This window comes from Triticum aestivum, chromosome 7A, assembly GCF_018294505.1.
Source record: "Triticum aestivum cultivar Chinese Spring chromosome 7A, IWGSC CS RefSeq v2.1, whole genome shotgun sequence".
Classification (NCBI taxonomy): Eukaryota; Viridiplantae; Streptophyta; class Magnoliopsida; order Poales; family Poaceae; genus Triticum; species Triticum aestivum.
In genome coordinates, this window is record NC_057812.1 from 703,573,092 (window position 1) to 703,645,180 (window position 72,089).

General features: G+C 46.8%; 2 protein-coding genes and 1 long non-coding RNA gene across 6 annotated transcripts; all 3 read left to right on the forward strand.

Annotated features, from left to right (window-relative positions):
* The first annotated feature begins 5,658 nt into the window (after window positions 1-5,658).
* LOC123155017 (uncharacterized) lies at window positions 5,659-8,209 on the forward strand. The gene is made up of 3 exons (XR_006477161.1): window positions 5,659-5,831; window positions 5,994-6,097; window positions 6,534-8,209. It is a non-coding gene; the product is annotated as an uncharacterized lncRNA (long non-coding RNA).
* An 8,517-nt stretch (window positions 8,210-16,726) lies between these two features.
* On the forward strand, window positions 16,727-33,108 carry LOC123149493 (uncharacterized). Of its 2 annotated transcripts, none has more exons than XM_044569155.1 (5): window positions 16,727-16,913; window positions 17,012-17,214; window positions 17,384-17,483; window positions 29,359-32,450; window positions 32,564-33,108. In XM_044569155.1, exons 3-5 carry the CDS (start codon window positions 17,466-17,468, stop codon window positions 32,565-32,567), a joined length of 3,114 nt encoding a protein of 1,037 aa, XP_044425090.1. In that variant the 5' UTR covers window positions 16,727-16,913; window positions 17,012-17,214; window positions 17,384-17,465; the 3' UTR covers window positions 32,568-33,108. The 2 variants fall into 2 exon arrangements, with proteins under 2 accessions (XP_044425090.1, XP_044425091.1); XM_044569156.1 differs by having other exon boundaries at window positions 16,746-16,913; window positions 29,375-32,450.
* A 1,500-nt stretch (window positions 33,109-34,608) lies between these two features.
* LOC123149495 (uncharacterized) lies at window positions 34,609-50,993 on the forward strand. 3 transcript variants are annotated; one of them, XM_044569157.1, is made up of 5 exons: window positions 34,609-34,795; window positions 34,894-35,096; window positions 35,266-35,365; window positions 47,245-50,336; window positions 50,449-50,993. In XM_044569157.1, exons 3-5 carry the CDS (start codon window positions 35,348-35,350, stop codon window positions 50,450-50,452), a joined length of 3,114 nt encoding a protein of 1,037 aa, XP_044425092.1. In that variant the 5' UTR covers window positions 34,609-34,795; window positions 34,894-35,096; window positions 35,266-35,347; the 3' UTR covers window positions 50,453-50,993. The 3 variants fall into 3 exon arrangements, with proteins under 3 accessions (XP_044425092.1, XP_044425093.1, XP_044425094.1); XM_044569158.1 differs by having other exon boundaries at window positions 47,261-50,336; XM_044569159.1 differs by having other exon boundaries at window positions 48,040-50,336.
* Window positions 50,994-72,089: the final 21,096 nt, after the last annotated feature.

Sequence of the window (72,089 nt, forward strand, 5' to 3'; positions counted from 1 at the left end):
TATTATATTTTGTTTATTGATGATTTCTCTCGCTACACTTGGCTCTACTTCATGAAATCTCGTAGCGAAGTTCTCTCTATATACAAGCGTTTGCTGCCATGGTTCACACTCAGTTTTCCACGCCCATTCGTACTTTTCGTGATGACTCCGCTGGTGAGTTTATCTCCCAGCTGTTGCGTGGTTTTCTTGCGGAACAGGGTACTCTTGCCCAGTTCTCATGTCCCGGTGCTCATGCTCAGAATGGTGTTGCCGAACGTAAGCATCGTCATCTCCTTGAGACGGCTCGTGCGCTGATGATTGCCGCTTCCCTTCCACTCCACTTTTGGGCTGAGGTTGTTTCTGCATCCACCTACCTCATCAACATTCAGCCATCGACTGCTTTGTAGGGTGGTATTCCTATGGAGTGTCTCACTGGTCGTTCTCCTGACTACTCAGTTCTTCGCATGTTTGGATGTGTGTGCTATGTCCTTCTTGCCCCGCGAGAACGCACCAAACTGACTGCTCAGTCGATTGAGTGTGTTTTCCTTGGCTATAGTGATGAGCACAAGGGCTATCGCTGTTGGGATCCTGTTGGTCATCGTTTGCGCGTCTCGCGTGATGTGACCTTTGATGAGTCTCGCTCTTTCTACTCACGTTCTTCTTCCTCGAGTTTCTCTGTGACGATATCTCTTTTCTTCTTCTCCCCGATACACCATGCTATGTGCCTCAGGTTTCACCTCCTCCTGCACCTCTCATTCCTTCTCTTCCACCACCAACACCGTCATCCCCATCCTCCTCCTCCACCTCTCCACCATCCTCTCCAGTCTGTCGCCCTCTCTCACCGTTTCCTCTCCACTATACTCGTCGCCCTTGTTCAGAGGATGCTTCTCCTGACGCGCCTTCCACCTCTGGCGCACCTCCCTTCACGCCTCCCCTGGTTCATAACCTCCGTGCTCGGCCTCGCCCTCCGCCTGATCGCTACTCTCCTGATCGGTATGGTCTCTCTGTTTTTGCTGAGCCCACTTCCTACCGGACTGCCATGACTCAGCCTGAATGGCAGCTTGTGATGGCCGAAGAGCTTGCTGCCCTTGAGCGCTCTCGCACATGGGATCTTGTTTCTCTCCCTTCCGGTGCTCGTCCCATCACCTGCAAGTGGGTCTACAAGATTAAGACTCGCTCTGATGGTTCTCTTGAGAGCTACAAAGCGCGTCTTGTGGCCCGTGGTTTTCAACAGGAGCAGGGGCGCGATTATGAGGAGACATTCGCTCCTGTGGCCCACATGACCACTGTCCGCACTCTTCTGGCTGTGGCTTCTATTCATCAGTGGTCTATCTCTCAACTAGATGTTCAGAACACTTTTCTCAATGGCGAGTTGCGTGAGGAGGTTTATATGTAGCCACCACCGGGGTACTATGCTCCTGATGGTATGTTCTGTAGACTTCGCCGCTCCCTCTATGGTCTCAAACAGGCCCCTCGTGCCTGGTTTGAGCTCTTCGTCTCTGTGGTGACTGCCGCTGGTTTCTTGCCCAGTGATCATGATCCCGCGTTGTTTGTTCACACGTCTCCTCGTGGTCAGACTCTTCTCCTTCTCTATGTTGATGACATGATCATCACTGGTGACGACTCTGACTACATTGCCTTTGTTAAGGCTCGCCTTCGCGACCAGTTTCTCATGACTGATCTTGGTCCACTTCGCTATTTTCTTGGGATTGAGATCTCCTCGACCTCTGATGGCTTCTACATCTCCCAAGAAAAATATATCCAGGATCTTCTTGCTCGCGCTGCTCTCGGTGATGAGCACACAGTTGTGACTCCTATGGAGCTCAACGTTCAGCTTCGTGCCTCTGATGGTGACCCTCTCCCTAATCCCACTCGCTATCGTCACCTTGTTGGCAGTCTTGTCTATCTTGTTGTTACGCGTCCTGACATCTCCTATCCTGTCCACATCCTGAGTCAGTTCGTTCCAGCTCCCATCTCTGTCCACTAGTCATCTCCTCCGTGTTCTATGATATCTTCATGGCACGATCTCTCAGCGCCTTTTCTTTCCCCGCTCCAGCTCTCTTGAGTTCCAGACCTACTTTGATGCTACCTGGACTAGTGATCCCTTTGATCGACGCTCGCTGTCTGCTTATTGTGTCTTTCTTGGTGGCTCTCTTATTGCCTGGAAGACCAAGAAACAGACTGCATTTTCTCGCTTGAGTACAGAGGCTGAGTTGCGAGCCATGGCTATGCTGACGGCTGAGATGATCTGGTTACGATGGTTACTTGAGGATTTTGGTGTGTCTGCTACTACCTCGACTCCCTTATTGTTAGACAGTACTGATGCTATCAGTATTGCGCGTGACCCAGTGAAGCATGAGCTCATCAAGCACATCAGTGTGGATGCCCACTTTGTGCGTGCTGCTGTGCAGGATCAGACTCTCGCTCTTCACTATGTGCCCTCTGAGTTACAGTTGGCGGACTTCTTTACGAACGCACAGACTCGAGCGCAACATAGTTTTCTTCTCTCCAAACTCAGTGTTGTTGATCCACCATGAGTTTGAGGGGGGGGGGGTGTTATTTTACCATACACATGTATATGTATTGGCCTTTGGCCCTCCTGTGAATGTAGTTGCTGTTTATCCAACACATGGTTTCATTGAGGGATGTATACACTAATAGGTAATAGCTGATTGTATAAATGTGTGTGGATTGTTATATTTTTCTGCTGATTTGTTTGCCAATCTTGGCATCTACTCCGTTGTTAGGTCGCGCATCATACCTGAAAAATCCTAAAACCTCATTTTGTGTCACAGATAGTATATTCGTGGGTGTGTTATCATGTTGCCAATGTTTCGTCAGAGCTACACTCTGCCTATTTTGTACAATGATGATTTGCCACTTCCAGCCTTATTTACCTATACTTGTAGATTATAATGTATCTTCAAACTGGGTATGCAAAGATCTGGGGCAAGGCTGCTGTTTGCTGAATCTGTTTTGATCAAAGCACAGGCACCGGGTGCCCCGGGCAAGGATAGAGGTTTCTTCCGGAGAAGAAGCAACTTGTAGCAAACGCTCAAAGAAAGAGAGCACCTATGCAAAGGTGATGCCAGCCACTGACATGTCTCACTTTTCTGGTGGACTCAACAGCAAGATCTAAACGTAGCAGTCCAGAGCAAAGGATGGTAGAAGAAACAGAGTACGCAACACATTGAATTTTTTGCTCTACCATCAATGTGTTCCAAAGTGAGCAAAAAAAGAAAAAGAAAAAGAAGGGCGGGTCTTTTTCAGTTTATGACACTCTCTACTAAATAGATATTAGAGAGCCTGATACACATTACATGAGCAGCTTCTCCATGACCGGAATTGCTGACCACACTCTGCTCACAGGAGAGTACACTACTTGGCTGCCAGAGTTTATGGCACTCTCTACCATGCTGCTACTCACCAGGTGAAAGGCTACACAATGCCCCATGCTTTGTATACTGGAGAGTACAGTACTTGGCTGCCGAGTTGATTACCAAGAGCAAACAGTTACAAAGTTGACTAAACACGCACGACAAAGATTAAAGAATAAGCTAACAGTCCAGTGTATCTCATTTTGTGTTTTGTCTTCGCACGTCTGCATCTTTTTTTGCTATGTGTTGTCATGGAACATTATTATGTTGTTCAAACCTGCTATGTGTGATGTCATTTTTGTGATATAATATGTGACAACCGTGGAAATTCTGAAGAATCTTGCTGAAATTTTTAACCGATTGATTATGTAATTTTTGGAATGGCTCTGACTGATTGTTGTTGTGGTTTGTAGCTTCTCGCCATCATTTTGGTTATTTCTGCTCTCGGTTAAATGGGTGAGCTTTGAACATGAACTTCATGCCAGATTCTGACGTATGCATTTTAGATTGTTACATTGTTGCTTTCAAATGTACTTGTTAACCTTGGCATCGACTGTCTTGACAGTCGCATATCATAACTGAAAATTTATAATGCATAGCGTCATTATGTGTCTGAGACTATATTCAGGACCTCATGGGTATGTTTCCTGTTAGAGTTGTGTCGAATATTGTGTACAAGATAGGTTACAGTTGGACTAGGAGTTGTATTGTGTTTACATAGGATGTGGAGTCGTGTCCTAGTAGGACACTTGTATCCTAGACCTCTCATATATAGTGGGGGTAGACACACGATGTAACATATGCCAATATAATAGCACCAGAACGCAGGGGAAGCCGGCGACATGTGCCGGTGTTCAGGGCGACCGGGTGCGGTATTGTAGCGGTGTCATGGGGAGGAGCGCCCATAGTCAGGCCCCGGGGATGTAGCCATATCGGGTGAACCTCGTTAACAAATCTCGGTGTCGTGGTCGTGTGATTGCTTGGTCCTCGGAGGATCGACGGTATGTCTCGGATTTATTCTAACAAGTGGTATCATGAGCTAGGTTATTCGGAGGTCGTGGGAAAGTTGATCGAGAGGAAAAGCTGCGATGGTCGGTCTCAAAAGGAGGTGTCGTGTTTTGTTTTCGATCTATTGACGGTCCGCAGCAGAGCAGGTCTGATGTGAAGGTCAATGACGATTGTGACACGGATGCCAAAGCAGCAGGTTTAGAAGCAATCAGAAGCAACTAAGGCAGCGGTCAGATCGGTTCGGCGGCGGCGGCAGGCAGGCATCGTGCAATGTTCTAAATCAAGTCGGTCTCAGCGAGATCAATTGCGATGGACGGAACGCAGCGCAAGGCAGGCCAGTGGGCCCAGGGCAAGCAGCAGCTGTTGTTGTGAGGCGATCGGATAGATCGGGCGGCGGCAGCATCATAGCAGGACTGCAGAAGACTTCAACGATTTGGGCAAGGCGTCGTGTGCACATGGCGGCGACGCGTATCGACGTGGAAGTGAGGTCGGATTCGATCCGAAGCACAAGGCACGGGCGCTGGAAGCCTAGTCGGATAAGCTCAAGTCCAATGTATATAAAAGTTTGACAAATGGACAAATTCAAGGTGGTGGAGAATATTCGCCAAGGTGGAGTTTGTTAGAGTTGTGTCGAATATTGTGTACAAGGTAGGTTACAGTTGGACTAGGAGTTGTATTGTGTTTACATAGGATATGGAGTCGTGTCCTAGTAGGACATTTGTATCCTAGGCCTCTCATATATAGTGGGGGTAGACACACGATGTAAACTATGCCAACATAATAGCACTGGAACGCAGGGGAAGCCGGCGGCATGCGCCGGTGTCCAGGGCGACCGGGTGTGGTATTGTAGCGGTGTCATGGGAAGGAGCGTCCATAGTCAGACCCCGGGGATGTAGCCATATCGAATGAACCTCATTAACAAATCTCGGTGTCGTGGTCGTGTGATTGATTGGTCCTCGGAGGATCGACGGTATGTCTCAGATTTATTATAACATTTCCATGCCGCCCAATATGCCTCATCTGCTTTGAGTTCCCAGTGGCAACATTTACGTACATTCTGTTTTTATTGTCTCATTCCACCAAGTGCCCCAGATTATCCGCCGGACCTGTTTATGAATCTGCTTTGAGCAAAGATGTTAATTACTGTACTAAAAAAAAGACGCGTGTTACTTTGCTGCTGCTGCTTTACATCACTACCAGATTGTAGAGAATTCTGGTATACACTACCAGGCATCATCATCACTGCATGCTCTGGCGAAAAGAAAAAAGGAACCCATTCTAGTGTATGGGGATAACACGCAAGGAATTGTGCCTTTCTTAGTTTAGAGAATGAATGGCTGATTTCCATGTTTCATAGGCCAAACTGACGAAGAGGGCAAACCTATGCTCTGATCAAAAGCCACAGAACGTCAAATACTTGAAATCGAGTCTCTGTTTCTCAAGCTGCTCCTCCTGTCCACTGTCAAGGTACGCACATACTACTGAAAAATAGTGGCATTTTTGTTAGCTCTGTTTGATGCTCCAGCCCTGACCTTGTACCCTGTTCTAGCGAAAATAGCACAGGGTGTTATTGGTTAATTAACAATGATGAAGCTCAAATGTAACACGTTGTCGTTGTTGTGCATGCAGGCAGTGGTTACAGAACTTCACCCGATGGGTTAGATTGGTTTGTCTGCCGCTGCTTTTGTTTCTTGATCTTGATAGAGAATTTCATCATGAAGATTCCTGTACAGGTAATACTCTTGTGCAATTTATGTTAATGATATACTTATTCATCCATCTAATTATGTCGAGATTTTCATGGTTCCATGTATTTTTAATTTTTTATACGTCAAACTTTTATCTTAATTGTGTATGTAAAGTATAAATAGTTTCGATTTCACTGACCAAAGGATGGATATGATTTTAAATGCGAAAACACAACTATGTACGTGGCTAGTTAGAATGCTCTATAGGTCTGGGAGTCCGGATATACACAAGGGGAAACAACTTGCTAGTCTCTCAGTGATATGACAGTGAATTAACCCTGTGACGAAGTACTGAGTCATGTATAATTCACTGACGCATCCATTGTTTCTCTACATGTACTCAGAGTTTGGGTTCGTGTGAATTAGATTAGTGATGTTTCTAGCAACCATGATCTAACATAATTTTGGGTTTTAAATCCAGATTGCCAGTGGTAGCACTATTGATGATCACAGACCAAGGAGATATTCATAATTCTTCAGGGAGATAGAAGGGTCATATATTTTCATGGTTGGGATGGATTCGGGGCATCTGTTGTCCTTAGGTCCATAGCAGAAGTGCTACCATCTAGGGAAACCACTCCTGAACTATGCTTGATAGAATAATTCATATAGATTGCTCAGATTGGAAAAATAGAAGAGGATTGCAGAGGGCAATCGCAGAGGAACTGGAGCTTGAAAGCTCAATAATGGCTATTCTGGATAACCAGGATGAACAAGATGATTTTGATGGATCTGATGAGAGATCTAGGAATGAGATAACAAGTGTGTCAAGAGAGATCAACAATATTCTGAAAAACAGCAGATTTGTGTTGATTTTTCATAACGGTAGTGACAACGAGATTGTTGACCTATTCAACTTTGGTGTTCCTCCGATTACAAGTTTTGGTGACAATGTGATGATATGGGCCTACAGAAGGAGGATGTTGACAATAAAAAAGTACGAAGAAGATGAACTACTACATGAACTGAGGTACACTCATCTTTTCATTTATGATAGGATGGGGTTTCTAGCAACTGGATAGTTGTATGAACTACTGTGTAAAGAGGCTGACATCATAGTTGCTCGCAATCCATGCATCCAGGGAGTTAATCAATTAATGGTTGTCCATTGTTGTTTGTACAAACTATTCCTGCAATGTAGTGTTTCCAAGAATAATTCTAATTGGGTTGATGTTGCTTCCAATTATTGGATATGTGATGGAATACTAGAAAAAGATATAACATTGGAGACAAGTGCTGCATTGCACCGAGAAATAACCTGGAAATGTGATGATAATGTGCTCACAAAGTTCAAGGCACATTTCAAGCTTTCTTTCCTCATAGTGAAGGAAGATGATGTGTATGAAGATGGATCATACCGTTGGATTTCAGTCACATCGAGGGATAGGGAAATGCTTGGTATGAAAACTTTACCTGCAGAGACATCATCATTCTTCTTGGAATTTGTAATGTCCGATCAGCAAACAATGTTACCAAATGGTTTGTTGGAACATTCCAGCAACCTTGGTGCACTGACTCTCTATTGTTGTGCCTTCAGTTTTGCATCACCTCCTTTTCCTAAAATGCCATAACCTAAGATTCATTGGACTAGACCACTGTACAGATGACAAAACAGGGGAAGGAGAGGATCATACTGAGTGGGTTTGTCTGCATAGTTTGTGGGTATTGGACCTATGTTACACCCACTGGAATGAAATCTTATCACCGGCAAAGATGGATCTCATGCATAACCTCATGGAGCTAAGCATAGAGGGGGTCTTGTGTTGGCAGTACACAACTTGCTTACAAGGGCGACTACGTAATCTTCACAGGCTCAGGATAATCAAGCCTACACATGGACCAGATATTTCAACAGACGCAAGCAACTCCTTCATGGACAAGATAAAGCTGGAAATACTTGATCTGTCTGGCAACAATGAGATGGAAATTCTACCAAACAACCTGTCTAAGGCAAGTGGCCTTCAAGTGCTTATTCTGGATGGATGCAATGTTCTTAAAAATGTCCTTGTGCCTGTTAGACTGTATTTACATGTGTATATTGTAATGTTGTATACCACCTCATTATATATATATGTGATAGGCCACCCCTAGAGGGTTGTGCTGGTTCCCCCCAAAGCCTATTGTCTTACATGGTATCACGCTAGGTTACGTCCGCTTCCGCCTAAACACCCTAAACCGCCGCCGCCGCCGCCGCCGCCGCTGCCGCCGCCGTCGCGCCCGCCGTCGCCGTCGCCCGACTGCTATGACGTCCGCCGCTGCGTCCGGCTCCACCGCCACCGGTTTTCTGCCGGCCTCCCTCGCGACACTTCTCTCGAGGCCGCTGGATGCCGCCTCCCTTCAGGCGCCGATCGGGACACGGAGCGTCGGCTCCCTCTTCGTGCTCCCGCCGGCTGCTACTTCGCCCGGGCAGGCGCTTGTGGCCCACACCGCCGCCGCCCCGTCAACCGCGGTTGTCGCGCCCTCGGCCACTGCGCCGCTGGCAGGCTTCGCGGCGTCAACCGCGGCCATCGCGCCCTCTGTCACCGCGCCGGCTGCCCCTCTGACTGTCTCCACGGTGGTCTCACCTCAGCCAGTCTCCTCGATGGGATCGCAGCCGCCGCCGCCGTTTCACTTCGGCCATCTCATCACCATCAAGTTGTCGTTGGACAATTACATCTTCTGGCGCGTGCAGGTTCTTCCGCTTCTTGGGAGTCACTATCTGCTTGGCTATGTCGACGACTCTCTCCCTTGCCCTCCTGCGCTGGTTGACAGCGTGCACGGTCCGGTCTATAATCCGGCTCACCGTGTCTGGATAGGGCAGGATCAGGCAAACCTCTCCTCCATCCAGGGGTCGCTCTCTCCGGCCGTTGCTGGGCTTGTTGTCTTCGCCAAGACGTCCCACGAGGCATGGACTATTCTTGAGCGCTCGTTTGCGGCACAGTCGCAGGCTCGTGTATCTGGGCTCCGTCGCCAACTTGGGGAGTGTCAGAAGCTTGACTCCACCGCCACTGAGTTCTACAACAAAGTCAAGAGTCTCACCGACACGCTGGCCTCCATTGGACAGCCCCTCACCGACTCCGAGTTCAACTTGTTTATTGTCAATGGTCTTGATGAGGAGTATGACGCCCTAGTCGAGATCATCAATGAGAGGGGCAACTCCACGCCCATGCCAGCACATGAGGTCTTTTCACGCCTCCTGCTTACTGAGCAACGAGTCGAGACGCGCCGATCCAGGGGCAACGGCGCCCTCTCGGCAAACGCCGCCACCAAGGGTGGTCGCTCCTCTGCTTCATCCAGGGCTCCTTCGGGGCAGTCACCACCACCCGCCTCGGCCCCTCCTCCTACTGCGACGCTACCAGGGGCTGGCGGTCCACGTGTGTGCCAGCTTTGTGGTCGCGATGGGCACTGGGCCTCGAAGTGTCACAAGCGCTTCCAGCGGGGTTTTCTTGGTCTCGGCAATGACGGGAAGGATACACGCAACTTTGCTCGTCAGGTCGCCATGGCTGATCGTCCGCCGCCGCAGAAGCCACAGGGACACACTCAGTCCTACTCCATTGATCCCCACTGGTACATGGACTCTGGGGCGACAGAGCACCTGACCAGTGAGATGGGGAAGCTTCACACTCATGAACCCTACCATGGCTCCGACAAGATCCACACCGCCAATGGAGCAGGTATGCACATCTCTCATATTGGTCAAGCATCACTTCTCACTAGACATGCCAATAGGAGTCTTCAACTTCGCAATGTTCTTCGAGTTCCATCTGTGACACGTAATCTTCTTTCAGTTCCTAAACTCACTCGTGATAATAATGTGCTTTGTGAATTTCATCCTTTTGATCTTTTTATTAAGGATCGGGGCACGGGGGACATTCTTCTTAGTGGGCGGCTCTGCCAAGGTCTCTATCGTCTGGAGCATCCTGGCGTCGCTCGCGTCTTCAGTGGAGTTCGGGTATCTCCGTCACAGTGGCATGCTCGTCTTGGTCACCCGGCCACACCTATTGTCCGGCATGTTTTGCGTCGTCATGAGCTTCCTAGTGTGTCTAGTAATAAAGATGTAGCAGTGTGTGATGCTTGTCAGCAGGGGAAGAGTCATCAACTTCCTTTTTCGGAGTCCAGTCGTGAGGTGAAACATCCTTTAGAACTTGTGTTTTCAGATGTATGGGGTCCTGCTCAGACTTCTGTTAGTGGTCATAATTACTATATCAGTTTTGTTGATGCTTACAGCCGCTTTACCTGGCTTTATCTTATCAAACGTAAATCTGATGTGTTTGACATTTTTGTTCAGTTCCAAAAACATGTTGAACGCCTTCTCAAGCACAAAATTGTTCATGTTCAGTCGGACTGGGGTGGCGAGTATCGCAACCTCAACTCCTTCTTTCAGTCGCTTGGGACCACTCACCGTTTAGCATGTCCACATACACATCAGCAGAATGGTTCAGTAGAACGTAAGCATCGTCACATTGTTGAAGCTGGTCTGACTCTTTTGGCCCATGCATCTGTTCCGTTTCGTTTTTGGAGTGATGCTTTCACCACTGCATGTTTTCTCATCAATCGTACTCCCACTCGTGTTTTGAATATGAAGACTCCCATTGAAGTTCTCCTTAATGAACAACCGGACTACACCTTTCTCAAGGTGTTTGGGTGTGCTTGCTGGCCCCATCTCCGTCCATATAACAAGCGTAAGCTTGAGTTTCGTTCCAAGAAGTGTGTTTTTCTTGGTTATAGCTCTCTTCATAAAGGATACAAATGTCTTCATGTGCCCACTAATCGTGTCTACATCTCTCGGGATGTTGTGTTTGATGAGCATGTTTTTCCCTTTGCCAAACTCCCTGTGTCCACTACCGAGCCACCTGTCATGCATTCATCCTCTGTTGCTTCTGACCAATTTGATGATGTTGCATATTCTCCTCTATTGTTGCCTAACCATGGTGCAGGCACTGGTCGTGGGGCTCGTTTGGAGATTCTGGAAGTGCCATCTTCCTCTTCGTCACCATCGCCTTCATCCTCGGCACATTCTGTTGTGCATGAGGAGCACATGGCGCCCCTGCATGGCCTCGGTTTCCGTGCTCATGCACGGCCGATCGACGTCCTGGCCCGGTCGCCTCTGGCTTCTGGGCTGCCTTCGCCATCGTCGCGCCCTGCAACCCCGCCGACTGGGCTGGCCTCCTCGGTCCCCGTCTCGCCCAGGGCGTCGGGGCAGTCATCACCAGGCCTGGCCTCGCCCGCCCCTGCCTCGCCCAGGGTGTCTGGGCCCTTCTCACCAGGGCCGGCCTCGCCTGCTCTCGCCTCGCCAAGGCCGTCTGGGCCGGTGTCACCGGAGCTGGCCTCGCCCACTCTCGGTTCGCCCATGGCCTCTGAGCCCCTGTCGTCGGGCCAGTCTTCGCCATGCAGCCCGGAGTCGTCTGTCCCGAGCTCGCCTGAGGTGATTCCTGCATCTCCGGCGACCGTCACGTCTCCGTCACCTTCGCCTCCGCCGGCTCCTGCTGCTGCTCTACGTCCACATACGCGCAGTCGGAGTGGCATTTTTCAGCCTAAGCAACGTCACGATGGCACAGTTGCTTGGTTAGCGGCGTGCATGTCTGCTGCTCTCGCAGATCCATCCTCTGAGCCACGCACGTATCAAGCTGCTATGCGCATTCCTCATTAAAGAGAGGCCATGGAGCAGGAGTATCAAGCGCTTCTTCGCAATCAGACATGGACTCTTGTTCCTCCACAATCACGGGTAAATGTCATTGATTCCAAATGGGTTTTCAAAGTGAAGAGGCATTCTGATGGGTCCATTGAGCGCTATAAGGCTCGTCTGGTTGCTCGTGGTTTTCGACAGCGTTTTGGACTTGACTATGAAGACACCTTCAGTCCAGTGGTCAAGCCTACTACCATCAGACTTCTTCTCTCTCTGGCTGTTACTCGAGGTTGGTTTCTTCGTCAGCTTGATGTTCAAAATGCTTTTCTTCATGGTGTCTTGGCGGAGGAGGTTTACATGCGCCAGCCTCCGGGTTTCTCTGATCCGGATCGCCCTGATCATCTCTGTCGTCTGTCCAAGGCAATTTATGGTCTGAAGCAGGCTCCTCATGCTTGGCATGCTCGTCTTGCAATGGCTCTTCGTGCTCATGGTTTTGCATCATCAACTGCTGACTCCTCATTGTTTCTTTTTCAAAGGCCTGAGGTTACTATGTACTTGTTGGTCTATGTAGATGATATCATTTTGGTCAGCTCCTCTCAGTCGGCTGCTACTGCGCTTGTTCGCTCACTTGGTGCTGATTTTGCGGTCAAGGACCTTGGGAAGCTTCATTACTTTCTTGGTGTGGAGGTTACTTCTCGTGATGCTGGCCTTGTTATGACGCAGAAGAAGTACTCTCTGGATTTGTTGCAGCGAGCTGGGATGCTTAAGTGCAAACCGACGACTACACCCATGTCTACCACTGATAAGCTCAATGCTGTTGATGGTGTGCTTCTTTCTTCTTCTGATGCGACAGAGTACAGGAGTATTGTTGGTGGGCTCCAGTACTTGACGATCACGCGACCAGACATTTCCTATGCTGTTAACCGAGTCTGCCAGTATCTGCAGTCACCCCGTGACACTCATTGGTCTGCTGTTAAGCGGATTTTGCGCTATATTCGTTTCACGGTGGCTCATGGTTTGCATATTCGACCGTCTGACTCTGGTTGTCTTTCAGCATATTCTGATGCAGACTGGGCTGGCAATCCGGATGACAGGCGATCCATGGGGGGTTATGCTGTCTTCTTTGGCTCTAACCTGATTGCCTGGAGTGCTCGGAAACAGGCTACTGTCTCGCGTAGCAGTACTGAGGCTGAGTATAAGGCTGTGGCCAATGCCACATCAGAGATCATCTGGGTACAGTCCTTGCTTCAGGAGTTAAGTATACCCCAATCACAGCCTCCTGTTCTTTGGTGTGATAACATCGGTGCTACATACCTTTCTGCAAATCCGGTATTCCATGCCCGAACGAAACACATTGAAGTTGACTATCACTTTGTGCGTGAACGTGTCTCTCAGAAGCAACTACAGATCAAGTTTATTTCTTCCAAGGATCAACTTGCTGACATCTTCACCAAGCCATTGCCTTTGCCACAGTTTGAGACTTGCAGGCGCAATCTTACCCTTCTAGATTCATTAGAAAGTGGCTAAGATTGAGGAAGGGTGTTAGACTGTATTTACATGTGTATATTGTAACGTTGTATACCACCTCATTATATATATGTGTGATAGGCCACCCCTAGAGGGTTGTGCTGGTTCCCCCCAAAGCCTATTGTCTTACAGTGCCTGATGGGCTACCCCAGTTGCTGAAGTCCTTTAGCTTTGATGGATATGGACCAGCTTTCCACCGGGCAATTGCTGAGCTACCTCCCAAACAAGAACGCCCGTCGACCCCAGCAGCTAAGGAGGGTGCTAGTATCTCTAATATTTCCCTAAAAGGTTGCTCAAAATTGGCAAATATGTTTTTGCGTGGGTTGCCCAAACTTGTTGAGCTTGACCTCTCTGGAACTGCAATTAGGACACTTGATTTCAGTACTATGGTGGTAGAAGTTCCAATGCTGAAGCGATTATTTATGCTAGGATGTGAGCACCTTCGTGCAATCATTTGGGGCAACATTACTGATAGCTTCAAGTTGGAATTGTTATGCATAGATACGCGAGCTGGAACTGGCAGTGCTCGGCCATGCATTGACCGGAACAATTTCTATCAGTTGGAGGTGTATGTTATTCTGGTGGATAAGAGGCTTGCTCGGTCGTTGTGGAAACTACTATATAATCATTATGCAGCTGAGAATGTTTATCTTAATATCCATGTCACCTCAGCTGTGTATAGTGGGCCAATTCAATCCAAAGTGACATACAAGGAGAAGAAGATTGGCATGTATGGAGATCAAGTCAGCCTGCCGCAGCTTGTTCAAGCAGACCGGTACAATTATGTCCAAAGCATGGTTGGTGATGCCCTGGTGCAGGACTTCCCTAAGCCTCCCACTAACAACCTGGATCGGCATATCGAGATTACTGAAGGGTGGCACGTCATGGACAGTGGACTGGGAGATGTCATGAAGGGGTTTGCCGAATCCCTGCATGCCCATGATGTCTCAACAAGTGCTAGTTTGCCTACGGGTTTATGGAGGTTGCTCAGGCAGTGCCGCGTGGAGAGGTGCCCCAAGTTGGACAACCATCCACCTGCACGACCTGCCAGTGCTGCAGCAGATCTGCGAGGTGGAGATGGTGGCACCAAAGCTCAATACCATCAAGATCAGAGGATGCTGGGGCCTGCGCCGGCTGCCGGTGGTGGGTGCCCGCAGCGGAGACATGAAGAAGCCGACCGTCGAGATTGAGAAAGACGTCTGGGGCGCTCTGGACTGGGACGAGGAGGTGGCCCCTGGCCACTTTGAGGCACCGCTGCACTCACGCTACTACAAGAAGAAACTACCCAGGGTCTCCGTCCTCAGGTACTCTCTCTGACATGTAACAAATCCATTTTTGTAAACTGCCAATATCATACTCAATGTCAGTTTTGCTACTCACTCTTTTTTTCTGCACTCTGCCACTTACATTGTGTAGGTGATCCTTGCGCTGTGCTGCACTGATGTGGTTCTTCCATCCTTAATGGGAGACCAGATGGACGCTCGCTCCTGCAGGTCCTGCTGTCTGCTGCATGTTTGGTTTATTGTGTGCTTCCCGGGTTGCTTGAAAGAGATTTGCTGGTGGTGTCGGTCATCGGTTGATCGGCTCCTACTGCTACTGTGTGTTGTTGTGTCAGGTGTGAGCTTGTGGTGGCGCTCACCTTTGTGGCTTTCAAATAAGAAGCAGCATGGTTCTTGGCTGCTTGCACTGACGTGTGTGCGCGCGGAAGTATGGCTTGCGATTGAGGATGCCTGCTTACTGCCTCTTGGCTGCATGAGTATGAACTTGGAGTGATTGACTAAGTAGCAGCCCTGTGTGCCTGCGTGCAGCTACGGGGCTGCCTGGTGTGGTTTGCGAGTGTGTTAATCTGAACACAGAAGCAGCTGGTTCAGTGCATTGGCTTGCGTTGGACCTGCTATTATCCGTGTGCCTGTTATGCTTGTGGAATAAACAGATTGTGATACTAGGAGAACGGATTTCAGTTTGTGCTTCTATTATGCTTGGTATCGATGAATTGTATATTGTCGTATGTATGCTGTGTCAGTTTTGTGATATACTTTACAATTAAAACAATTTCTGAAGAAATCTCACTAAATTTCTTAACTTTTTTTGAAATGAAAAGATAGATCATTTTCTACATTATGCATTCAAAATAGGCAAAACCGCCCGGAAGACCGGAGTCATTTACATGAAGGTGATGTAAGCGCCGCACAGCATGTGCAGCTGGCCATCACCAGGCCATCAGAAAGACATTTCAGAATTACATGGGAAGGAGATTGGGGGGTGGGGGGGTGGGGGGGGGGTATGGAGGTGTGTAAACTATGCAGAACCGATAAGATTAGCCCAATTCACTAGTACTTGCCTGGTTGGTTCTCCCCGAGCCCGCACAGTGCAGAGCTTGATGAGATCGGCAATCTCCTTGTAGACACGTCTGGCACCCCAGAAGTCCTTGTCGAAAATCTGTGCATTCCTGGCGTTCCACAAGGTGACAGCGCATGCGGCAAAAAGTATATGCCAGAGCCTTCCATGTAGGTTTCGCGCTTGCTCAGAGCAGAGGAAGTCTTGGGTTATTTCTGATGTTTCTTAACTGACCGGTGCCATTTTTCGTAGTTTGTATGACTCTGACTGATTTTTATTCTGGCTCATAGCTTATGGCCATCATTTGGTTATTTGTGCTCTCAATTTGTTGGGCTGTGTGTTCATGGATTTACTACTAGATTCACATGTACAGACCAATTACCAGATAGGAGAAAAATCAGAGTATTGTGTGACTACTCTTTCTGTGTGGAGATACCCTGCAGTCCATCTGTATATTTAGACAGCAGAGCATCATGTGTTCCATCTTTTTGTACTGAAATTTGTGTGCTACCTTAAGCTGCGCTACTGCAAGAAGAATACTGTGTTGCCTAAAAAGAAAAGAGTATTGTCTCATATTTCAGTGTGGACAAAAGTACACTGCAGTCCATCCGTATTAGCAAATTTCACAGCAGAGCATTGTAGGCATCTTTTGTCCTGAAATTTATTTGCTAATCTGGGTTGAACATATGACATCTCTTTTTATCCAAAAGTATATTGTGGGGAAGGCCGTTTTGCCTCTGGGGTGCATATGCTCTCGAATAAACAGTAAAATCAAAATAAATAGTCAATACATTTTAAAAATTCTGAATTTTTGTGTAGATGCCCTTGTTAGTGTAACAAGCGCGCTTGACAATTTTCATGAGAAACGGTATAGCAGTACTTTGTCAGTTAAAAAAATTAAATTAAGTGTAACGTTTGAAGGTCGCATTTGGGGTTTGACTTGTTTTCTTTTGGCACTGGTCAAAATACTTAAGCTGCTGCTGCTGCTGCTGCTGCTTCTTTACTGGTCAGTACCTTCTTTAATCTACTGGTAGAGAATTCTAGCGTACACTACCAGACATCATCATCACTACATGCTTTGGTGAAAAGAAAGAGACCCATCTAGTACGGGGATAACACGCAAGGAATTGTGCCTTCTTTAATGCAGAGAAGGAAGGACTGATTCTCATTGCCAAACAAACAAGAAGGCTACCTTTACTGCATATCTCGCTAACCTCTGCTCTGATCTGAATTCACACAAATATACTAGCAGTAGCAGAAGCTGATCGAATACGCCTCAGAGAGTTGGAATCAAGTCTCCGTTTCTCAAGCTGCTCTTAATCTACCACCAAGGTACGCGCATACTGTTAACAATGTTCACGGCCTTGTTCTTGCTACAATTAACAATGGTGGAGCAGAAATGTAACATGTTATCCCTGCTGTGCATTCAGGCACGCGGTGGTGACAAAACTTCATCCGATGGGTTAGATTGAGAACACGCAAGTAATTATGCCTTCTTTGGTTAAAGAAAGAATGCTGACAGAGCAAAACATATCTATCCTCCTGCATATCTCTCTCATCTGAAGTCACGGCACGTCAAATAGTTCAAATCGAGTCTCTGTTTCTCAAGCTGCTCCTCCTGTCTGCTGTCAAGGTATGCACATAGCCACATACTATTGAGAAGTAGTAACATTTTGTTAGCTCTCTTTCAGACATCAATCTTGACCTTGCACCCTGTTCTAGCTAAAATTGCACGGGGTATTACTGGTAAACTAACAATGGTGAAGATCAATTGTAACATGTTGTCGTTGCTGTGCATGCAGGCAGTGGTTACAGAACTTCACCCGATGGGTTAGATTGGTTCATCTGCTGCTGCTTTTCTTCTTGGTCTTGGTAGAGAACATCATGACTCCTCCCACACGGGTAATACTCTTGTGCAATTTATGTTCATGAACTAACTAATTAATCATCAAGCTTTTACCTATAATCGTGCATGTGATGTATAAATTGTATGCTTTTTTTTGCGGGGGTATAAATTTTCTGATTTAACTGGCCGGAGGAGGGATATAGCTATAAATGTGAAAAGACAACTATGTATGTGGCTAGCTAGAATGCTCTTGATAAGATTAGGAGTCAGTATATACGAGGGAAAGAAAGGAGTTTGGTGTTTTGGCTCCTAGCTCCATTGAATATTTAGGAGTACACACGGAACAAATCCAGCAAAGCTCGTGTCAGTCCCGTAAATTTGTGAAACAAATCTCATATACACATGTAGATATTTTCTACAATAACAAAGCCTTTAGTCCCATATAAGTTGGGGTAGGCTAGAGGTGAAACCTATAAGATCTCGCGACCAACTCATAATTTTCCCACATGGATAACAAGCTTCCACACACCCTGTCCATGGTTAGTTTTTTTATGACACTCCAGTCCTTCATATATCTCTTTACGGACTCTTCCCATATCAAGTTCGATCAACCAAACCTTTCTTCACATTATCAACATGCTTTAGCCGTCCACTATACACTGGAGTTTCTGTAGGCCTGCACTGAATATGCCCAAAGCATCTCAAACGACGTTGGACGAGTTTCTCTTCAATTAGTCCTACCCCAGCTTTATCTCGTATATCATCATTCCAGACTCGGTCCTTCCTTGTGTGGCCACACATCCATCTCTACATGCGCATCTCCGCCACACCTAACTATTAAACATGTCGCCATTTAGTTGGCCAACACTCGACGCCATACAACATTGTGGGTCGAATCATCGTTCTATAGAACTTGCCTTTTAGCTTTTGTGCCACTATCTTCTCAGAGAGAATGCTAGAAGCTTGGTGCCACTTCATCCATCCGGCTTTGATCTGATTCGATGGTTCACATTTTCATTGATATTCCTATCCTTCTACAACATTGACCCCAAGTATTAAAAGGTGACCTTTTGAGGCACCACCTGGCACCTGCCCATCAAGACTAACCTCCTCCTCCTCCTCCTCCTCATTGAGGTCTTGTCATTGAGGTCTTGTTCATTGGTGGCGCATGATGGATCGTCTGGAGTCGTGGGTGGTTGGTGGTCAGGAGAAATCCTTGTTGGCTTGTCCGGCACCGACGCGATGACGCCTGTGGGCGCTGTCGTGCCTTCCTGGAGGGCGTAGGGTTTGCCCCTTCCCCGCACTCCTCTACGTACCGGGGGAAACCGTAGGACTTGTCTAGGCAGCAGCGTCGTCGGCGTCGCGATCCTTCTTGAAAGTGTTGCTTGGTATGCGGTGGTCCGGAATGCTTGAAGTGTGGTGGAATTCTTCGGTGGGCGCAGCTGTTGTGGGCCGTCGTTGTTTTCGTTGATCCGTCGATGTTCGCAGTTGTTTCTTTTTTGTTTTCTCTTTTGTTTTTTTTTTGGGCTTGATTGTGCTGCTTCGGCCCCAGCACCTATCGATGGCTGTATCGATGTTGGTTGCTAAAGAATTTGCCTCGATGAGTCGGGCCTGCGCCAACATTCAGTTCTTCCCCGGCAACATCGTAAGCTACAGCCAGACGCCGAGCCCATGGAGTTCGCCGCTGACATGCATGCAGACCCTTCTTGGTCGGCCAGGCATGGACGACGGCAACGAGGGCGGTCTGTTTTGTATCGAGTTGGGCCTCATCCAGCCGATGAACGTAGACGGCACGGCAGGTCGAGCTTGAGATCGACGCCATGCTACTGTGCGGCCTCCACAGAAGGAGTCCAGCGTGTCCGGCCGGCGACATGCGTGACGTTGACTTCGACTTCAGCTCACCTCAGTCCACATCGTACTAGAACGCGGTAAGCACTAAGCAGCAGTGCTAATGCCGAGTGTCGATGTTCAGTTCCTCCCAAGGAGCCTCGCCGTGGCCGACGACGTGATGTCGCACGTCAAGGTTGATGACTGTTGGCCATAGAACTGCTACTCGTTGAGGATTGATGAATAGAGTGAACTACCTAAAATGCCCTTAATTGATCAATATACTGCTGAAAATCTGTTGTAGTATTGGCTGATTTGGACCCTCCAATCACAAAAATGAACGGCTCCAATAGACTTGATGCACCGTAAAAGGTACGCACCTACAAAATTTCATTAACATTTTATTTTATTTTATGTTAGTCTCGGTTATATGACAATAAATGAATCGTGTATACCTAAATATCACCGTCGATACTTAAATATCTTGTTACATATGCAAAAGGGTCTTGACCAAATTTTATTATTTTCTGCTTGTTCATTGGTGTCGTCATTTCAAGTTCAATCTAGTGACCATCACAAAACAAATGAACCTCTGGGGCGTTAATTATCTGGGTTTGTTTAAGTCAATGTTGGTTAGCAAACTAATTCACCTCTTGCAACCCGTGGAAAAAGGTGGTTACCAAACTGCAGGCCATTTTTGGTTTAAGTCAATATTGACACTAATAGAAGAAAACTGAAAAACAAATCCAGATAGCTCCGAAGAATCCAAAGCCTTTTGTGGCCCAATGTACTCATGCACTTGATCAAAGACGATAAAGATGCGTACATTAAATTTTGAACCACTTGATATTAATTAGCATAACAAACTAAATTTGTTGATGTATAATATTAATCAGCAGTAAATTCTTTCCCCAAAAATCCCCTCTCTCTCACGCTGCCCCTACGGGCGACCGAGAGGATGAACCCTAGCCATTGACTTCTCCTCACCCTCCTCACGCCCCCTCCCCAGCCACCCTGCCACTAGGCGAAGCCCTGTTTGCGTTGGTGGCGGCAGGCATCTCCTCCCCTCCTCTCGGGTCTGGAGGCTAGCGCGTGACGGCCTGGACGCGCGGAGGCACCTTGCTCGCGTGGGGCAGCGGTGCGGCAGGAGGTGCGGATGGCGGCGCCTTTTGCGTCAGGGGGTGTGGCTTCAACATGGGCATGGGCTCGCAGCACGGGCTCGCTGTGCGGTGGCTACACATGGGTTGGCGCTCTCTGGAGGACGCGTGCGGTGTCAGGTGGCTCCCAAATCCGGGGACCTGGCCTTGGCAGGCAGCGCAGGGAGTTAGCGGTGATGCAGTGTGGTTGCCGCTTAGGTCACAGGCCAAAAGATGGCATCCTAGCCCTGGATCTACGACGGATTTGGGTGGCGGCTCGCTCCCGGTGTGGTGGCGCTGCTAGAGTCTACCTGGGCGGTGATGGGGCAACACTTCTGTTGGTGTTGGGCGGCGGTGATGTTCGTGTTGACGTTGTGAGGCACTGGCTGCGGCGGGGCGGCGTGGACCTGGTCAGCGAGGGTGGACGATGTCTGGTGTCACAGGTACAATGCGCCGACTTGTCTGTGTTGGTGCTCAACTTCGCGTTGTGCTTTCTTTGCCTATGGCGCATTCGTCATGTCGGTTCGAGTTGGGCTTGCTGTCACTGATATGCCATCGACGGATCGATGTCGATGGCCACGGGCATGACGGCATTTGAGATAGTCCATGCTTGGCCAGAGGGCTCGGGTTAGAGATTGCTCGGTAGTGGCCGTCGGTAGACATTGGGTCATGGCTCCCTAGTCCACCGGGACTGCTTCGGGTTGATGGTATCAGTGCTCCTACGGTGGAGTCTTCGACCCAGACCCGGCGGCTGATGCCGGGCTAGAAATGGAAGGATGGCCTTCCGCTATTACTACTATGGCTAGCATATTGTGGTGCGGAGGGTTGGTGGTGCATTGGGCCATCGAAGAAGGGGCGGCATCCCCGGATGGTGGTTCGCATGAGTGGCTCCATGATGAGCACGATGGCGGTACTATCCATCTTGGTTGTCTGGGCGGCAAGGGGTGTAGTGAAGGGGAGGCTCGAGCTCGCTTTCTATTGCTGGCAGTGGCGGCGCCTAGATACCGGAGCTGAAGGCTTGTGCTTGTCGCAATTTCCTTGGATGCATTGTGGTGAAATGGACGAGGTATCAAGCGAAAGCTCCGCACGTTTGGCGCCGATGAAGGTGACACGAGTTGGTGCCGCTATCCTCTTGGGGACGCCATTGTGGTTCTCCTCTCTGTGCCAGTGTTTTAGATGAAAATTCCTATTCGTCTCCAACTCTGCAGCGATGACGCTTCACGCCGTGCAGCCTCCTGAGGGCGATGCCGTGGAGCTTAGGTGCCTTAAAGCTTGACATGGCGTAGTTATTCAGTCCTTCCTATGTTAGCTTTCGGAAGCTTAGTCACGTGCATTTATGTTGGCTGGTTACCCTAGAATCTGGTTGTAAGTGGGCCACCTCATTACCCTGTATTATTTGGTCATGTGTTGTCCTTTATCTACGAAGCGGGGTGAGGGCGTGCTTTAGAGATTGTATAATAATCGTGGTGTAGGTAGTCCATAACTAGCAACAACCAAAATACGAATGAGATGGAGGGTAGAGTAGACGCGAATGGTTTTCTTTCTTTTGAAGAAAGAAATGCGATCTTGGTGCCGTGGCCATGCATGGCGACTCTCTTTGGCTCCCCTCCGTGGACGACCTCTTTGGTCGTGGTGCAGGGGTTGACGGATCTCACGCTTGCGGGCGTGTATAGCTATAGGTTTAGAACACTATAACGTTTAGGTTTTTGGTCGTTCAATGCCTTGACTTCCGACGGTGGCGCAAAATAAAGAAGCTCCAAATCTTTCTTTGACGAGGCGATGCATCTTATTGTTGATGATAGATTTGGAAACTATTTTGTTCATGGAGGGATGGCTTGGACACGAGAGCATTCTTGTGGTGGACTTGTATCATCGGCTCCGCATTTGCGACGATGCTTGCTTCAGCGTTGGTGCGGAGTTTGGGAGCTAGTTTAGGAGCCATCGCAAATTTGATCTACATCGACGGAATATGGAAGGCGGTGGAGTGTGTGTTGGGTTCATGGTTTGCGACTAACATGTACGGTTTCTTCATTCGAGATTTTAGTTGAGCGGGCTGCAAGATCTCGAGTTCGATGGTGTTTCCTGGGTACTTCCCCGGCGAGATTCTTTCAATGGGAATGGCTTCAAGCCACTTTTGACGCCCAAAAACCTACATCAGCGATGGAGCCACCGCGTGTAGCTCGGGTGACGAGGTGGTCCGTCATATTTTTCTTTGGTGGCTAATACAATGGTGCCGAAGGAAGGTGACGGGTGTTAGTGTCAAGCTCCGAGGATTTTTTGGTCTTGATTATATTTCTACTTCTTGGCTGGTGGTTCTTTGCATAAAGACTAGTCTTCTTGGCTGATGGGTATTGACTTTTACTATATAAATGAGAGACATACTAGCATGAAAAAAAATGAACAACGCTAAATACATTAACTTGCGACCGTTAGTATGTCACAACCTAGACTCTGAAGGGTTTAGCCAGGCAGATCCTTGTGTAACGTGGGCAAGATAGATGTTAGGGTGTTTTAGATATTTTGTTATCTTTTCAGTTTTGTTATGTCGGTCTTTACGTGATTTGCACTCTAATTTTTATGATATGAATGAGACACGTTTTACCATGAAAAGAAAAAGATGTTAGGGTGTTTATTTGGAGGAAAGTCCATCCTTTCTTCTTTATTAGCGTAATTTTTATGAGGGACATTAACACAATATTTACCTATTAATAAAGTATCGATTGCTTCTGCCCGTTCACCGTCAGCAATTTTACAGAATAGTCCATGTCGATTTAGTATTCAACCCACAGTCCCAAATTTTCGTCCTTAATGTTCGTTTGCATCCTTCCGTTTCATTTGCTTTCGTCTGTCTAGCAAAATTCTTGTACGCATGTTGTCTCGTGTAGCTGACGCATTTGCCTCTTCGGTCTTAGCCCCCGGTCCATCCCCTACGTCGTTTGTCAGGGTCAACCAGATGATTTAGATGGTGTTTGTGTAGAAAGGAGAAAATTCTGGTCAATAGATAGTCCCACATCATTTTCTTGTACACAATCCCACCTGTTCAAATATGTTTGCGAGTTCTCGAAGGAGTTAGTCAAAAAAGAAATTAATGGGAGAGGCCCTTGGACTAATTAAACAGCATGCATATGTGAGACCTGCAACAGAACAGTGTCCATAATTAATTCGAGTGGGGTAGACCTGGCGATCTCCACCGGACGAGGAGAGAGGGCCTCGAAGCCACGAGGCTTGAAGAGAGGGAGACAACAAGAGGCGGTCGAGGCCAGTGATCCAGTCGTTTCTTTCCACCGATCCCCATCCACACACGTACATACAACAATGGTGTCTGAAATAGCTGCCTAAATGCTAGATAATGCAGCTGCGCTATTCGGTGGAGTCAAGCGCACGCATGCAAGCCATCCGATGCTGACGCAATTGCGCTACACGACAAACTGTTAGAAAAATGGCCTCCTTCCCCCTCGTGATGTACCTGGCATCGTGAGGTGTTGGGTTGTCCCTAAAGATTAACCGCATGCATATGCTGATGTCATCTCACTTTATTCCGTCTCATTTTTTTCAAAAAGCTATAACTTTTGAACCAAGTATCAGAACGAAGATCCGTTTTCACCATTAGGTTTCTCGCGACGAGATCTTCAAAATTAGATCCCATATGAATAGGTTTCAATGATTTTTTTAAATCAACTTTGGTTCTAGTTGAGGCAACTTTATTGCTAAACAGAAGCAACTTTCTTGCACCATGTGTACTAGTGAATTTATCTAGCAAGTATATAGTAGAAAACATAGAAACCATGCCGGACAAATTTTCATCATATGTAGGCAACTGAACATCATTCGTAAGCAACTTTGGTATTAGATGGAGGCAACTTTCGGTACTAAAGGAGGCAACTTGTGTTATGAAGGTGCATTCATACGATGTGCTATTATCGCCTGTCCATATTTTGTAAAAGGAGACAAAACATTTCTCCCAGTTGTCTACTTATGAAGTTGCCTATTACCAAAAATCCAGGGGGGTCTTGTCCAGATGCATGGCATTTTAGTTTGAATCGGTGCGTTAATTTTTGCAGTCAATAGATTCGCAATTATGTGAATTATGGGGGACAAAGCAATCGCTTGGATTTGCTAGAAGAGTTTCTCGAGTTGTAATGCAGTTGCTTGGTTTGGTATGAGGACAAAGTTGTCGCTTGGATTTGCTAGAAGAGTTGCATCGTGTCATAATGCAGTTGCTTGGTTTGGTTAGGACAGCTGCTTGGTTTTTCTTGAAAAGTATTGTATGGTGTTTTGGGTAATGTAGTCGCTTGGATTTGCTAGGACATTCGCTTGGTTTTGTATGGACAGTTGCTTGGTTTTGTATAGACAGTTGCTTGGTTTTGGGTAATGTAGTCGCTTAAATAGGCAACTAATTTTGCAAAGTTAGGCAACTGAGTAGCAATGATAGGCATCTATTTTACCAATAGCAAGCAACTGGGCATCAATGGTAGACAATTTTATAGTACTTGTAGGCAACTGAGCATCAACCATAGGAAACTGACATTCAACGATAGGAAACTAAGCAACCATGAATAGGCAAGTTGAAATAATGTTAGCAAAATTCATAGGTACGCATAATACAGTGAAGTTGCTTGTATGTAGTACTAAAGGTGCCCCATGTTTTGTCTGATTTTCTCATTTTTACACAAACCAACATCATAGAAGTCCTACTAAGCCAAAAAAGAAGTTGCTTTCCTATAGCACTAAAGTTGCCTTCATTACACCCAAAATTGCTCATCCAAAAAATATCGACGAAACCTATCCATATGGGATCTAGATTTGAAGAACTCGTCGTGAGAAACCCATCGGTGAAAACGGTTTTGAATTCTGGCACTCGAATCAAAAGTTAAGGCTTTTAAAAAAATTGAAACCTCAAATTAATGCACATGTGACAAGGCCTAGAATCACGTGGGCTCAGTGGAGCTGGCGTGGGGGGGGGGGGGGCAGGCTCTTTTTTTTATGGAAGAGACATGGGGGACTGACTGCACTCTTTAGGACGTCCTACCATTTATGGTACAGGCGCCGGATCGCACCAACGGACGCCTAGGTACTGGCTAGCCACGTCCAAAAAGCTTCAACGGGGGATTTTGCAAGGTTAGCGAAGGGCAAGATGAGCTAGCTACAGCAACGTCGGCTGCTACAAATGGGAGATTGCAGAAAAGGTGGTCGACGACAAGCCAGCTGCTGTGACGGGAGATGCAGCAGTGGTGACCGGCAATGGTCGACAATGTCAGCGAGCCGGCTGCAGCGACATGGCACATGGGGATTGATGAGTAACGATAAGTGTGCGAGGTGGATAACTATGAGAAGGGGGAAACGGCGTTCACTCAATTAACGGCTACACGAAGACGGTTGCGAACAAGCTTTTCTTTCTTTTTCCTTCCTACTCCCTCCGTTCCTAAATACTTGTCTTTCTAGGCATTTCAACAAGTGACTACATACGGAGCAAAATGAGTGAATTTACACTCTAAAATATGTCTACATACATCTGTATGTAGTAGTCATTTGAAATGTCTAGAAAGACAAATATTTAGGAACGGAGGGAGTACATCCGAATGACGTCTAGCATTGGCCTTATGGATATCATGCATGGCGTGGTGTCATTGTAATTAAAATGGGATTACAGTTTATGCATAATAATATATTGGTAGTGTACTTGGGATTAGCACACACTTAGCATATTGAATTACTCCCAGCCTAATATTAATAAATAACAGACATAGTAAGTAATAGCATTAAGTGTAATGATTTGTGCGGAACCTAGAACCAAAGTGTTGATGCACATATAACCCTCACTAAATTTGAATGCACATCAATTTTTATTACCGTTGCAACTATGCACTGGCCTATTTGCTACCGTTGCATTTTGATCAATTCCATATACTACCTCTGTCCAGGATTAGAAAGCTCGTGAGCCAATTCTCTAGAGCCAACACACGGTGCAAATTTTGACAGAAATTTTATCCCGTTGCAACGCACAAGCCATATTCGTAGTTTTTATCTATGGAGATAACTAGCTAAGATGGTATTCAATCAAATCAAAACCAATAAAGAATGTGTCTACAAGAAAGCTCGAGAAGGTTCCGGGCAAGGGCCGGCCCGAGAATCGAGATGCCCTTGTTCTTGTTCTAAGAGCAACTTTAACTCACTGGCACAAACAAACGCTGTTTTTGTCTGCTTTTTATTTGTTTGGGTCAGCCGAGTGGATGCGTGTGTGTGTCCGTTTTTTTGGTTTGGGTCAGCTGGTGCACCAAACACGACCGACACATTAGTCCATGTGGCCTTAAAAAGAAGTAAATAGGCATAAATTTAAAACATGCAAATAAACTAAATATAATTATACATCAAAACAGTCGGTCAATCTCGGGCCAAAGTTCACTTCAACAGAATTCGGCATTAATAAAAATACTTTAAAAAGGCGCCTCTCAGTCGCCTAGCCCGCAGCCCTCGTTGTCGGAGCCGGTGAGGCTGAAGAAGGGCTCCCGCGTCGGAGCCCACAGGAAGGCCCACTAGTACGCTGCCCGTGACACCTCCTCCATCATCTGCTACATCGGTTGCTCTCCTGCGTGGCACACGCGCTACTCCTCCTCGCACTCTCCTTGCTCCTCCGCCTCGCGTACCCAGCGTTGCTAGCGCTCCTCCTCCTTGCACTGCAGCTGCATGAGGCGCCCCCCTAGGCCCGCTCCTCTGCTAGCGTGCGCGCCATCCACTTCTGGAGATAGGTCGCCTCATGTTCCTCCGTCGCGCTCCCACCGCTCCTCCTCCTCGCCTGCCCAGCACTGTTGGCGCTCCTCCTCGCGCTCCAGCCGCATGAGGCGCTCCCCTTGGCATGCTCCTCCGCTAGAGCGCACGCCTTCCAGTGCTGGAGGTAGGCCACCTCCTGCTCCTCCGTCGCACCAATCCAAATGGCGGGGGCACTGATCCACTCCCGAACGACACCCTCCCATTGGTACCTCTCGGGGGCGGCGTGGGCTCGGGCTTGGGTTCGGGGAGAAGCGGAGGTGGCAGGGGATAGACGCAATCCCCCGCCGCCGACAGCAACAACGCCTCCTCATGCCTGGCCAGTGCGCGTCCCCCTCGCACGGTGAACTTTTGAGGGCGCGCTAGAGCGCCTCCTCTAGTGCAGCGTAACAGGCCGCCTCCGTCTTCTCGTCCTCTTGCGCCACTATTGGGGGGGGGGGTGAAGTTGGCGCCGAGCTGGATGGCGCCACGACGACGGACGTCGTACTCGGTGGCAAACCAGACTTCCTAGTTGGGGAAGTCTAGCGCGTACACCGGGTCATGTCGTTGCTCAGGCATCAGGAGGGTGCGGTGCGTGCGTACCTCCTCCACATGCGCGCAGTGACTGTGGCACTGCCAGCACCGTGGTGTGGTGGGGGTCGAGGTGCCATCCATGGGGGAGGTTTACATTGGGTCATGGCAGCGGGATGCGGTACTCCAAGTGGTACCGTGCGCGCTGCACTAGGATGTACAGCCGGTCCCGTGGCCGGTGAGCCCTCCCCGCCGCTGGCACCACCGTACCGTCCACCTCGTCGGCGTGCAACAAGCTGCTCTCCTCCTGCTTGCCCTTGGCCTTCCCCTTGCCGAAGAAGCCACAACCATGGCTAGGGCTATGGTTTTCTAACGCCGGCGAGGTGTGAGTGTGGCTAGATGTGGACGGGAGTGGCAAGTGGATGAGACCGGGCCCCGCACGCTTGCCATTAAAATAAGTGTGGACTCGGGTCGCTTCCACTGGCCGCACGACGCGTTCGTCTCGTGTCTGTGTGAAAGCAAATCAGGCGCACATATGGGCTGAGAATGCGTCCAGACAGACAATGAGGGGACCAATTTTAGGTTTGCATCAGCACATTGGGAAGGCGTTTTTCTTCCGTTTCAACCTAAACGGACAGGCGCACACGAAATGCATCGGCGCGTCAGTGTTGCTCTAATGCAGGGGTGACATTGTCCTCCTCTCGGCTCTCCCATTCCTCGTCAGCACGTACATGGCATGGTCCATGGCATCCTCCACTCCACTACAAGGTGACCGGATATTTCAGCATAGGTACGTCCGTCTGGAGTAGCTTGTGAAGGTCAACCACGAACGACTCCGCCTAGTGCCGCTCCGTTAAGTCCTTCACACAAGCATACGAGATTGGGATGTTCACTATACTGGTGTATTGTGAGTTTTTGATCGCGTCGAGCTAAGCATTACAGACTTTGGGTCCGAAACAGGGTCAGATGTGTTTCGCAAACACCGTCCATGAAGGAGCCGTTGTGAAATGTTGTACCTCCTGTACCATAGAACTGCAGACCTGCCAAATGGTAGGAGCTCGTCCTACCTTTCCGACTTTCCATGCATCTTTTGACCCGTCAAAGGTTGGATGGAACTTGGGGCGACATGATTGTCATCAATGCTATCTTGCTTGAGGTAAGGTCCTGAAAGATTGCTCACTGTCGATGTGCTAGCCCCATCTTGGGCTCGACACTGCTTGGCCATAGATGGTATGCGGAGATATGTCTTAAGTTCAGTACTAGTGTGTCATGGGCACGAGAAAGGTTTGGTTATGGGATAAGCCTAATTTCTTCTTCTTTATTGATTCTATGATATCACGTACTATCTGAGCATACCATTATATATAGGGTTGGCTGATGCAGACCTGATCTTAACTTTCCAACCAACACAAATAATCTTTATCTACCAAAATAAGTAGCTAAACTGACATTCAAGTAAACTAAAGATAGGCTTAGTTGTCAGATGATTTGACCCCCTCCTTGTACCAACGCCCATATGCTGGCCCCACAAGATATATCAGTTGTGGATTTGTGATCCAAACTCCAAATGGGTGCTCACACACCAACTTTTTAGTTCACCGAATTCGTGTATACTCAGATTATCCATTTACATGAATTGGATTATGCAACTAGCAAACTTGGTATAATTACAGTTTTTCTTGTGTTAATTTAGTTTACCAATGCCATAGATGTGGATGGCGCCAGAGAAGCGATATTCCGAATTCTTCGTAACAAGGGAGAAGAAAGGGTCATCTATTTTCATGGTTGGAGTGGACTTGGGGCATCTACCGTTCTTAGATCCATAGCAGAAGTTATCCCTTCTAAGAGAACCACTCCGGAACTATGCTTTGATAAAATAATTCATATAGATTGCTCTGAGTGGAAAGGTAGGAGGGCGTTGCAGAGGGCAATTGCAGAGGAGCTACACCTTGGCAGCTCAGTAATGGATGTACTGGATAAGCAGGATGGAGATGATGATTTTAATGGAGTTGATAAAATTTCAAGGGATGAAATAACAATTGTGTCAGAAGAGATCTATCACATTATGAAGGACAGTAGATTTATTCTTATTTTCCATTCCGGGGTTGATGATGAGATCGATCTATATCCCCTTGGTATTCCTTCATTTGGCAAGTTCACAAAGAACATAATGATATGGACATACAAAAGGAGGATATTGACCATAACAGAATACGAACAACATAAACTAATACAAAAACTGAGGTACACCCATCTTTTGGCTTATGATAGAGAAAAATATTTAACAAGTGGACAGTTGTATGCACTATTGTGTAAAGAGGCTGCCCTCATAGCTGCTCACTATCAATGCTTGTGGGGAGTCAGTCCAATGAAGGTTGTTGACTGTTATGTTTACACACTATTCCTGCAACGTAGTTTTCACAACAAGACCAATTCTGATTGGGTTGGTGTTGCTTCCAATTGTTGGATATGTGATGGGATACTGCAGAAAGACATAACATTGGAGATACGTGACGTGTTGCACCGAGAGATAAGCTGGGAGTGTGATGATAATGTGCTCGCAAAGTTCAAGAAAGATTTCAAGCTTCCTTTCCTGGTTGTTAAAGAAGATGGTGTGTATGAAGAAGGACAATACCGTTGGATTTCAACCAGGTCAAGTGATAGGGAAATACATGCTATGAAATCTTTACCTGAAGAGACATCGTCATTCTTCTTGGAATTTGTAATGTCCGATAAGCCAGTAGCATTACCAGATGGTTTGTTTGAACATTCCAACAACCTTGGTGTGCTATCCCTCTGTTGTTGTGCCTTCAATTTTGCATCACCTCCTTTCTTGAAATGCCATGGCCTACGATTCCTTGGGCTGGACAATTGTACAGATGACAAAACAGGTGAAGGAAAGGATTATGCCGGGTGGGTTTCTCTGCATAGCTTGTGGGTGTTGGACCTACGCTACACTGTGTGGAATGAAATCTTATCGCAGGAAAAGTTGGATCTAATGGATAACCTCGTGGAGCTTAGCATGGAGGGAGTCTGGTGTTGGCAGTACATAAGTTGCTTACAAGGCCGGCTACCGAATCTTCAAAGGCTCAGGATAATCAAGCCTACACGTGGACCCGATATTTCAACAGATCCAAGCAACTCCTTCATGGACAAAGCAAAGCTAGAAATACTTGACCTGTCTGGCAACAGTGAGATGAACATTGTACCAAACAGCCTATCTAAGGCAAGTAGGCTCGAAGTGCTTATTCTGGATGGTTGCAATGAGCTTAAAGATGTTGTTGTCCCTGATGGGCTACCTCGCTTGCTGAAGTCCTTCAGCTTTGATGGATATGGGTCTGTTTCCTGCCGGGCACCAACTGTTGAGCTACCTTCGAAACAAGAACGTCCATCTACCCCAACAACAAAGGAGGGTGCCAGTATCTCTAAGATTTCCCTCGAAGGTTGCTCACAATTGGAGAATTTGTTTGTTCGTGGATTGGACAATCTCGTTGAGCTTGACCTCTCCGGAGCTGCAATCAAGACACTTAATTTCAATACTATGGTGTTAGAAGTACCAATGTTGAAGCGATTATTTCTGCTAGGATGTGAGCACCTTCGGGCAATAATTTGGAGCAGCCTTACTGATAGCTTCAAGTTGGAATTGTTATGCATTGATACGCGAGCTGGAACTGGCCGTTCTCGGCCATGCATTGACCGGAACAATTCCTTTCAGTTGGAGGTGCACGCCATTGTTGTGGATGCAAGGCTTGCTCGGTCAGTGTGGCAACTATTATGTAATCATTATGCAGCTGCTGAGAATGTTTATCTTAATATCCATGTCACCTCTGCTGTGTATAGTGAGCTGAGTCAATCCAAAGTGAAAGAAAAGGAGAAGAAGATTGACATGTATGGAGATCAAGTTAGCCTGCTGCAGCTTGTTCAAGCAGACCGGTACAGTGATGTCCAAAGCATGGTTGGTGATGCCCCTGCTGCAGCCTTTCCTAAGCCTCCGGCTAACAACCTGGATCGGCATATCGAGATTACTAAAGGGAGCCACGTCTTGGACAGTGGACTGGGATATGTGATGACAAGGTTTGCTGATTCCCTGCATGTCCACGATGTCTCAACTAGTGCTAGTTTGCCGACGGGATACAGCCCGCAGGTTCTCAGGCAATGCCGCATGGAGAGGTGCCCCAAGTTGGGTGAAGTCTTCCCGAGGGGATCACGTGAATTTTGGCAGCTGGAGACCTTTTGGGCGTCAGATCTCCTGATGGCCAGCTGGATATGCAGTAAAGGTGGTTACCGTTACCACGGGTTCAATGATGGTTCGTTCGGAAAGCTGCAGCATCTACGGTTGCGCTCTTGCCCCAGGCTCCAGTTCGTGCTCCCTGTGTGGTTCCGCTCCTTCCCAAGTTTGGAGACCCTCCACATCATCCACTGCGGAGACCTCAGGCACATATTCGTGCTAGACGAGAAATATTGGTACCCAGATATCATCCAAGTTGTAGCATTCCCAAGGCTGACAACCATCCACCTGCACGACCTGCCAGTGCTGCAGCAGATCTGCGAGGTGGAGATGGTGGCACCAAAGCTCAATACCATCAAGATTAGAGGATGCTGGGGCCTGCGCCGGCTGCCGGTGGTGGGTGCCCGCAGCGGAGACATGAAGAAGCCGACCGTCGAGATCGAGAAAGACGTCTGGGACTCTCTGGAGTGGGACGAGGAGGTGGCCGCTGGCCACTTTGAGGCGCCGGTGCACTCACGCTACTACAAGAAGAAACTGCCAAGGGTCTCCGTGCTCAGGTACTCTCTCTGACATGTAACAAATCCACTTTTGTAAACTGCCAATATCATACTCAATGTCAGTTTTGCTACTCACCCTTTTTTTTCTGCACTCTGCCACTTACATTGTGTAGGTGATCCTTGCGCTGTGCTGCACTGATGTGGTTCTTCCATCCTTAATGGGAGACCAGATGGACGCTCGCTCCTGCAAGTCCTGCTGTCTGCTGCATGTTTGGTTTATTGTGTGCTTCCCGGGTTGCTTGAAAGAGATTTGCTGGTGGTGTCGGTCATTGGTCAATCGGCTCCTACTGCTACTGTGTGTTGTTGTGTCAGGTGTGAGCTTGTGGTGGCGCTCACCTTTGTGGCTTTCAAATAAGAAGCAGCATGGTTCTTGGCTGCTTGCACTGACGTGTGTGCGCGCGGAAGTATGGCTTGCGATTGAGGATGCCTGCTTGCTGCCTCTTGGCTGCATGAGTATGAACTTGGAGTGATTGACTAAGCAGCAGCCCTGTGTGCCTGCGTGCATCGATGGGGCTGCCTGGTGTGGTTTGCGAGTGTGTTAATCTGAACACAGAAGCAGCTGGTTCAGTGCATTGGCTTGCATTGGACCTGCTATTATCCGTGTCTGTTATGCTTGTGGAATAAACAGATTGTAATACTAGGAGAACGGATTTCAGTTTGTGCTTCTATTATGCTTGGTATCGATGAATTGTATATTGTCGTATTTATGTTGTGTCAGTTTTGTGATATACTTTACAATTAAAACAATTTCTGAAGAAATCTCACTAAATTTCTTAACTTTTTTTGAAATAAAAAGATAGATCATTTTCTATGTTATGCATTCAAAACAGGCAAAAGCGCCTGGATGACCGGAGTCATTTACATGAAGGTGATGTAAGCGCCGCACAGCTGGCCATCACCAGGCCATCAGAAAGACGTTTCAGAATTACATGGGAAGGAGATGGGGGGGGGGGGGGTTGTATGGAGGTGTGTAAACTATGCAGAACCAATAAGATTAGCCCATTCACTAGTACTTCCCTGGTTGGTTCTCCCCGAGCCCGCACAGTGCAGAGCTTGATGAGATCGGCAATCTCCTTGTAGACACGTCTGGCACCCCAGAAGTCCTTGTCGAAAATCTGTGCATTCCTGGCGTTCCACAAGGTGACAGCGCATGCGGCAAAAAGTATATGCCAGAGCCTTCCATGTAGGTTTCGCGCTTGCTCAGAGCAGAGGAAGTCTTGGGTTATTTCTGATGTTTCTTAACTGACCGGTGCCATTTTTCGTAGTTTGTATGACTCTGACTGATTTTTATTCTGGCTCATAGCTTATGGCCATCATTTGGTTATTTGTGCTCTCAATTTGTTGGGCTGTGTGTTCATGGATTTACTACTAGATTCACATGTACAGACCAATTACCAGATAGGAAAAAAATCAGAGTATTGTGTGACTACTCTTTCTGTGTGGAGATACCCTGCAGTCCATCTGTATATTTAGACAGCAGAGCATCATGTGTTCCATCTTTTTGTACTGAAATTTGTGTGCTACCTTAAGCTGCGCTACTGCAAGAAGAATACTGTGTTGCCTAAAAAGAAAAGAGTATTGTCTCATATTTCAGTGTGGACAAAAGTACACTGCAGTCCATCTGTATTAGCAAATTTCACAGCAGAGCATTGTAGGCATCTTTTGTCCTGAAATTTATTTGCTAATCTGGGTTGAACATATGACATCTCTTTTTATCCAAAAGTATATTGTGGGGAAGGCCGTTTTGCCTCTGGGGTGCATATGCTCTCGAATAAACAGTAAAATCAAAATAAATAGTCAATACATTTTAAAAATTCTGAATTTTTGTGTAGATGCCCTTGTTAGTGTAACAAGCGCGCTTGACAATTTTCATGAGAAACGGTATAGCAGTACTTTGTCAGTTAAAAAAATTAAATTAAGTGTAACGTTTGAAGGTCGCATTTGGGGTTTGACTTGTTTTCTTTTGGCACTGGTCAAAATACTTAAGCTGCTGCTGCTGCTGCTGCTGCTTCTTTACTGGTCAGTACCTTCTTTAATCTACTGGTAGAGAATTCTAGCGTACACTACCAGACATCATCATCACTACATGCTTTGGTGAAAAGAAAGAGACCCATCTAGTACGGGGATAACACGCAAGGAATTGTGCCTTCTTTAATGCAGAGAAGGAAGGACTGATTCTCATTGCCAAACAAACAAGAAGGCTACCTTTACTGCATATCTCGCTAACCTCTGCTCTGATCTGAATTCACACAAATATACTAGCAGTAGCAGAAGCTGATCGAATACGCCTCAGAGAGTTGGAATCAAGTCTCCGTTTCTCAAGCTGCTCTTAATCTACCACCAAGGTACGCGCATACTGTTAACAATGTTCACGGCCTTGTTCTTGCTACAATTAACAATGGTGGAGCAGAAATGTAACATGTTATCCCTGCTGTGCATTCAGGCACGCGGTGGTGACAAAACTTCATCCGATGGGTTAGATTGAGAACACGCAAGTAATTATGCCTTCTTTGGTTAAAGAAAGAATGCTGACAGAGAAAAACATATCTATCCTCCTGCATATCTCTCTCATCTGAAGTCACGGCACGTCAAATAGTTCAAATCGAGTCTCTGTTTCTCAAGCTGCTCCTCCTGTCTGCTGTCAAGGTATGCACATAGCCACATACTATTGAGAAGTAGTAACATTTTGTTAGCTCTCTTTCAGACATCAATCTTGACCTTGCACCCTGTTCTAGCTAAAATTGCACGGGGTATTACTGGTAAACTAACAATGGTGAAGATCAATTGTAACATGTTGTCGTTGCTGTGCATGCAGGCAGTGGTTACAGAACTTCACCCGATGGGTTAGATTGGTTCATCTGCTGCTGCTTTTCTTCTTGGTCTTGGTAGAGAACATCATGACTCCTCCCACACGGGTAATACTCTTGTGCAATTTATGTTCATGAACTAACTAATTAATCATCAAGCTTTTACCTATAATCGTGCATGTGATGTATAAATTGTATGCTTTTTTTTGCGGGGGTATAAATTTTCTGATTTAACTGGCCGGAGGAGGGATATAGCTATAAATGTGAAAAGACAACTATGTATGTGGCTAGCTAGAATGCTCTTGATAAGATTAGGAGTCAGTATATACGAGGGAAAGAAAGGAGTTTGGTGTTTTGGCTCCTAGCTCCATTGAATATTTAGGAGTACACACGGAACAAATCCAGCAAAGCTCGTGTCAGTCCCGTAAATTTGTGAAACAAATCTCATATACACATGTAGATATTTTCTACAATAACAAAGCCTTTAGTCCCATATAAGTTGGGGTAGGCTAGAGGTGAAACCTATAAGATCTCGCGACCAACTCATAATTTTCCCACATGGATAACAAGCTTCCACACACCCTGTCCATGGTTAGTTTTTTTATGACACTCCAGTCCTTCATATATCTCTTTACGGACTCTTCCCATATCAAGTTCGATCAACCAAACCTTTCTTCACATTATCAACATGCTTTAGCCGTCCACTATACACTGGAGTTTCTGTAGGCCTGCACTGAATATGCCCAAAGCATCTCAAACGACGTTGGACGAGTTTCTCTTCAATTAGTCCTACCCCAGCTTTATCTCGTATATCATCATTCCAGACTCGGTCCTTCCTTGTGTGGCCACACATCCATCTCTACATGCGCATCTCCGCCACACCTAACTATTAAACATGTCGCCATTTAGTTGGCCAACACTCGACGCCATACAACATTGTGGGTCGAATCATCGTTCTATAGAACTTGCCTTTTAGCTTTTGTGCCACTATCTTCTCAGAGAGAATGCTAGAAGCTTGGTGCCACTTCATCCATCCGGCTTTGATCTGATTCGATGGTTCACATTTTCATTGATATTCCTATCCTTCTACAACATTGACCCCAAGTATTAAAAGGTGACCTTTTGAGGCACCACCTGGCACCTGCCCATCAAGACTAACCTCCTCCTCCTCCTCCTCCTCATTGAGGTCTTGTCATTGAGGTCTTGTTCATTGGTGGCGCATGATGGATCGTCTGGAGTCGTGGGTGGTTGGTGGTCAGGAGAAATCCTTGTTGGCTTGTCCGGCACCGACGCGATGACGCCTGTGGGCGCTGTCGTGCCTTCCTGGAGGGCGTAGGGTTTGCCCCTTCCCCGCACTCCTCTACGTACCGGGGGAAACCGTAGGACTTGTCTAGGCAGCAGCGTCGTCGGCGTCGCGATCCTTCTTGAAAGTGTTGCTTGGTATGCGGTGGTCCGGAATGCTTGAAGTGTGGTGGAATTCTTCGGTGGGCGCAGCTGTTGTGGGCCGTCGTTGTTTTCGTTGATCCGTCGATGTTCGCAGTTGTTTCTTTTTTGTTTTCTCTTTTGTTTTTTTTTTGGGCTTGATTGTGCTGCTTCGGCCCCAGCACCTATCGATGGCTGTATCGATGTTGGTTGCTAAAGAATTTGCCTCGATGAGTCGGGCCTGCGCCAACATTCAGTTCTTCCCCGGCAACATCGTAAGCTACAGCCAGACGCCGAGCCCATGGAGTTCGCCGCTGACATGCATGCAGACCCTTCTTGGTCGGCCAGGCATGGACGACGGCAACGAGGGCGGTCTGTTTTGTATCGAGTTGGGCCTCATCCAGCCGATGAACGTAGACGGCACGGCAGGTCGAGCTTGAGATCGACGCCATGCTACTGTGCGGCCTCCACAGAAGGAGTCCAGCGTGTCCGGCCGGCGACATGCGTGACGTTGACTTCGACTTCAGCTCACCTCAGTCCACATCGTACTAGAACGCGGTAAGCACTAAGCAGCAGTGCTAATGCCGAGTGTCGATGTTCAGTTCCTCCCAAGGAGCCTCGCCGTGGCCGACGACGTGATGTCGCACGTCAAGGTTGATGACTGTTGGCCATAGAACTGCTACTCGTTGAGGATTGATGAATAGAGTGAACTACCTAAAATGCCCTTAATTGATCAATATACTGCTGAAAATCTGTTGTAGTATTGGCTGATTTGGACCCTCCAATCACAAAAATGAACGGCTCCAATAGACTTGATGCACCGTAAAAGGTACGCACCTACAAAATTTCATTAACATTTTATTTTATTTTTATGTTAGTCTCGGTTATATGACAATAAATGAATCGTGTATACCTAAATATCACCGTCGATACTTAAATATCTTGTTACATATGCAAAAGGGTCTTGACCAAATTTTATTATTTTCTGCTTGTTCATTGGTGTCGTCATTTCAAGTTCAATCTAGTGACCATCACAAAACAAATGAACCTCTGGGGCGTTAATTATCTGGGTTTGTTTAAGTCAATGTTGGTTAGCAAACTAATTCACCTCTTGCAACCCGTGGAAAAAGGTGGTTACCAAACTGCAGGCCATTTTTGGTTTAAGTCAATATTGACACTAATAGAAGAAAACTGAAAAACAAATCCAGATAGCTCCGAAGAATCCAAAGCCTTTTGTGGCCCAATGTACTCATGCACTTGATCAAAGACGATAAAGATGCGTACATTAAATTTTGAACCACTTGATATTAATTAGCATAACAAACTAAATTTGTTGATGTATAATATTAATCAGCAGTAAATTCTTTCCCCAAAAATCCCCTCTCTCTCACGCTGCCCCTACGGGCGACCGAGAGGATGAACCCTAGCCATTGACTTCTCCTCACCCTCCTCACGCCCCCTCCCCAGCCACCCTGCCACTAGGCGAAGCCCTGTTTGCGTTGGTGGCGGCAGGCATCTCCTCCCCTCCTCTCGGGTCTGGAGGCTAGCGCGTGACGGCCTGGACGCGCGGAGGCACCTTGCTCGCGTGGGGCAGCGGTGCGGCAGGAGGTGCGGATGGCGGCGCCTTTTGCGTCAGGGGGTGTGGCTTCAACATGGGCATGGGCTCGCAGCACGGGCTCGCTGTGCGGTGGCTACACATGGGTTGGCGCTCTCTGGAGGACGCGTGCGGTGTCAGGTGGCTCCCAAATCCGGGGACCTGGCCTTGGCAGGCAGCGCAGGGAGTTAGCGGTGATGCAGTGTGGTTGCCGCTTAGGTCACAGGCCAAAAGATGGCATCCTAGCCCTGGATCTACGACGGATTTGGGTGGCGGCTCGCTCCCGGTGTGGTGGCGCTGCTAGAGTCTACCTGGGCGGTGATGGGGCAACACTTCTGTTGGTGTTGGGCGGCGGTGATGTTCGTGTTGACGTTGTGAGGCGCTGGCTGCGGCGGGGCGGCGTGGACCTGGTCAGCGAGGGTGGACGATGTCTGGTGTCACAGGTACAATGCGCCGACTTGTCTGTGTTGGTGCTCAACTTCGCGTTGTGCTTTCTTTGCCTATGGCGCATTCGTCATGTCGGTTCGAGTTGGGCTTGCTGTCACTGATATGCCATCGACGGATCGATGTCGATGGCCACGGGCATGACGGCATTTGAGATAGTCCATGCTTGGCCAGAGGGCTCGGGTTAGAGATTGCTCGGTAGTGGCCGTCGGTAGACATTGGGTCATGGCTCCCTAGTCCACCGGGACTGCTTCGGGTTGATGGTATCAGTGCTCCTACGGTGGAGTCTTCGACCCAGACCCGGCGGCTGATGCCGGGCTAGAAATGGAAGGATGGCCTTCCGCTATTACTACTATGGCTAGCATATTGTGGTGCGGAGGGTTGGTGGTGCATTGGGCCATCGAAGAAGGGGCGGCATCCCCGGATGGTGGTTCGCATGAGTGGCTCCATGATGAGCACGATGGCGGTACTATCCATCTTGGTTGTCTGGGCGGCAAGGGGTGTAGTGAAGGGGAGGCTCGAGCTCGCTTTCTATTGCTGGCAGTGGCGGCGCCTAGATACCGGAGCTGAAGGCTTGTGCTTGTCGCAATTTCCTTGGATGCATTGTGGTGAAATGGACGAGGTATCAAGCGAAAGCTCCGCACGTTTGGCGCCGATGAAGGTGACACGAGTTGGTGCCGCTATCCTCTTGGGGACGCCATTGTGGTTCTCCTCTCTGTGCCAGTGTTTTAGATGAAAATTCCTATTCGTCTCCAACTCTGCAGCGATGACGCTTCACGCCGTGCAGCCTCCTGAGGGCGATGCCGTGGAGCTTAGGTGCCTTAAAGCTTGACATGGCGTAGTTATTCAGTCCTTCCTATGTTAGCTTTCGGAAGCTTAGTCACGTGCATTTATGTTGGCTGGTTACCCTAGAATCTGGTTGTAAGTGGGCCACCTCATTACCCTGTATTATTTGGTCATGTGTTGTCCTTTATCTACGAAGCGGGGTGAGGGCGTGCTTTAGAGATTGTATAATAATCGTGGTGTAGGTAGTCCATAACTAGCAACAACCAAAATACGAATGAGATGGAGGGTAGAGTAGACGCGAATGGTTTTCTTTCTTTTGAAGAAAGAAATGCGATCTTGGTGCCGTGGCCATGCATGGCGACTCTCTTTGGCTCCCCTCCGTGGACGACCTCTTTGGTCGTGGTGCAGGGGTTGACGGATCTCACGCTTGCGGGCGTGTATAGCTATAGGTTTAGAACACTATAACGTTTAGGTTTTTGGTCGTTCAATGCCTTGACTTCCGACGGTGGCGCAAAATAAAGAAGCTCCAAATCTTTCTTTGACGAGGCGATGCATCTTATTGTTGATGATAGATTTGGAAACTATTTTGTTCATGGAGGGATGGCTTGGACACGAGAGCATTCTTGTGGTGGACTTGTATCATCGGCTCCGCATTTGCGACGATGCTTGCTTCAGCGTTGGTGCGGAGTTTGGGAGCTAGTTTAGGAGCCATCGCAAATTTGATCTACATCGACGGAATATGGAAGGCGGTGGAGTGTGTGTTGGGTTCATGGTTTGCGACTAACATGTACGGTTTCTTCATTCGAGATTTTAGTTGAGCGGGCTGCAAGATCTCGAGTTCGATGGTGTTTCCTGGGTACTTCCCCGGCGAGATTCTTTCAATGGGAATGGCTTCAAGCCACTTTTGACGCCCAAAAACCTACATCAGCGATGGAGCCACCGCGTGTAGCTCGGGTGACGAGGTGGTCCGTCATATTTTTCTTTGGTGGCTAATACAATGGTGCCGAAGGAAGGTGACGGGTGTTAGTGTCAAGCTCCGAGGATTTTTTGGTCTTGATTATATTTCTACTTCTTGGCTGGTGGTTCTTTGCATAAAGACTAGTCTTCTTGGCTGATGGGTATTGACTTTTACTATATAAATGAGAGACATACTAGCATGAAAAAAAATGAACAACGCTAAATACATTAACTTGCGACCGTTAGTATGTCACAACCTAGACTCTGAAGGGTTTAGCCAGGCAGATCCTTGTGTAACGTGGGCAAGATAGATGTTAGGGTGTTTTAGATATTTTGTTATCTTTTCAGTTTTGTTATGTCGGTCTTTACGTGATTTGCACTCTAATTTTTATGATATGAATGAGACACGTTTTACCATGAAAAGAAAAAGATGTTAGGGTGTTTATTTGGAGGAAAGTCCATCCTTTCTTCTTTATTAGCGTAATTTTTATGAGGGACATTAACACAATATTTACCTATTAATAAAGTATCGATTGCTTCTGCCCGTTCACCGTCAGCAATTTTACAGAATAGTCCATGTCGATTTAGTATTCAACCCACAGTCCCAAATTTTCGTCCTTAATGTTCGTTTGCATCCTTCCGTTTCATTTGCTTTCGTCTGTCTAGCAAAATTCTTGTACGCATGTTGTCTCGTGTAGCTGACGCATTTGCCTCTTCGGTCTTAGCCCCCGGTCCATCCCCTACGTCGTTTGTCAGGGTCAACCAGATGATTTAGATGGTGTTTGTGTAGAAAGGAGAAAATTCTGGTCAATAGATAGTCCCACATCATTTTCTTGTACACAATCCCACCTGTTCAAATATGTTTGCGAGTTCTCGAAGGAGTTAGTCAAAAAAGAAATTAATGGGAGAGGCCCTTGGACTAATTAAACAGCATGCATATGTGAGACCTGCAACAGAACAGTGTCCATAATTAATTCGAGTGGGGTAGACCTGGCGATCTCCACCGGACGAGGAGAGAGGGCCTCGAAGCCACGAGGCTTGAAGAGAGGGAGACAACAAGAGGCGGTCGAGGCCAGTGATCCAGTCGTTTCTTTCCACCGATCCCCATCCACACACGTACATACAACAATGGTGTCTGAAATAGCTGCCTAAATGCTAGATAATGCAGCTGCGCTATTCGGTGGAGTCAAGCGCACGCATGCAAGCCATCCGATGCTGACGCAATTGCGCTACACGACAAACTGTTAGAAAAATGGCCTCCTTCCCCCTCGTGATGTACCTGGCATCGTGAGGTGTTGGGTTGTCCCTAAAGATTAACCGCATGCATATGCTGATGTCATCTCACTTTATTCCGTCTCATTTTTTTCAAAAAGCTATAACTTTTGAACCAAGTATCAGAACGAAGATCCGTTTTCACCATTAGGTTTCTCGCGACGAGATCTTCAAAATTAGATCCCATATGAATAGGTTTCAATGATTTTTTTAAATCAACTTTGGTTCTAGTTGAGGCAACTTTATTGCTAAACAGAAGCAACTTTCTTGCACCATGTGTACTAGTGAATTTATCTAGCAAGTATATAGTAGAAAACATAGAAACCATGCCGGACAAATTTTCATCATATGTAGGCAACTGAACATCATTCGTAAGCAACTTTGGTATTAGATGGAGGCAACTTTCGGTACTAAAGGAGGCAACTTGTGTTATGAAGGTGCATTCATACGATGTTCTATTATCGCCTGTCCATATTTTGTAAAAGGAGACAAAACATTTCTCCCAGTTGTCTACTTATGAAGTTGCCTATTACCAAAAATCCAGGGGGGTCTTGTCCAGATGCATGGCATTTTAGTTTGAATCGGTGCGTTAATTTTTGCAGTCAATAGATTCGCAATTATGTGAATTATGGGGGACAAAGCAATCGCTTGGATTTGCTAGAAGAGTTTCTCGAGTTGTAATGCAGTTGCTTGGTTTGGTATGAGGACAAAGTTGTCGCTTGGATTTGCTAGAAGAGTTGCATCGTGTCATAATGCAGTTGCTTGGTTTGGTTAGGACAGCTGCTTGGTTTTTCTTGAAAAGTATTGTATGGTGTTTTGGGTAATGTAGTCGCTTGGATTTGCTAGGACAGTCGCTTGGTTTTGTATGGACAGTTGCTTGGTTTTGTATAGACAGTTGCTTGGTTTTGGGTAATGTAGTCGCTTAAATAGGCAACTAATTTTGCAAAGTTAGGCAACTGAGTAGCAATGATAGGCACCTATTTTACCAATAGCAAGCAACTGGGCATCAATGGTAGACAATTTTATAGTACTTGTAGGCAACTGAGCATCAACCATAGGAAACTGACATTCAACGATAGGAAACTAAGCAACCATGAATAGGCAAGTTGAAATAATGTTAGCAAAATTCATAGGTACGCATAATACAGTGAAGTTGCTTGTATGTAGTACTAAAGGTGCCCCATGTTTTGTCTGATTTTCTCATTTTTACACAAACCAACATCATAGAAGTCCTACTAAGCCAAAAAAAGAAGTTGCTTTCCTATAGCACTAAAGTTGCCTTTATTACACCCAAAATTGCTCATCCAAAAAATATCGACGAAACCTATCCATATGGGATCTAGATTTGAAGAACTCGTCGTGAGAAACCCATCGGTGAAAACGGTTTTGAATTCTGGCACTCGAATCAAAAGTTAAGGCTTTTTAAAAAAATTGAAACCTCAAATTAATGCACATGTGACAAGGCCTAGAATCACGTGGGCTCAGTGGAGCTGGCGTGGGGGGGGGGGGGGCAGGCTCTTTTTTTTATGGAAGAGACATGGGGGACTGACTGCACTCTTTAGGACGTCCTACCATTTATGGTACAGGCACCGGATCGCACCAACGGACGCCCAGGTACTGGCTAGCCACGTCCAAAAAGCTTCAACGGGGGATTTTGCAAGGTTAGCGAAGGGCAAGATGAGCTAGCTACAGCAACGTCGGCTGCTACAAATGGGAGATTGCAGAAAAGGTGGTCGACGACAAGCCAGCTGCTGTGACGGGAGATGCAGCAGTGGTGACCGGCAATGGTCGACAATGTCAGCGAGCCGGCTGCAGCGACATGGCACATGGGGATTGATGAGTAACGATAAGTGTGTGAGGTGGATAACTATGAGAAGGGGGAAACGGCGTTCACTCAATTAACGGCTACACGAAGACGGTTGCGAACAAGCTTTTCTTTCTTTTTCCTTCCTACTCCCTCCGTTCCTAAATACTTGTCTTTCTAGGCATTTCAACAAGTGACTACATACGGAGCAAAATGAGTGAATCTACACTCTAAAATATGTCTACATACATCTATATGTAGTAGTCATTTGAAATGTCTAGAAAGACAAATATTTAGGAACGGAGGGAGTACATCCGAATGACGTCTAGCATTGGCCTTATGGATATCATGCATGGCGTGGTGTCATTGTAATTAAAATGGGATTACAGTTTATGCATAATAATATATTGGTAGTGTACTTGGGATTAGCACACACTTAGCATATTGAATTACTCCCAGCCTAATATTAATAAATAACAGACATAGTAAGTAATAGCATTAAGTGTAATGATTTGTGCGGAACCTAGAACCAAAGTGTTGATGCACATATAACCCTCACTAAATTTGAATGCACATCAATTTTTATTACCGTTGCAACTATGCACTGGCCTATTTGCTACCGTTGCATTTTGATCAATTCCATATACTACCTCTGTCCAGGATTAGAAAGCTCGTGAGCCAATTCTCTAGAGCCAACACACGGTGCAAATTTTGACAGAAATTTTATCCCGTTGCAACGCACAAGCCATATTCGTAGTTTTTATCTATGGAGATAACTAGCTAAGATGGTATTCAATCAAATCAAAACCAATAAAGAATGTGTCTACAAGAAAGCTCGAGAAGGTTCCGGGCAAGGGCCGGCCCGAGAATCGAGATGCCCTTGTTCTTGTTCTAAGAGCAACTTTAACTCACTGGCACAAACAAACGCTGTTTTTGTCTGCTTTTTATCTGTTTGGGTCAGCCGAGTGGATGCGTGTGTGTGTCCGTTTTTTTGGTTTGGGTCAGCTGGTGCACCAAACACGACTGACACATTAGTCCATGTGGCCTTAAAAAGAAGTAAATAGGCATAAATTTAAAACATGCAAATAAACTAAATATAATTATACATCAAAACAGTCGGTCAATCTCGGGCCAAAGTTCACTTCAACAGAATTCGGCATTAATAAAAATACTTTAAAAAGGCGCCTCTCAGTCGCCTAGCCCGCAGCCCTCGTTGTCGGAGCCGGTGAGGCTGAAGAAGGGCTCCCGCGTCGGAGCCCACAGGAAGGCCCACTAGTACGCTGCCCGTGACACCTCCTCCATCATCTGCTACATCGGTTGCTCTCCTGCGTGGCACACGCGCTACTCCTCCTCGCACTCTCCTTGCTCCTCCGCCTCGCGTACCCAGCGTTGCTAGCGCTCCTCCTCCTTGCACTGCAGCTGCATGAGGCGCCCCCCTAGGCCCGCTCCTCTGCTAGCGTGCGCGCCATCCACTTCTGGAGATAGGTCGCCTCATGTTCCTCCGTCGCGCTCCCACCGCTCCTCCTCCTCGCCTGCCCAGCACTGTTGGCGCTCCTCCTCGCGCTCCAGCCGCATGAGGCGCTCCCCCTTGGCATGCTCCTCCGCTAGAGCGCACGCCTTCCAGTGCTGGAGGTAGGCCACCTCCTGCTCCTCCGTCGCACCAATCCAAATGGCGGGGGCACTGATCCACTCCCGAACGACACCCTCCCATTGGTACCTCTCGGGGGCGGCGTGGGCTCGGGCTTGGGTTCGGGGAGAAGCGGAGGTGGCAGGGGATAGACGCAATCCCCCGCCGCCGACAGCAACAACGCCTCCTCATGCCTGGCCAGTGCGCGTCCCCCTCGCACGGTGAACTTTTGAGGGCGCGCTAGAGCGCCTCCTCTAGTGCAGCGTAACAGGCCGCCTCCGTCTTCTCGTCCTCTTGCGCCACTATTGGGGGGGGGGGTGAAGTTGGCGCCGAGCTGGATGGCGCCACGACGACGGACGTCGTACTCGGTGGCAAACCAGACTTCCTAGTTGGGGAAGTCTAGCGCGTACACCGGGTCATGTCGTTGCTCAGGCATCAGGAGGGTGCGGTGCGTGCGTACCTCCTCCACATGCGCGCAGTGACTGTGGCACTGCCAGCACCGTGGTGTGGTGGGGGTCGAGGTGCCATCCATGGGGGAGGTTTACATTGGGTCATGGCAGCGGGATGCGGTACTCCAAGTGGTACCGTGCGCGCTGCACTAGGATGTACAGCCGGTCCCGTGGCCGGTGAGCCCTCCCCGCCGCTGGCACCACCGTACCGTCCACCTCGTCGGCGTGCAACAAGCTGCTCTCCTCCTGCTTGCCCTTGGCCTTCCCCTTGCCGAAGAAGCCACAACCATGGCTAGGGCTATGGTTTTCTAACGCCGGCGAGGTGTGAGTGTGGCTAGATGTGGACGGGAGTGGCAAGTGGATGAGACCGGGCCCCGCACGCTTGCCATTAAAATAAGTGTGGACTCGGGTCGCTTCCACTGGCCGCACGACGCGTTCGTCTCGTGTCTGTGTGAAAGCAAATCAGGCGCACATATGGGCTGAGAATGCGTCCAGACAGACAATGAGGGGACCAATTTTAGGTTTGCATCAGCACATTGGGAAGGCGTTTTTCTTCCGTTTCAACCTAAACGGACAGGCGCACACGAAATGCATCGGCGCGTCAGTGTTGCTCTAATGCAGGGGTGACATTGTCCTCCTCTCGGCTCTCCCATTCCTCGTCAGCACGTACATGGCATGGTCCATGGCATCCTCCACTCCACTACAAGGTGACCGGATATTTCAGCATAGGTACGTCCGTCTGGAGTAGCTTGTGAAGGTCAACCACGAACGACTCCGCCTAGTGCCGCTCCGTTAAGTCCTTCACACAAGCATACGAGATTGGGATGTTCACTATACTGGTGTATTGTGAGTTTTTGATCGCGTCGAGCTAAGCATTACAGACTTTGGGTCCGAAACAGGGTCAGATGTGTTTCGCAAACACCGTCCATGAAGGAGCCGTTGTGAAATGTTGTACCTCCTGTACCATAGAACTGCAGACCTGCCAAATGGTAGGAGCTCGTCCTACCTTTCCGACTTTCCATGCATCTTTTGACCCGTCAAAGGTTGGATGGAACTTGGGGCGACATGATTGTCATCAATGCTATCTTGCTTGAGGTAAGGTCCTGAAAGATTGCTCACTGTCGATGTGCTAGCCCCATCTTGGGCTCGACACTGCTTGGCCATAGATGGTATGCGGAGATATGTCTTAAGTTCAGTACTAGTGTGTCATGGGCACGAGAAAGGTTTGGTTATGGGATAAGCCTAATTTCTTCTTCTTTATTGATTCTATGATATCACGTACTATCTGAGCATACCATTATATATAGGGTTGGCTGATGCAGACCTGATCTTAACTTTCCAACCAACACAAATAATCTTTATCTACCAAAATAAGTAGCTAAACTGACATTCAAGTAAACTAAAGATAGGCTTAGTTGTCAGATGATTTGACCCCCTCCTTGTACCAACGCCCATATGCTGGCCCCACAAGATATATCAGTTGTGGATTTGTGATCCAAACTCCAAATGGGTGCTCACACACCAACTTTTTAGTTCACCGAATTCGTGTATACTCAGATTATCCATTTACATGAATTGGATTATGCAACTAGCAAACTTGGTATAATTACAGTTTTTCTTGTGTTAATTTAGTTTACCAATGCCATAGATGTGGATGGCGCCAGAGAAGCGATATTCCGAATTCTTCGTAACAAGGGAGAAGAAAGGGTCATCTATTTTCATGGTTGGAGTGGACTTGGGGCATCTACCGTTCTTAGATCCATAGCAGAAGTTATCCCTTCTAAGAGAACCACTCCGGAACTATGCTTTGATAAAATAATTCATATAGATTGCTCTGAGTGGAAAGGTAGGAGGGCGTTGCAGAGGGCAATTGCAGAGGAGCTACACCTTGGCAGCTCAGTAATGGATGTACTGGATAAGCAGGATGGAGATGATGATTTTAATGGAGTTGATAAAATTTCAAGGGATGAAATAACAATTGTGTCAGAAGAGATCTATCACATTATGAAGGACAGTAGATTTATTCTTATTTTCCATTCCGGGGTTGATGATGAGATCGATCTATATCCCCTTGGTATTCCTTCATTTGGCAAGTTCACAAAGAACATAATGATATGGACATACAAAAGGAGGATATTGACCATAACAGAATACGAACAACATAAACTAATACAAAAACTGAGGTACACCCATCTTTTGGCTTATGATAGAGAAAAATATTTAACAAGTGGACAGTTGTATGCACTATTGTGTAAAGAGGCTGCCCTCATAGCTGCTCGCTATCAATGCTTGTGGGGAGTCAATCCAATGAATGTTGCTGACTGTTATGTTTACACACTATTCCTGCAACGTAGTTTTCACAACAAGACCAATTCTGATTGGGTTGGTGTTGCTTCCAATTGTTGGATATGTGATGGGATACTGCAGAAAGACATAACATTGGAGATACGTGACGTGTTGCACCGAGAGATAAGCTGGGAGTGTGATGATAATGTGCTCGCAAAGTTCAAGAAAGATTTCAAGCTTCCTTTCCTGATTGTTAAAGAAGATGGTGTGTATGAAGAAGGACAATACCGTTGGATTTCAACCAGGTCAAGTGATAGGGAAATACATGCTATGAAATCTTTACCTGAAGAGACATCGTCATTCTTCTTGGAATTTGTAATGTCCGATAAGCCAGTAGCATTACCAGATGGTTTGTTTGAACATTCCAACAACCTTGGTGTGCTATCCCTCTGTTGTTGTGCCTTCAATTTTGCATCACCTCCTTTCTTGAAATGCCATGGCCTACGATTCCTTGGGCTGGACAATTGTACAGATGACAAAACAGGTGAAGGAAAGGATTATGCCGGGTGGGTTTCTCTGCATAGCTTGTGGGTGTTGGACCTACGCTACACTGTGTGGAATGAAATCTTATCGCAGGAAAAGTTGGATCTAATGGATAACCTCGTGGAGCTTAGCATGGAGGGAGTCTGGTGTTGGCAGTACATAAGTTGCTTACAAGGCCGGCTACCGAATCTTCAAAGGCTCAGGATAATCAAGCCTACACGTGGACCCGATATTTCAACAGATCCAAGCAACTCCTTCATGGACAAAGCAAAGCTAGAAATACTTGACCTGTCTGGCAACAGTGAGATGAACATTGTACCAAACAGCCTATCTAAGGCAAGTAGGCTCGAAGTGCTTATTCTGGATGGTTGCAATGAGCTTAAAGATGTTGTTGTCCCTGATGGGCTACCTCGCTTGCTGAAGTCCTTCAGCTTTGATGGATATGGGTCTGTTTCCTGCCGGGCACCAACTGTTGAGCTACCTTCGAAACAAGAACGTCCATCTACCCCAACAACAAAGGAGGGTGCCAGTATCTCTAAGATTTCCCTCGAAGGTTGCTCACAATTGGAGAATTTGTTTGTTCGTGGATTGGACAATCTCGTTGAGCTTGACCTCTCCGGAGCTGCAATCAAGACACTTAATTTCAATACTATGGTGTTAGAAGTACCAATGTTGAAGCGATTATTTCTGCTAGGATGTGAGCACCTTCGGGCAATAATTTGGAGCAGCCTTACTGATAGCTTCAAGTTGGAATTGTTATGCATTGATACGCGAGCTGGAACTGGCCGTTCTCGGCCATGCATTGACCGGAACAATTCCTTTCAGTTGGAGGTGCACGCCATTGTTGTGGATGCAAGGCTTGCTCGGTCAGTGTGGCAACTATTATGTAATCATTATGCAGCTGCTGAGAATGTTTATCTTAATATCCATGTCACCTCTGCTGTGTATAGTGAGCTGAGTCAATCCAAAGTGAAAGAAAAGGAGAAGAAGATTGACATGTATGGAGATCAAGTTAGCCTGCTGCAGCTTGTTCAAGCAGACCGGTACAGTGATGTCCAAAGCATGGTTGGTGATGCCCCTGCTGCAGCCTTTCCTAAGCCTCCGGCTAACAACCTGGATCGGCATATCGAGATTACTAAAGGGAGCCACGTCTTGGACAGTGGACTGGGATATGTGATGACAAGGTTTGCTGATTCCCTGCATGTCCACGATGTCTCAACTAGTGCTAGTTTGCCGACGGGATACAGCCCGCAGGTTCTCAGGCAATGCCGCATGGAGAGGTGCCCCAAGTTGGGTGAAGTCTTCCCGAGGGGATCACGTGAATTTTGGCAGCTGGAGACCTTTTGGGCGTCAGATCTCCTGATGGCCAGCTGGATATGCAGTAAAGGTGGTTACCGTTACCACGGGTTCAATGATGGTTCGTTCGGAAAGCTGCAGCATCTACGGTTGCGCTCTTGCCCCAGGCTCCAGTTCGTGCTCCCTGTGTGGTTCCGCTCCTTCCCAAGTTTGGAGACCCTCCACATCATCCACTGCGGAGACCTCAGGCACATATTCGTGCTAGACGAGAAATATTGGTACCCAGATATCATCCAAGTTGTAGCATTCCCAAGGCTGACAACCATCCACCTGCACGACCTGCCAGTGCTGCAGCAGATCTGCGAGGTGGAGATGGTGGCACCAAAGCTCAATACCATCAAGATTAGAGGATGCTGGGGCCTGCGCCGGCTGCCGGTGGTGGGTGCCCGCAGCGGAGACATGAAGAAGCCGACCGTCGAGATCGAGAAAGACGTCTGGGACTCTCTGGAGTGGGACGAGGAGGTGGCCGCTGGCCACTTTGAGGCGCCGGTGCACTCACGCTACTACAAGAAGAAACTGCCAAGGGTCTCCGTGCTCAGGTACTCTCTCTGACATGTAACAAATCCACTTTTGTAAACTGCCAATATCATACTCAATGTCAGTTTTGCTACTCACCCTTTTTTTCTGCACTCTGCCACTTACATTGTGTAGGTGATCCTTGCGCTGTGCTGCACTGATGTGGTTCTTCCATCCTTAATGGGAGACCAGATGGACGCTCGCTCCTGCAAGTCCTGCTGTCTGCTGCATGTTTGGTTTATTGTGTGCTTCCCGGGTTGCTTGAAAGAGATTTGCTGGTGGTGTCGGTCATTGGTCAATCGGCTCCTACTGCTACTGTGTGTTGTTGTGTCAGGTGTGAGCTTGTGGTGGCGCTCACCTTTGTGGCTTTCAAATAAGAAGCAGCATGGTTCTTGGCTGCTTGCACTGACGTGTGTGCGCGCGGAAGTATGGCTTGCGATTGAGGATGCCTGCTTGCTGCCTCTTGGCTGCATGAGTATGAACTTGGAGTGATTGACTAAGCAGCAGCCCTGTGTGCCTGCGTGCATCGATGGGGCTGCCTGGTGTGGTTTGCGAGTGTGTTAATCTGAACACAGAAGCAGCTGGTTCAGTGCATTGGCTTGCATTGGACCTGCTATTATCCGTGTCTGTTATGCTTGTGGAATAAACAGATTGTAATACTAGGAGAACGGATTTCAGTTTGTGCTTCTATTATGCTTGGTATCGATGAATTGTATATTGTCGTATTTATGTTGTGTCAGTTTTGTGATATACTTTACAATTAAAACAATTTCTGAAGAAATCTCACTAAATTTCTTAACTTTTTTTGAAATGAAAAGATAGATCATTTTCTATGTTATGCATTCAAAACAGGCAAAAGCGCCTGGATGACCGGAGTCATTTACATGAAGGTGATGTAAGCGCCGCACAGCTGGCCATCACCAGGCCATCAGAAAGACGTTTCAGAATTACATGGGAAGGAGATGGGGGGGTTGTATGGAGGTGTGTAAACTATGCAGAACCAATAAGATTAGCCCAATTCACTAGTACTTCCCTGGTTGGTTCTCCCCGAGCCCGCACAGTGCAGAGCTTGATGAGATCGGCAATCTCCTTGTAGACACGTCTGGCACCCCAGAAGTCCTTGTCGAAAATCTGTGCATTCCTGGCGTTCCACAAGGTGACAGCGCATGCGGCAAAAAGTATATGCCAGAGCCTTCCATGTAGGTTTCGCGCTTGCTCAGAGCAGAGGAAGTCTTGGGTTATTTCTGATGTTTCTTAACTGACCGGTGCCATTTTTCGTAGTTTGTATGACTCTGACTGATTTTTATTCTGGCTCATAGCTTATGGCCATCATTTGGTTATTTGTGCTCTCAATTTGTTGGGCTGTGTGTTCATGGATTTACTACTAGATTCACATGTACAGACCAATTACCAGATAGGAGAAAAATCAGAGTATTGTGACTACTCTTTCTGTGTGGAGATACCCTGCAGTCCATCTGTATATTTAGACAGCAGAGCATCATGTGTTCCATCTTTTTGTACTGAAATTTGTGTGCTACCTTAAGCTGCGCTACTGCAAGAAGAATACTGTGTTGCCTAAAAAGAAAAGAGTATTGTCTCATATTTCAGTGTGGACAAAAGTACACTGCAGTCCATCCGTATTAGCAAATTTCACAGCAGAGCATTGTAGGCATCTTTTGTCCTGAAATTTATTTGCTAATCTGGGTTGAACATATGACATCTCTTTTTATCCAAAAGTATATTGTGGGGAAGGCCGTTTTGCCTCTGGGGTGCATATGCTCTCGAATAAACAGTAAAATCAAAATAAATAGTCAATACATTTTAAAAATTCTGAATTTTTGTGTAGATGCTCTTGTTAGTGTAACAAGCGTGCTTGACAATTTTCATGAGAAACGGTATAGCAGTACTTTGTCAGTTAAAAAAATTAAATTAAGTGTAACGTTTGAAGGTCACATTTGGGGTTTGACTTGTTTTCTTTTGGCACTGGTCAAAATGCTTAAGCTTTCCCTGGCATTTGAGTATGACAATGAACCCATATGATTTTTTTCAGATTTTTTTTTGACGTGAACAGCAAGAGCTCTGCTTTTGCATTGAAGAAGAAAAGAAGTATTACAAGACAGTCAGCCGGGGACAGGGGGAACCCAGCCGGCACTCTGAAGACAAGTACATCAAAACACTGACAAAAAAGGAGAAAAACCCCTCTCAACTATGTGTCCCCAGCGGCCGCCTCCCTGGTAGCCTCGTAGAACATCTTGATCTCTTCTCTGATCAGACCAGCTAGCGCGATCGGCGCCATCTCTTCTCTGTCAGATTTGTTTGACATTTACAAAAAACATATTTGATGTGCAGGAGCATATGCTCTCAAAAGTCGAAATGGATTTGCCATCTTTAATGGGTCTACGCTTTGATGTTGCCCAAGTCTTTTTTCTGAAAGGATTGCCCAATGTTTGTCAGAGCTTCATTATGTACTTAACTTCTGTACATTGCTTTTCCAATCCCAGTATTATTGCATACATTCATATATTCAAATTCGGTTGTGGCTTTCTATCGAGTGCACCAGATTGCAGGGAGCCCCCATTTCACGCGTAGGTTGCTGAATAGCCACCAACCGGCTTTCCTATTTTTTAATGGTTTTCTCCTTTCATTTTCCTTTTTTGTGTCTTTTGTTTTTTGTTTTTTTCGCTTTGAGGACTGTTCATGAATCTCAATTTCAAAAAAATGTTTGGAATTTCAAAAAAGTTCTTAATTTCAAAAACTTTACATGAACTTTTACAAAAATTATGAAGTAAAAAAGTATTCAAAAATTGAAAAATTGTTTAATGAATTCAGAAAATGTTCTTGATTTAAAAAAATGTTACCAAATTTCAAAAAAGTTAATTGATTCAAAAAATGTTCACAAGTTTCGAAAAGGCATTATTGATTTAAAAAATGTTCACGAATTTCCAGAAATGTTCCAAGATTTGAAAATTGCTCCCGGATTTGAAGAAGTTCAAGAGTTTGACATAAAAAGTTCGAGGATTTGAAAAAGGAAAAAAAATAAAGGAAATAAAAATGAGAAAAAAACGAAACAACAAAGAAAAAACCGGAAGAAAAAAGCAAGAAAAAAGGAGGCCACCGGTACTGAGGAAGAGTAGAACAAGGGAGGTCACAACCGATAACGAGGAAGAGTAGAACATTGGAGGCCGCCGCTGCTTGGATCTCAAGAAAGCCACCTCCAAAGTCGTGTCACGCCTCACAGCCGGTGGGCTTGCCCGCTTCACAGAGGTGGAGGCCACTATTCATCCCCTCGTGCTGAAGCTAAACTTGGTGGGCTCATCGCCGGTCGGTGAGCTTGCCCGCTTTGTGGAGGCAGGGGCTACTTTCCCTTTCTATTGAAGCTTCATTTTCCGGGGCTCATGGTCGTTGCCGGAAATGGGAAGGCATGTTGTGGGAAATAGGTGCCACCACTGCCGGCGATCTTTTAGACTAGGTTATAATAACCTAGTCCACTATAGTTTTATTGAAATATGTCAAAAATGTAATGTATGTGCTCCAGTTTAGATGAAAATCATCCGGTTTTATGTAAAAATTCTCCAAGTCTATATGAAAATTGTCTAGTTTGTTTAAATTTGCATCAAATGTGACCAGACGTTTGCGGCTAGCTATGGATGGCCGGTTCCCGTATCAGTGTCCGGACCTGTCCACGGATGGATCCAGTATCCATTTTAGCCATGTTAGAAATACCCTAACATATGCATGTCACTAGTCTAAATAAATTATTTCCCACTACAACAAGGAGCCCGACCCAAGAAAGTTTTCAGATACTTAAGATTTACAAACGCTTATAAATTAGTAAGGCCCTGTTTGAATTATTGTGTTCTTTTTAAATACACCTAAAAAAATACACGTCTCAGCTCATCGTTTTGTCTCCGGCTGAAAATTGCTAAGCCGCCGGTAAGATTCAAGTGTAAAATAAACACCTCCATATTATTAAATTACAATGGTTCCAAGCGCGGCCTAACACGTATCTACGCAGAGAGTTGGCACCAAGGGGCATCCGAGAGCAACTAGTTGACGAGCTCCTCTTCCAGAGCCTCCCAACAATCACTTGGGGGTGGGTCTCGGCGCACTCTCAGTCACCGCGAAAAACATGTTTATTTTTGCTTCCGCGAGAGGCATGGCCCGTGCCTCTCGAAAAAAATGTGTCTTCTCTTTCTTTTTTTCTTCCGTGAGAGACATGGTCTTGCTTCCACGCGAGCATTCCTCTATAAAATGAAAAAAAACATGTTTTTTTCTTTCGGGAGAGGCATAGTTTTGATTCCGCGAGAGGCGCGAATTTGATCCCGTGAGCAAGAACATAGGTCATGTAACACCCCCTGCATGGGCTGTCACCGTGTGGTTTGTAACTGCGTGTGGGCTACAAGATGGTCCAAGGGATGTCCTTGTGTGGGCCTGGTAGGAGCAGTATATGTATGGCGTTTGTTACACCTAAGGGACTCATTGTGCAGAATGGGGAGCTCCTTGCGGCAAATAGACGGCTCTTCGCACATACCGCACCCGAATTGGGCCGTCCCATTGAGGTCAAACCCTTAGTGTAGAGTGGAGCACAAAAACACTTAAAGGGAAATTTGTGCAAGCCAGGAGTCGATCCTGGGAAGTTTTATTGAGGTCGGAACATCTCTAGCCAGTCACTCAGAGGTCGTGACATATGGGTAGCGCTAAATATCAAGAACAAAAGAGATATAACTCAACATTACTCAAAGATTTTATCATTTTAAGAAAACATACAACAACAACAACAAAGCCTTTAGTCCCAAACAAGTTAGGGTAGGCTAGAGGTGAAACCCATAAGATCTCGCAACCAACTCATGGCTCTGGCACATGGATAGCAAGCTTCCACGCACCCCTGCCCATAGCTAGCTCTTTGTCGATACTCCAATCCTTCAGGTCTTTCTTAACGGACTCCTCCCATGTCAAAATCGATCGACCCCGCCCTCTCTTGACATTCTCCGCACGCTTTAGCCGTCCGCTATGCACTGGAGCTTCTGGAGGCCTGCGCTGAATATGCCCAAACCATCTCAAACGATGTTGGACAAGCTTCTCCTCAATTGGTGCTACCCCAACTCTATCTCGTATATCATCATTCCGGACTCGATCCTTCCTCGTGTGGCCACACATCCATCTCAACATACGCATCTCCGCCACACCTAACTGTTGAACATGTCGCCTTTTAGTCGGCCAACACTCCGCGCCATACAACATTGCGGGTCGAACCGCCGTCCTGTAGAACTTGCCTTTTAGCTTTTGTGGCACTCTCTTGTCACAGAGAATGCCAGAAGCTTGGCGCCACTTCATCCATCCGGCTTTGATTCGATGGTTCACATCTTCATCAATACCCCCATCCTCCTGCAACATTGACCCCAAATACCGAAAGGTGTCCTTCCGAGGTACCACCTGGCCATCAAGGCTAACCTCCTCCTCCTCACAGCTAGTAGTACTGAAACCGCACATCATGTACTCGGTTTTAGTTCTACTAAGCCTAAACCATTTCGATTCCAAGGTTTGCCTCCATAACTCTAACTTCCTATTTACCCCCGTCTGACTATCGTCAACTAGCACCACATCATCCGCAAAGAGCATACACCAAGGGATATCTCCTTGTATACCCCTTGTGACCTCATCCATCACCAATGCAAAAAGTAAGGGCTCAAAGCTGACCCCTGATGCAGTCCTATCTTAATCGGGAAGTCATCGGTGTCGACATCACTTGTTCGAACACTTGTCACAACATTATTGTACATGTCCTTGATGAGGGTAATGTACTTTGCTGGGACTTTGTGTTTCTCCAAGGCCCACCACATGACATTCCGCGGTATCTTATCATAGGCCTTCTCCAAGTCAATGAACACCATATGCAAGTCCTTCTTATGCTCCCTATATCTCTCCATAAGTTGTCGTACCAAGAAAATGGCTTCCATGGTCGACCTCCCAGGCATGAAACCAAACTGATTTTTGGTCACGCTTGTCATTCTTCTTAAGCGGTGCTCAATGACTCTCTCCCATAGCTTCATTGTATGGCTCATCAGCTTAATTCCACGGTAATTAGTACAACTCTGAACATCCCCCTTGTTCTTGAAGATTGGTACTAATATACTCCGTCTCCATTCTTCTGGCATCTTGTTTGCCCGAAAAATGAGGTTGAAAAGCTTGGTTAGCCATACTATCGCTATGTCCCCGAGACCTTTCCACACCTCAATGGGGATACAATCAGGGCCCATCGCCTTGCCTCCTTTCATCCTTTTTAAAGCCTCCTTCACCTCAGACTCCTGGATGCGCCGCACAAAACGCATGCTGGTCTCATCAAAGGAGTCATTCAGTTCAATGGTAAAACTCTCATTCTCCCCATTGAACAGCTTGTCGAAGTGCTCCCGCCATCTATGCTTAATCTCTTCGTCCTTCACCAAGAGTTGGCCTACTCCGTCCTTGATGCATTTGACTTGGCCAATATCCCTCGTCTTCCTCTCCCGGATCTTAGCCATCTTATAGATGTCCCTTTCACCTTCCTTCGTGCCTAACCGTTGGTAGAGGTCCTCATATGCCCGACCCCTTGCTTCACCAACAGCTCGCTTTGCGGCCTTCTTCGCCATCTTGTACTTCTCTATGTTGTCTGCACTCCTATCCAGGTATAGGCGTCTGAAGCAATCTTTCTTCTCTTTAAGCGCCTTCTGGACATCATCATTCCACCACCAGGTATCCTTATCTTCGCTTCTCCTTCCCCTGGACACTCCAAACTCCTCCGAGGCCACCTTACGAATGCAAGTCGCCATCTTCATCCACACATTGTCCGCATCCCCTCCTTCCTCCCAAGGGCCCTCCTTAAATACCCTCTCCTTGAACACCTGAGCTACCTCCCCCTTGAGCTTCCACCACTTCATTCTAGCGACCTTGGCACGCTTATCCCGCTGGACACGAATCCGAAAGCGGAAGTCAGCAACCACCAGCTTATGCTGGGGTACAACACTCTCCCCAGGTATCACCTTACAGTCTAGGCACGCACGCCTATCTTCTATTCTCGAGAGGATGAAATCAATCTGGCTAGAGTGTTGGCCACTACTAAAAGTCACCAGATGTGATTCTCTCTTTCTAAAGAGGGTGTTAGCTACAATCATGTTGTAGGCTAGAGCAAAGCTTAAGACATCTTCTCCTTCTTGATTCCTGATGCCATAGCCAAAGCCCCCATGCGCCCCTTCAAAACCTGTGTTAGATGTACCCACGTGGCCATTGAGGTCTCCTCCTATGAAGAGCTTCTCACCAATCGGTACACTCCTAACCATGTCTTCCAAGCCTTCCCAGAACTCCCTCTTGGTGTTCTCATTGTGACCTACTTGCGGGGCATATGCGCTGATAACATTGAGAACCAAGTCCTCAGCTACCAGCTTGACCAGGATAATCCGGTCCCCACGTCTCCTGACGTCTACCACTCCATACTTGAGGCTCTTGTTGATCAAGATGCCTACGCCATTTCTGTTTGCAGCCGTCCCCGTGTACCACAGCTTGAATCCGGTATCCTCCACCTCCTTCGCCTTCTGTCCTCTCCATTTGGTTTCTTGGACGCAAAGGATATCAACACCTCTCCTCACCGCTGCATAAACTAGCTCCCGAAGCTTCCCTGTCAGAGACCCTACGTTCCAGCTACCTAAGCGAATCCTCCTAGGCTCGGCTAGCTTCCTTACCCTTCGCACTCGTCGAGTCAAATGCAAAGACCCTTGCTCATTTTCCACTACATCCGGGCGCCGATGTAGCGCGCCACTAAGGATGCGACGACCCGATCCTCGCTCACTTGCCACCGTATCCGGATCAAGATCCGGCGCGCCACTTGGGGGGTGACGGCCCGGCCCTTGCCCATTTTCCACCACACCCGGGTTCCGATGTGGCGCGTCGCTGAGAGGGTTACGCCCCAACGAAAATCTTTTGGGTTTCATCTCCATAAGAGTGGCTGAGTTTTTACGTTGGCTCGCCAAGCCTATCACAACCCTCCTCCTTTACCCGGGCTTGGGACCGGCTACGTTGAGACAACATAGGCGGAGTTTTTAAGAAAACATACAATTCATTAAATTCTAGTTTCTTTCGAAAATGCGAATAATTTTTTGAAAACACATAAAAATTTTGAAACTCTGATCTTTTTTGAAAACATGAAAAAAATTACAAATTCCGAACAATTTTTTTAAACAAAATTTTAAACTCTAAACTCTTTTGAAAACAGGACCGATATTTAAATGGTGAACACTTTTTTTTCAAAATGCGAACAAAATTTTGAAACTCCAAACATTTTTCAAAAAATGATTGTCTTCATTAATTTAGAATATTCGTTAACATCGCGAACAATTTTTAAAAATTTGAACACAATTTGAAAATTTCAAACATCTTTTGGAACGTGAACAAAATGCCAAAACTCCAAATATTTTTTGAAAACATGAATAAAAATTCCAAACATTTTGGGAAATTGCGAATACAATTTGGAATTTTTGAACATCTTTTCGAATTGTGACAAAAATGTGAAAAATAGAAAGATTTTTTGAAATTATGAACAAAATTTTGAAAATACAATGCTATTTGAAATAATGTGAACAGATTTGAAAATTAGAACATTTTTGAAAATTTGGAAGAAATATTGAAATGTTTAAGAAAAAGAAAAAGGAAAAAGAAAAATAATAAAGGAAAAAACAGTAAAGGAAAAAAGAACTGAAAAGACACTAAAGAAAACCCGAAAAAACCAATAGAAGAAAATAAACAGAAAAAAATTGGTTTAGGGAACCTTCTAGAAGGCTCCCAAAACCGGTTGGCACCTACCTGTGGTCACGCTCTAAAGTTGGCCCGCCTAGATCCCGTGCTTTGTGCGCTACGCCTGTGCACTGCGTCGAACTATCAACGCAATGAGCGAGGCATAGGGAATTCATGCATAATGCATCAAGATATTTTGCAGGTGTTAATCCCCAAGGTAATAAACCAGACACTTATTTCTCAGTTTAGGCCCATAAGTTTTTGTGATGTGCTCTATAATATAGCATCAAAGGTGATAGCAAACATGTTGAAAGTTATCCCGCCCGACATTATCTCTAAGGAACAGTCAACATTTGTGCCTGAAAGGCTCATTATAGATAACATCATTAGTGCCTACGAATGTCTTCACTTCACTAAAAGAAGTAAATCCAAGGTCAATAGTTATTTGTGCACTCAATCTAGACATGATGAAAAAGCGTATGTCGGGCTTGAATGGTCTTATCTTCAGGCCCATCATGGTAAGCTTGGTTTTGCTCTGGTATGGATTGATATTATTATGGACATTGTCGGTTCAGTGTCTTGTTCAGTTCTTTTCAATGGAGAAAAACTAGAATAATTCAAATCTACAAGAGGAATCCGGTAGCGAGATCTTATTTCCCCTTACCTTTTTTTGATTGCAGCAGAGAATCTCTCGTGCCCCCTGGAATCCAGTTCTCAGTCATCGGTGCTTAGTGGGATCAAGGTGGCACCAACAGCCCCGACTGTAAACCATCTCTTATTTGCCGATGGCAGCATGTTGCTTTTCAAATCAAATGTTAAAGGTGTTAATGAGGTATCAAAACTGCTCAATTCTTATTCTGGAACTTCAGGTCAAAGGGTGAATCATGAAAATCCTTTGTATGTTTTAGTACAGGGTGTCCCTAATCACTAAGGGAAATTGTAAAAAAAAATCTTAATATGTAGAATGAAACTCTGAGTGACACACACTTGGGAAAGCCAACTAATGTCGGTCAATCCAAGGATGGCACTTTTAGATACTTGAGAGACAGGGTGTGGGAGAAAATACAGGGATAGATGGAGAAGTTGCTATCAACGGTAGGGAAGGAGGTACTCATAAAATCAGTTGCCCAAGCTACCGGTCTACTCTATGATCTTCCCACGTATCGATGACCAATCAACACTTGAAGCATTGACAACTATAGAAGCTCTTGGCCTATCCTCGGATCTTTATGTGCATAGGTTGGTGGTGGTGACCTCAGATTGCAAAGTCACAATTGAAGTTATAAAAAGCCGAAGTTCAGTAAGCTATGGAGCTGTGATGCATGAAATCATAGAGTAGTCATCGTCATTTCTTTCTTCTGTTTTTTAAAATATGGGTTTAGGACCTCGAATGTGGAGGCGCATAATCTCGCAAAGCATGTATTGACATTGGGGGTTCGCCGCCATATTTGGTTAAGCCAACCCGAAACCTTGCTTTCGTCCCTGATGGCAAGTTTAGTGATGTGAGGATGGTAAGTTTAGTTCATGAGAGATGGCAACTTTGTGTTTCAAATTATTTTTCGACAGAAAATTGCCATGTGTGTCAACTAACTTGTCATCCCCCTGCATCACTAAAATTATCATCAAAAACATTTGATTTGCCACGTGCTCGTACCTGATGTCAGGTACTTATCATTTCCGATCAATAAAGCTTTTTGAGTCTAAAAAAACCGAGGGACTCATTCATGTTGCAGATGAATGAACTCTGATTGATGCGGAGCATCCCATGACCATCCACATGGACGCACTTACACCTCCAACGACACCAATTGGACCAATGACATGAGCCCGAGCCAAAGCTATCGAAGATAAGGTGAACTCACTCCTCTCCAAACTTCCACTTTCTATGCATGAGACATGGTACTACCTAAGTCCGAGGTGTTGTGCATGATTAGGCACCAAGAGGGCCCTCCCGAAGATGCGCATGAAGATGTACAAGTCCCCAAGTCCACGGATGAGAAGAACCAACGGAAGGAGCCGAGAGCATCTCCCAGGCCCCGGACATCCGGCCCCTGGAGCGTCATCCACTACAGCAGCACAGCCGCCGGAAGCTACAGGCCCCGGCAGCCCGGATATCCGGCCTCTCCTGAGCCCCCGGACATCCGGCCACCGGCCCGGAAATCTGGCCCCTCCAAACCCGAGAGCAACAAATGCCACCACTCCAGCCCGGACATCCGCCCCCCCCAGCCTGGACATCCGGCCCGACCAGCCCGGACATCTGGCCTCCCCTGTCTGCGCACAGTGAAGGGCCGAGGCCCGTGTATCCCTTCTCCCCCCTAGACTATATATACTCCACCCCGCACGACTTTCTAGGGTTAGCATTGGTTTAGCTCATTTTAGAGATAGAGCATTGCTCATCCACATCGGATCTACTCCTCGTGAGAGACCGCGGCCTCTTCGGAGAAGATCCCTTTGGATTCAAGACCTCCTCGCGGAGAAGACCCCCCGTGGATTCAAGACCTCCTCATGGAGAAGACCGGTTACCGTGTATCGCCCCTAGTTGATCGTGGATCGTGTATCTTACTTTATGTACTTGAGGATCTAGCGCATGTGTAACTTGTTCTTGTTGGTTTAGTGTTTCTCTCGTGTTTCCCCTCGTGATTTACCTCGTTTTCCCCTCGTGTTCCTCGTGTTCTTCGCGGGATCTGCTCCTTTCATGAAAGATCGGGCGATTAGGGTTCTACCCTACATCATCTTGGTATCAGAGCCACGTTGATCACGATTTCGGAGCCTCCCCGTTGTGTTTCTAGCCTTGTTTTGTTGTTTTTCATCCTAATTCAAAAATTCCCCACCAAAAATAGCCCTAAAAAATTGTGATTTGTTGGTGTGTTGAGATTTTGTTGGTTTGGATCCGTGGATTTGCTTTGTTTTGAGTGGATCTAGCTTCCCATCCATTTTCCCCCAATTTCCATCCACAAATTCCTCCGAATTTCGCCCGGTTTTGACCTCTCCACACGGTGTTCATCCCGTTCGTCCCCGGATCCAGAGCCCGGACATCCAGCCCGTCAAGCCCGGAAATCCGGCCCCCGAACATCCGGCCTTCCACCCGAACATTCGACCCCTGGCAGCAACATCTCCATCCACCGCCCCGTTTTTCGTCCATTTTTTCACCAAATTTTGTTCCGGTGCCCACCATATACCATATATACTTTCGCATACCTCCACCACTTCCGCATAACCCAACCATTGTTGGACCGTTTCGCTCTCCGACACATTTTCTACTTTGAGGTTTGAGAAATTGAGTTGCGGTACTGTATCCTTTTGTGTTTCAGCTATCTAGGTACGATTCGACATCGACATCACCGCCTCTCATCTTCGCCACGGACGTGTCCTACATCATCACCGCCATCCTACATCGTCATTAACAACGACCACCTCGACTACACCTTGGTATTCGTGCCACCATTTTGACACCATACCGGAAGCAAGACCGGTAACCTCATCGTGGTATTGGACATATCACTCTTGCCATTACATTGATAGCCATCATAGCCTTAATTCTTTGTGTTGCTTACCCATCGAGACTAGCCATTGAGTATTGCCGGCAACGAGACTTGTGCACATTAGTGATCATACTTCCCATAGCATACATACATCATTGTTGCATATATTGGTATCATCTCTTGTGTCACAAAGTTGTCATCGCATCCTCATTTGCTATCTTGGTTCGTCAAGCATTGCATGAGAAAAGAGCTCAAACATCAAAGAGCCAAACAAGCTTTTAAGCAAAGAGAAAAGATAAGCAAAGAGCTTTTAAGCAAGAACCAAAGCATCTTACACCATTAAGATTGTCATACTCGGTCATCTTGGATCATATCATAGCAACACCTTGCATAGAACATATTTGGGATAGAAGTCGTTGCAATTTTGATAAGTAGGTTGTGCACAAGTTCTTGTATCCGCCTATTATGCAGTCGTGCTAGCGTCTCTCTAGTGTTGTGCAACAAGAGCATTTTTGTGGATTCCACATTTTGGCTCACCCTTGGTTGCACAACCCCACTTATGTTTTTGTGTGTGTGTTTCCATGTACCTTATATGCTTGGTCTACTTGTTACATTGCATCTTGCGAATCTTTTCCAACATTATTGAAGCTCACTTACAATTGCATCAAATTTTGTGCCACCATCCTAACCAACCTCCACCAAAAGCTTTTACTTGTGTAGGTGTGAGAAACCGACAAGATCTAGTACCAATTGTGCTATTTCCTTGTCCTACATTGGAGTGATCCTCGATCCACTTTCAACTTCAGTCAAGGTACATTTGGTACTCGTTCTTCTCTTTCTACCACTCACATTTGTCTTGGAATGATGGATAGGCCAAGTACTTCTACCAACCCACTCTTCATGGAGCAAGACGACGACATGAACTCCTTCGTCACCAAGAGTCACCTCTTTGGTGCACAATGTGCTTTGCATCAAGAGCAACAAGCTATGAGTGAACGCATCGATAACCTTGCCACCAACTTGCGACTTTCTGAGCAGCGTACAAGGGACTACTTCGACCACAAGCTTGATGATCACAAGCAAGAGAATGACGCAAGGATGGACGAAATTCGTGCTTTGTTGCTCAACCGCTCGTCTTCCACTTCAAGAAGGAGCCGTTCAAGCCGCCACTCCGACTTCACCCTCTCTGGCTCAAGTACACCGACATCAAACACTCTTCGTCGAGACACGCGCTCTGACTGTCAAGCAAGCCTCAATCCCCTATGCGACACCAACTCTCAAGAGCACCGACAACGTCAAACTCAAGAGGCCTTTGCCCTAGCACGAGAATGGCAACGACAACATGAAGGGGAAGAGCGAGAACGTCTACACAAAAATGCTCAAGATGCCGAGGCACAACGTCAAGAACAACAACTCCGTGACGCTCAAGCACTTGCGGCGCAACAAGCTCTACGCGATTCGAGTCGAGCCGTCGCCGACCGAAGCCGACAAGTCCGTGAACAAGAGGAAGCACTTCGCGAAGAAAGTCAAGAACGAAGATTTCAAGCTCGTGTGCATCATCAAGTTCCTCCTCGAGCTCGACAAGCTCCTCCACAAGCTCGCCAAGAACAACGAGTCAATCTAGAGCATGAAGACAATGGAGATCCTCCACGACAAGAACAACATGACGATGACAACCCTCCGCACCAAGAGCAACACGAGTTGAACAATCATCAACAACATGGGCGTCATCATCCCCGACCCCAACACAATGAAGATCAACACTATGGCAAACTCAAGTTCACCATGCCCAAGTTCAACGGAAGCAACGATCCCGAAGAGTACCTTTCATGGGCATTGAAGGTTGACAAGATCTTCAGTTTGCACAATTATGAAGAAGAGAAGAAGATCGTGATGGCATCCCTTGAGTTCCAAGACTATGTCCTCATTTGGTGGGAACAGATCATAGAGCGCCGAGAGGCAAGAGGTGAACCACCCATCACTACTTAGGTGCAAATGAAGGATGTCATGAGAGCACGCTTCGTACCTACCTACTACAACCGCGACCTCTTTAAGAAACTCAAACAACTCAAGCAAGGAACAAAGAGCGTTGAAGAATACTACAAGGAGATGGAGATTGCAATGATAAGAGACAATGTCACGGAAGATGATGAGCAAACAATGGCACGTTTCTTGAATGGACTCAATCATCCCATCAAGAAGATCGCCGACTTCCAACCATACTCAAATCTCATCGAGGTAGTGCACCAAGCTACCAAAGCGGAACACCAAGTGCAGATGATTTGAAGTATGCCAAGTTCTCATCCAAGTCCTATGGCTTCTCCAACAACCAAGCTTCAACGACTCCAACACCGACTACAAAGCCTTCTACTTCCAACATCGACAAGTCGACTTCCAAGAAAGCTTCGTCAACTACAAGCCATCCTACTACGAGCAACTTCAAGCCGAGAGCTTCATCATCGTCAACCCCAACCGATGAGACCATCAAGACGAGTTCCTTCAAGTGTTTCACTTGCGGAGGCCGAGGCCACAAATCCTACGAGTGCACCAACAAGCGAACCATGGTCTTTAACGACGATGGCACTTATGACAACATGAGAGAAGGCGAAATGGAAGCCCTCGAGCAAGTCGCCATGCACCGCCAAGTGAACAATGAAGAAGGACAAGTCTTTTGCGATGAAGACTCAAGTCCCGCACTTGTTGTCTCCAAAGTCTTGACTCTCCAACATCACCAAGAAGAAGACCAACGATGCCACATATTCCACACCAAGGCCGACATCAATGGACGATCCGTCAAGATCATCATCGATGGAGGGAGTTGTCATAATCTCGCAAGTGAAGAACTTTGCTCCAAGCTCCAATTGCCCAAGACGAAGCATCCACATCCATACAAAGTGCAATGGCTTAGTGACTCCGACACCATCCAAGTCGAGCACCGAGTACAAGTCTCCTTCAAAATCGACGCCTACGAAGATGCCTTGGAGTGCGACGTCGTTCCAATGACCGTTTGTCATCTTCTCCTTGGACGGCCATGGCAATTCGATAGAGGAGTCGTCCACAATGGCCGAACAAACCACTACATCTTCAAGATGAAGGGCAAGGAGTACGTCCTCCGTCCAATGTCGCCAAGTCAAGTGCTCGCCGACAAGCAAGCCACCCATCGTGGAGATCATAGTGAGAGAGCGAGCCACCAAAAAGAGAGTGAGCGGCACAAGCCAAAATCGAGTGCCTCCACGATGAGCGAAAACAAGAACCTAGTTCTATTTGCCACCAAATGTGAGATAAGAGAAGTGTGTGAGAACCCATCTAGTGTCCTACACTACGTCCTCATGTGCAAGGACAATGCCCCACAAACTAACACTTCTCACACTCTTCCTCTAGTGTTGTCTTCTCTTTTGCAGGAATTTCAAGATGTTTTCCCCGATGAGATACCTCCGGGTCTACCTCCTCTACGAGGCATTGAGCACCGAATCGACCTCATCCCCGGAGCACCTCTTCCGAACAAAGCTCCATACCATGTCAACCCCGACGAAACCAAAGAAATACAAAGGCAAGTAAAACATCTCATCGACCATGGACATGTGCGTGAAAGTTTGAGCCCTTGTGCCGTCCCGGTCATTCTTGTGCCAAAACGTAATGGTAGCTTTCGCATGTGCGCCGATTGTAGACCTATCAATGCTATCACCGTTCGCTATAGGTACCCCATTCCACGCCTAGATGATATGCTTGATGAGCTTAGCGGTGCCACTATATTTTCCAAAAATGATCTTAAGAGTGGTTACTATCAAATCCGCATACAAGAGGGTGATGAATGGAAAACCGCCTTCAAAACCAAGTTTGATCTGTATGAGTGGTTAGTCATGCCTATGGGTCTTCCAAAAGCATGATACGTCTCCAACGTATCTATAATTTTTGAATGCTCCATGCTATATTATCTACTATTTTAGGCAATATTGGGCTTTATTTTCCACTTTTATATTATTTTTGGGACTAACCTATTAACCGGAGGCCCAGCCCAGATTTGCTGTTTTATGCCTATTTCAGTGTTTCGAGGAAAAGGAATATCAGACGGAGTCGAAACGGAACGAAATCAACTGGAGAAGTTATTTTTGGAAGGAAACCCACCTGATGGACTTGGACCCCACGTCAGAAGATACGGGAGGTGCTCACGAGGGTGGGGGGCGCGCGGCGCGCCCCCTGCCTCGTGGGGCCCCCGTAGCTCCACCGACGTACTCCTTTCACCCATATATACCGTCGTACCCTAAAACTTCCAGAACACAATAGATCGGGAGTTCCACCGCCAGAAGCCTCCGTAGCCACCAAAAGTCAATCGGGATCCTGATCCGGCACCCTGCCGGTGGGGGGATCCATCTCCGGTGGCCATCTTCATCATCCCGGCGCTATCCATGACGAGGAGGGAGTAGTTCACCCTCGGGGCTGAGGGTATGTACCAATAGCTATGTGTTTGATCTCTCTCTCTCTCTCGTGTTCTCTCTCGTGTTCTATCTATGGCACGATCTTGATGTATCCCGAGCTTTGCTATTGTAGTTGGATCTTATGTTTCTTCTCCCCCTCTACTCTTTTGTGATGAATTGAGTTTCCCCTTTGAAGTTATCTTATCAGATTGAGTCTTTTATGAACACTTGATGTATGTCTTGCCGTGCTTATCTGTGGTGACAATGGGATATCACGTGCCACTTGATGTATGTTTTGGTGACCAACTTGCGGGTTCCGCCCATGAACCTATGCATAGGGGTTGGCACACGTTCTTGATTCTCCGTTAGAAACTTTGGGGCACTATTTGAAGTACTTTTATGTTGGTTGGATAAATCTGAGATTGTGTGATGCATATCGTATAATCATGCCCACGGATACTTGAGGTGACAATGGAGTATCTAGGTGACATTAGGGTTTTGGTTGATTTGTATTTTAAGGTGTTATTCTAGTAAAAACTCCAGGGTTGTTTGTGACACTTATAGGAATAGCCCAACGGATTGATTTGAAAGAATAACTTTGAGGTGGTTTCGTACCCTACCATAATCTCTACGTTTGTTCTCCGCTATTAGTGGCTTCGGAGTGACTCTTTGTTGCATGTTGAGGGCTCGTTATATGATCTATCTATGTTATTATTGTTGAGAGAACTTGCACTAGTGAAAGTATGAACCCTAGGCCTTGTTTCCTATCATTGCAATACCGTTTACGCTCACTTTTACCACTCGCTACCTTGCTGTTTTTATATTTTCAGTTTACAAAAACCTATATCTACTATCTATTTTGCACTTGTATCACCATCTCGTCGCCGAACTAGTGCACCTATACAATTTACCATTGTATTGGGTGTGTTGGGGACACAAGAGACTCTTTGTTATTTGGTTGCAGGGTTGCTTGAGAGAGACCATCTTCATCCTATGCCTCCTACGGATTGATAAACCTTAGGTCATCCACTTGAGGGAAATTTGCTACTGTCCTACAAACATGTGCACTTGCAGGCCCAACAACGTCTACAAGAAGAAGGTTGCATAGTAGACATCAAAGCACCGGGCACTTTTATGCGCCTTATGAATCATGTCTTTCGCCCTTACATTGGTATATTTGTTGTGGTTTACTTCGATGACATTCTTGTGTTTAGCAAATCAATCAAAGAGCATGCCACCCATGTCCGCACCGTTTTGCAAACTCTTAGAAAAGAGCGCCTCTATGCTAATATGGAGAAAAGCCTTTTTGGTGTTGATAAGATCGTTTTCTTGGGTTTTGTTGTTTCTTCTAAGGGTGTTCATGTTGATGAGTCCAAGATCAATGCTATTAAGACTTGGCCGCAACCAACCTACTTGCATCAAGTGCATAGTTTTCTTGGCCTTGCGGGTTTCTATCGTCGCTTTGTGAAGGATTTTAGCACCATTGCTTCGCCTTTGCATGCTTTGAGCAAGAAGAATGCACCTTTTGTTTGGGGACCATCCCAAGATACCGCGTTCAATGAGCTTAAGAATTTGCTTACTCATGCTCCTGTGCTTGCTTTACCCAACTTCGACAAGCCTTTTGAGATTCATTGTGATGCTAGTGGTAATGGCATAGGAGGTGTGTTAACGCAAGAGAAGCGCCCCATAGCTTACTTTAGTGAGAAACTTTCCGGAGCGCAACTCAACTATCCCATCTATGACAAAGAGCTATATGCTTTAGTCCGCGATTTGCATGAATGGGAACATTACCTTCGTCCCCATGAGTTTATCAATCATACTGATCATGAGACTCTCAAATATCTTAAGGGACAAACCAAGTTGAACAAGAGTCATGCTAAATGGAGTGAATTTATTGAGTCTTTTCCTTATGTCATCAAGTACATCAAGGGAAAATAAAACATTGTAGCGGATGCTCTTTCCCGCGTATGCTTGCTTGTTACACAACTTGAGTTAGATGTCATTGGCTTTGAGCATATCAAAGACTTGTATGAGCATGATGCAACTTTTGCTACTCCTTATGCCAAGTGTTTGTCGAATACATCTTGGGAACGCTATTACATAAAAGATGGATATCTTATGATAGCTAACAAACTTTGCATCCCCGAGTCCTCTCTTCGTTTGTTGCTTTTGCAGGAATCTCATGGAGGAGGCTTAATGGGACATTTCGGACGAGACAAGACGTCCGCCACGCTCTCGAAGAACTACTTTTGGACAAAGATGTTTCGGGACATCAATCGTTTCACCAACCGATGCTCTACATGTCGCAAAGCTAAGTCCAAAGCTCAATCTCATGGCCTCTATATGCCTCTACCAATTCCATACCAACCATGGGAAGACATTAGCATGGACTTCGTACTTAGTTTTGTTGGAAATATGCCCTAGAGGCAATAATAAAATGGTTATTATTGTATTTCCTTGTTCATGATAATTGTCTATTGTTCATGCTATAATTGTATTAACCAGAAACCGTAATACATGTGTGAATACATAGACCACAATATGTCCCTAGTAAGCCTCTAGTTGACTAGCTCATTGATCAATAGATGGTCATGGTTTCCTAACCATGGACATTGGATGTCATTGATAACGGGATCGCATCATTAGGAGAATGATGTGATGGACAAGACCCAATCCTAAGCCTAGCACAAAATCGTATAGTTCGTCTGCTAAAGCTTTTCTAATGTCAAGTATCATTTCCTTAGACCATAAGATTGTGCAACTCGCGGATACCGTAGGAATGCTTTGGGTGTGCCAAACGTCACAACGTAACTGGGTGGCTATAAAGGTGCACTACGGGTATCTCCGAAAGTGTCTGTTGGGTTGGCACGAATCAAGACTGGGATTTGTCATGCCGTGTAAATGGAGAGGTATCTCTGGGCCCACTCGGTAGGACATCATCATAATGTGCACAATGTGACCAAGGAGTTGATCATGGGATGATGTGTTACAGAACGAGTAAAGAGACTTGCCGGTAACGAGATTGAACAAGGTATTGGGATACCAACGATCGAATCTCAGGCAAGTACTATACCGATAGACAAAGGGAATTGTATATGGGATTGATTGAATCCTTGACATCCTGGTTCATCCGATGAGATCATCATGGAACATGTGGGAGCCAACATGGGTATCCAGATCCCGCTGTCGGTTATTGACCAGAGAGATGTCTCGGTCATGTTTGCATGATTCCCGAGCCCGTAGGGTCTACACACTTAAGGTCCGATGATGCTAGGGTTATAGGGAAAGTTTGTACGTGGTTACCGAATGTTGTTCGGAGTCCCGGATGAGATCCCGGACGTCACGAGGAGTTCCGGAATGGTCCGGAGGTAAAGATTTATATATGGAAAGTTGTTGTTCGGGTTCCAGGAAAAGTTCGTTTTTTTGGTATTGTACCGGGAAGCTTCCGGAAGGTTCCAGAGGATTCCGGAGTGGTCCGGAGGTCCGGAAAATGTTCCACCACGTCCAATACAGCAGCATGGGCTGTAGGGGGGCTCCCTAGCCTTAATGAGCCAGGGGCACCAGCCCCCCAAGGCCCATGCGCATGGGAGAGGGGAAACCCTAAGGGGAAGGGCCTCCACTTGACTTGGGAGGCACTCCTCCCCCTCTTGGCCGCCGCTCCAACCCTAGATGGGATCTAGGGGGGACGGGCCCCTCTCTCCCCACCTATAAATAGTGGAGGGGTGGGAGGGTGGCTAGACCCAAGCACTTGGCGCAGCCCCCTCCCCTCCAATACCTTCTCCTCCTCGTCTCTTGCAGTGCTTGGCGAAGCCCTGCTGGCATGCCGCGCTCCTACACCACCACCATGCCGTCGTGCTGCTGCTGGATGGAGTCTTTCCCAACCTCTCCTTCTACCCTTTCTGGATCAAGGCGTGGGAGACGTCACTGGGCTGTACGTGTGTTGAACGCGGAGGCGCCGTTGTTCGGCGCTTAGATCGGAATCGACCGCGATCTGAATCGCTGCATGTACGACTCCACCAACCGCGTTCTTGCAATGCTTCCACTTAGCGATCTTCAAGGGTATGAAGATGCACCCCCTCTCCCTCGTTGCTAGATTACTCCATAGATTGATCTTGGTGATGCGTAGAAAATTTTAAATTTCTGCTACGATCCCCAACAGTGGCATCATGAGCTAGGTCTATGCGTAGATTCTATGCACGAGTAGAACATAAAGTAGTTGTGGGCGATGATTTGTTCAATTTTCTTGCCGTTACTAGTATTATCTTGATTCGGCGGCATTGTGGGATGAAGCGGCCTGGACCGACCTTACACGTACACTTACGTGAGACAGGTTCCACTGACTGACATGCACTCAATGCATAAGGTGGCTGGCGGGTGTCTGTCTCTCCCACTTTAGCCGGATCGGATTCGATGAAAAGGGTCCTTATGAAGGGTAAATAGCAATTGACATATCACCGTTGTGGTTTTGCGTAGGTAAGAAACGTTCTTGCTAGAAACCCATAGCAGCCACGTAAAACATTCAACAACAATTAGAGGACGTCTAACTTGTTTTTGCAGGGTATGTTATGTGATGTGATATGGCCAAAAGGATGTGATGAATGATATATGTGATGTATGAGATTGATCATGTTCTTGTAATAGGAATCATGACTTGCATGTCGATGAGTATGACAACCGGCAGGAGCCATAGGAGTTGTCTTAATTTATTTATGACCTGCGTGTCAATGAAAACGCCATGTAATTACTTTACTTCATTGCTAACCGTTAGCCATAGTAGTAGAAGTAATAGTTGGCGAGGCAACTTCATGAAGACATGATGATGGAGATCATGATGATGGAGATCATGGTGTCATGCCGGTGACGATGGTGTTCCTGCCGCGCCTCGAAGATGGAGATCAAAGGCGCAAGATGATATTGGCCATATCATGTCACTTTATGATTTGCATGTGATGTTTGTCATGTTTACATCTTATTTGCTTAGAACGATGGTAGCATAAATAAGATGATCCCTCGCAATAATTTCAAGAAAGTGTTCCCCCTAACTATGCACCATTGCTAAGGTCCGTTGTTCCGAAGCACCACGTGATGATCGGGTGTGATAGGTTCTAACGTTCACATA